Here is a 70,174-nt window from a genome sequence, read left to right as displayed (position 1 = left end):
CGAGACCCCCATTGCTGCTGCTGGGGGGGCGTGGCAGCCCGAGACCCCCACTGCTATTCCTGGGGAGGCGTGGAGCATGGCAACTTGAGACCCCTGCTGCTGCTACTGGAGAGGAGTGTGGGGCATGGCAGCACAAGACCCCCACTGCTGCTGCTGGGTGGGAGCATGGCAGCCCAAGACCCCCGCAGCTGTTGCTGGGTGGGGCTGTGGCAGCCCGAGACCCCAGCTGCTGCTTCTGGAGGGGGGGTGGGGCATGGCAGCCTGAGACCCCTGCTCCCAGTATTACCACCAGTGCCACTCGTTATGGGGACAAATGGTTATGAAAACCAATACCCCAGTAAAAGAAAAAGGTTCTCCTGATCCCAAAGGACCAAGCCCCAGACCCAGGTCAATATACAAATCAGATCTTACCCACAAATCACGCTGTTGCCAATCCTTCAGAATCTAAAATCTAAAGGTTTATTCATAAAAGGAAAAATATAGAGATGAGAGTTAGAATTGGTTAAATGGAATCAATTACATACAGTAATGGCAAAGTTCTTGGTTCAGGCTTGCAGCAGCGATGGAATAAACTGCAGGTTCAAATCAAGTCTCTGGAATACATCCCCAGCTGGGATGGGTCATTCAGTCCTTTGTTCAAAGCTTCAGCTTGTAGCAAAGTCCCTCCAGAGGTAAGAAGCAGGATTGAAGACCAGATGGAGATGAGGCATTAGCCTTATATAGTCTTTTCCAGGTGTAAGAACACCTCTTTGTTCTTACTGTGGAAAATTACAGCAAAATGGAGTCTGGAGTCACATGGGCGAGTTCCTGCATACTTTGCTGAGTCTCAAGGCATATTTGCCTTCTCTCAATGGGTCCATTGTATAGCTGATGGTCCTTAATGGGCCATCAAGCAGGCTAGGCAGAGCTAACACCAGATTGTCTGGGATGTCACCCAGCAGCATAGCATAAGTTTGAAATACAGACAGTATAGAGCTAGGGTTACCATATTTCGAGCCTCCAAAAGGAGGACACTCCACCGGACCCCGACCCCACCCCCAGCCCCGCCCACGCCCCAACTCCGCCCCTTCCTCAAAGTCCCCTCCCCAACTCCGCCCCCTCCCCTGCTTCCCGCGAACATTTGATTCGCGGGAAGCCTGAAGCAGGTAAGGGGGGGTGTGGGGGGAGGAGGAGCGGCCCAGGCTGCCCCCCCCGGTGTTTCCAGCCTGGGCTGGCCCCCGGCCGAGCACCCCCTGGCCCCGCCGGCCCCCGGACCCCCGGCCAAGCATCCCCTGGCCTGCTCAGCACCCCCCAGCCCCGCCGGCCCCCCGGCCCGCTCAGCACCCCCCGGCCCGGCCCCCGATCCCCGGCCGAGCACCCCCTGGCCCCGCCAGCCCCCGGACCCCCGGCCAAGCATCCCCCGGCCTGCTCAGCACCCCCCAGCCCTGCCGGCCCCCCAGCCCGCTCAGCACCCCCCCCGGCCCACTCAGCACCCCCCAGCCCTGCCTCCGGACCCCACTTCTCCTACCTGGGCTCCAGCTGAGCTGCTCCTCCCCTCTCAGAATGTAAGAGCCGAGCTGCTGGCTTCGGGCAGCCCTCCCCTGCCTCAGGACCCAGAGCTGGCTGGGCACGTCCCTTCCCCGGCTCCAGCTGAGCTGCTCGGCTCCTCCCTCTCAGACTTACAGAGCCGAGCTGCCCGAGCCAGTGTTACCGGCTTCGGGCAGCCCCCCCCCTGCCTCCGGACCTTGCACTGTGGGAGCAGCTCAGCTGGAGCCAGGTAGGAGAAGTGCCTGGCTGGGGGCTCGGGGTCCGGAGGCAGGGGGGGGCTGCCCGAAGCCAGTAGTGCTGGCTCGGGCAGCTTGGCTCTGTAAATCTGAGAGAGGAGGAGTGGAGCAGAGCTGCAGCAGGAGAGGAAGTGCCGGCCATTTTCCCGGACATGTGTGGCTTTTCGGCAATTCCCCCCGGACGGGGGTTTGATTGCTGAAAAGGCGGACATGTCCGGGAAAAACCAGACGTATGGTAACCCTAATAGAGCCAATATTTATAACTTCAACTACAAAATTGATACACACATATAGACAGCATAATCATAACCAGTAAACCATAACCTTGTCTTAGACACCCCATTTGACCCCCTTTATACAAGATTTGCATGCCACTACAGGACCTTAGTTGCAACTATGATCTATATGGTCCCAGATTATATCAATAACGTCACAGGCAGGTGTCCAATCAGCCGCACCGCACTCTGCAACAGGGGAAGGGGGAAATCCCGGACATTTCTTCTTGATTAGAAATCTCCCCCCGGACGGCCATTTAATGCTGAAAAAGCTGGACATGTCCAGGGAAACCCGGACGGATGGTAACCCTAGATTAGGCCCAGCAGCCCTAGGTGCTGTATGTAGCCAGTGAGACAGACCCTGCCCCGTGGGCTCAGGATCTACACAGGCAGGAGCATATTATCAACCCATGGTGCAGAGTTACCAACCACATCAGCCAGATGGGGAAGTGAGGCTAAGTGACAACCCAGGGACTCAAGGTCACCCATCCTCTAACTGTCCAGGCCCACACTAGCCCCTGGGAAACTCTCCCACCATCCCCCTATCAAGGAACTCAAGGGAACACCCCCCACAACAGGGTGATGCCCCACCCCCCCAGTGCAGACAGACAGACAGACACAGACCAGACTGTGGGCTGCTCCTAGCCCTGCAGGTCTAAGGAGCATTAGGTGGCTCAGCCTAGTTTGCCAAGAGAACAAAGACCCAGTAGCTGCCCCCTGGCACCAACCCTGGCTTCACTAAGAAGGCAGATAGACAATGGCTCCAGTGAGGCTCTCACTATTTAGAACCCCCAGTGGGCAGCTCCCAGGCAGGCCCAGCTAACTAGCACCCCATTAATTAGCATTATCTTGCAGGATAATCAGTTGGGCCCCATCACTCCACAAGAGGAGAGGAGAGGGTGGCTGTGACTGTAGCAGTAGCCTCCCTGGCAGCAGGGCAGGCTCAGCTGGAGATGACAGACAGACAGCATCATACTCCCCCTCCCCCATCACATCAGCCCCACACAGGGGCTGCCAGTGCTGGCATTTTTATATATGCAGGATTACCCACAACGTCTTTCTTCTACTACAATGTCTGATTGGTGGAGATCTCAACCAATCAGGGTGGGGCATCCTGAGCTCAGGACTGCTCTTTGAATAGCATTTCTCCCCTCCCCCCATCTAAGCCATAACTGTTTGGCTTGGGAGCTGCCCCTCTGGGGCAGCTGAGAGGGCTATCAATCATAGCTGAGAGCCACATGTGCACCTTCTCCCCCTTGTGATACATGTGCAGTTGCTTCTAAGAGGAAGTGCTGAATGGGGGAGTCTTCAGGCAGGGCCGGCTTGTGGGGCGGTCGCTGCTGGGTGCTAACTTCCAGGAGGCATGTGTCACTGCACTGCTTGGCTTTTTTCCCCGCTCTGGTGACTGGCCAGCAGGAGGGTTGAATTTGGTTTGGTTGGGGGCTCTTTGCTCAGAGAAGTGTGGGGGAACTGAAAACATTTTTCCACCTGGGCGTCAAAACAGCTAGGGCCGTTCCTGCCATCAGCTCCTCCATAAGCACCAGGGCTCATGACATTAGCAAGGCTTGTTTCTGCTTCCTGTCCTGAGCGCATTGCATTAGGCCAGGGGATCAGGACCCCACAGAGGGTTGCGAGGTTATTACATGGGGGTCACGAGCTGTCAGCCTCTACCCTAAACCCCACTTTGCATCCAGCATTTATAATGGTGTTAAATATATAAAAAAGGTGTTTTACATTTATAAGGGGAGGTCGCACTCAGAGGTTTGCTATGTGAAAGGGTCACCAGTACAAAAGTTTGAGAACTACTGCATTAGGCCGATGCATTGGCGAAGGGAGCCGGTTACAACCCTGCCCTAGCGGATAGCATGTTTTTTGCGGGGCGTTAAGTGGCTGGAGGGTTTTAGCAGCCCAGAGATCATTAAATCCCAGCAACGTACAGCTGGCTGGTCAGGCCTTCCCACAAGCCATGTGACTGCAGAGCTCGCCCTGCACCCTCCTCCCCTCCCAACCCGCAGGCCCCTGCAGCAATGGCAAACAGGGATGAGAGGTGAAGCAGTCAAGTAGGGGAGTTGGTGTCTTCAGCCGCACCCTGCTGTGACGTTACTGACATAACCTGTGACCGTACAGATCATTGTTGCAACCACTGTTATATATTTGCAGCAAATATTGTACAAAGGATGTAGTGTGAGGTGTCTATGAAGAGGTTATAATTTGCTGGTTATCTGTATATGTGTATCATTTTTGTATTTGAAGTTATGAACATGGGCTATGTAGGTTGTTGTGTGAGGTGTCCATTAAAAGGTTATGATTTGCTGGTTATGATTATGCTATCTGTATGCATGTATCATTTTTGTATTTAAAGTTGTAAGTATTGGCTTTATACTGTCTGTATTTCAAACTTGTGTTATGCTTCTGGGTGACACCCCAGACAATTTGGTGTCAGCTCTGCCTAGCCTGCTTGATGGCCCATTAAAGACCATCAGCTGTACAACTGACCCATTGATAGAAGGCAGATACACCTTGTGACTCAGCAAGGCATGCAGGGACATGCCTATGGACAGAACTCTAAGGTTTTTCCACGCCATGTGCTGGGTGGCTTGTGGTTGGAAGAAAGAAAGCACAAGCCACATGGCAAGAGACTACAAAGGCAGCTGCATCTCCTCCATCTTGTCTTCAATCCTGCTTCTTACTTCTGGAGGAACCTTGCTGCAGACTGAAACTCTAAACAAAGGACTGAATGACCCATCCCAGCTGTGGATGTACACCAGAGGCTTGATATGAACCTGCAGTTTATTCTATCACTGCTACAAACCTGAACCAAGAACTTTACCACTGCTGTATGTAATTGATTCCATTTAACCAATTTTAACTCCCATCTATATTTCTTTCTTTTATGAATAAACCTTTAGATGTTAGATTCTAAAGGATTGGCAACAGTGTGATTTGTGGGTAAGATCTGACTTGTATATTCACCTGGGTCTGGGACTTGGTCCTTTGGGATTGAGAGAAACCTTTCTTTTTACTAGGATATTGGTTTTCATAACCATTCGTCCCCATAATGAGGGGCACTGGTGGTGATACTGGGAAACTAGAGTGTCTAAGGGACTTACTTGTGTGATTTATGGTAGCCAGTGGGGTGAGACTGAAGTCCTCTCTGTTTGGCTGGTTCAGTGTGCCTTAATGTTAAAGAAAATCCAGCCTTGGGCTGTAACCAGTAGCGTAGCTAGGGGGGGGAGCGGGGCAGCGGCCGCTCTCCCACTGAGCACAAGTGGCGCCTTTTCAATTTCTTGGCTCCTTTTTAATTTTTACTCACCCGGTGGCGCTCTGGGTCTTCGGCAGCAGGCCCTTCACTAGTTCCGGGTGTCTTCGGCGGCACTGAAGGACCCGCCGCCGAAATGCTGCAGAAGACCCGCAGAGCAAGTGAAGGTCCCGCTGCCGAGGTGCCGCCGAAGACCCGGAGCGCCGTCCCGTCAGTAAAAGCGCTGCCGGGTGAGTAAAAGCACCGCAGCAGGTGGCGCCTTTTTTTGAGATCATTCCCCCTGTTCCCTCCACCTGGCTACGCCACTGGCTGTAACTGCCCTGCTCTAAGCAATTTGTCCTGAATTGATACTTTCAGTTGTGTCCCGCCAGAGGCAGCATCCTGCGGCAAGGGCAAACAGGGATGAGGGGTGAAGCAGCCAAATAGGGGAGTTGGCGTCTTCAGCCACACCCTGCTCTAACCATGGAGGTGGGCAGGTTCCTAGCGAACCAGCCCTGCAGCCTGAGCTTCCTGCCTGGCTGGCTAGGCAGCTAGCGAGAGTCCTGCCACTCAGCAGCACTGGGAGAGGACCCAGACCTGGATTCCTGAGTCCCAGGAATGGATTCTGGATGCAGGCCCAGGGAGGGGAAGGACTGGCCTGGACTCTCAGGAAGTGGGTGCCAGGCTGCTGCCCATGCCCTGCCCCCAAAGCTCCAAGCCCAGCTGTGTGGTTCCAAGACCTCTCCCCAGGCCAGCAGTGACCTTGGTGCCCCTCACTGGAGTGCGCTCTTGTGTGCAGCCAGCTCCACTGAGCACAGCTCATTTCACAGCCCCCACTTAGCGCTGGCGAGGAGCAGCGCAGCATTGCAGGCCTCCCTTTTCACACCGGGCCCGTTTGACTCCTGCGTATGCTACATTGTTTGTCCTTATTTCCTGTCGCAACACCAGTGCCCAGAACAAAGCCCATTAGCAGGACAAAGCAGGCTCCAGGCCCCTGCATGCTCATGCCTAGTGGTCATCGTCTAAGCAAACCATCAGCGCCTCCCTTTGTTTACAAGATGATTCCAGTAGCCTCAGCTTGCTGGGAGCAACATCCGCAGAGCTCCTGTAGCCATAGGCGTGCGCAGCCCATTTCATTAGGGTGTGCACCCAGGGAGCCCCACCCTGCCCTAGCCCACCCCCATCCTGCCCCCATCCACTCCCTCCTACTTCCCACCCCCTGACTGCCCCCCTCAGAACCCCCAACCCCCCTGCTCCTTCTCCCCTGACTACCACCTCCTAGGACCCCTGCCCTTAACTGCCCCCCAGAACCTCTCCCCCTATCTAAGCCTCCCTGCTCCTTGTCCCCTGACCGCCCCCTAGGACCCTACCCCCTACCTGTCCCCTGACTGCCCCGAACCTTATGCATATCCCTGCCCCTAGACAGACCCCCAGGACTGCCACACCTATCCAACCGCTCCCCACCCTCTGACAGCCCCGAACAGAACTCCTGACCTATACAACCCCCTCTGCTCCCTGCCTCCCCTCTGCTCCCTGCCTCCCCTAACCCCGTTCCAACCCCTGCCTCCTGACAGATCCCCCAGAACTCCTGACTCATCCAACCCCCCAGCTCCTTGTCCCCTGACCATCGCCTCCAAAGACCCCCCCAATTGTCCCCCCAGGACCTTCCTTGCTCCCTGTCCCCTGACTGCCCTGACCCCTATCCACCCCCTGACAGACTGTGGGACTCTCATGCCCCATCCAACCCCCCCTGCTCCCTGACTGCCCCTTCCAGAGACCCCCTGCCCCTAACCACCCCTCCGGGATCCCACCCCCTATCCAACCCACCCTGCTCCCTGTCCCCTGACTGCCCCCACCCCTTATCCAACCCCCCTGGCCCTGGCCCCCTTACCATGAGATGAGGGTCCTAGCCTCCCCGCGGAGCCAAACACTGCCCCACAGAAGCATGCAGCCCCAGCTCCACAGGTGGGATGGGAGACAGAGGGGCTCAGGCCAGCTCCACACAGAGTGGGGTCAGGGCTTCAGCCCTGCAACTTTTGCCACTAGGGTGGCTGGGGCTCCCGAGATGGGGACTTCAACCCCACATCTTCTGCCAGGGTCCAGGGCTTCTCCTCCCTGCCCCAGAGTGGCTCCTCCGCCCCCCCCACTCCAGTGCAGCTTCTGCCAGGGTCCAGGCTTCTCTCCCCTCCCCCCCAGTGTAGCTCCTGCCAGGGTCCAGGCTTCTCCTCTTCTTGCCCACTCCCACCGGGCAGCTCCTGCCGGGGTCCGGGCTTCTCCCCCCGCCAGTGCAGCTCCTGACGGGGTCCGGGCTTCTCCTCCACCCCCACTCTGTCCCCCCATGTGGCTCCAGTCCCATCTGGGGCTTCTCTTCCCTAGGGTTACCATTCATCTGGATTCCCCCGGACATGTCCGGCTTTTTGAGCTAAAAATAGCGTCCGGGGCAAATTTGTAAATGTCTGGACTCTCCCCCCCCCCCCCCCCCCATGCAGAGCGTGCGCGGCTAACAGGGCAGCCGGCCGGATGGTGCCACTTACATGGGGCTCCGACAGCCAGAGAGAGCCCATCCTCCTCTCCCCTGCAGCAGAGATCACTCCCTCCCTCCCTCCCTCCCTGCATTCGCAGATCGCCTCCGGCAGTCTGGAGCTCCTCCCCCGCTCCTCCTCTCCTGCTGCCCAGTGTGCCGGGACGAACGGCGCAGGCCGTTCCTGAGCAAGCTCACAGAGACATTAGGCGAAGGCCAACAACAAGGGGGCCAAGGGGTCGGAGAAGTGGCAGGAGGTTCTAGAGGCGGCAGTCAAGAGACGGGGGGGGGGTTGGGAGTTTGGGGGGGCTTTCTTGGGGGGGGATAAGGTTTTGGGCAGTCAGGGTACAGGTGGGGGTAGGGTCCTGTGGGGCAGTTAGGGTGAGGGGGTCTTAGGAGGGGGCAGTCAGGGGACAAGGAGCGGGGGGGGTTGGGAGTTCTGGGGGGGGCTGTCAGGGGGCAGGAGTGGGGAGAGGGATCGGAGCAGTCAGGGGACAGGAAGCAGAGGGGTTTAAATGGGTCGGGAGTTCTGGGGTGGGCTGTCAGGGGGTGGAAAGTGGTTGGATGGGGCGTGGGAGTCCCAGGGGTCTGTCTGGGGGTGTGGATAAGGGTTGGGGCAGTCAGGGTACAGGTAGGGGGTAGTGTCCTAGGGGGCCAGTTAGGATGGGGGGAGGGTTTCAGGAGGGGGCAGTCAGGGGACAAGAGGCAGGGAGGCTTAGGTAGGGGGTGGAGTCCTGGGGGGCAGTTAGGGGCAGGGGTCCCAGGAAGGGGCAGTAAGGGGACAAGGAGCGGGGGGAGGGTCGGAGGTTCTGAGGGGGGTGGGAAGTGGGAGGGCCAGGGGTGGGGCTAGGGCAGGACGGGGGCGGGGCTAGGGCAGGGCTCCTCCTGTCCTCTTTTTTGCTTGCTGAAATATGGTAACCCTACTCTTCCCCCACCCCCGCATGGCTCCTGCCGGTATCTGGAGCTTCTCCCACTGCACCCAGCCCAAGCCTAGCTGGGCTCCCTTGGGTCACCTGCTGCCTGCTGTGGCCGGAGTGGAGCCTGGCTGGCAGGGAGAAGCCATACACGTTGACGCCATGGCCACCAGCCCAAGAGGTGCAGGGCAGCCCTAGGCAAACAGGGGCTGGCTGTGCTGCTGCTGATAGCCCTGCACTCCCGCCCACACCTAACCCTAAGGCTTTTTTTTTTTTTTTTTTTTGGTGTGAGACTCACTCGGCCCCTGCCGGAGTAGGGAGGCAGGAAGCAGTTGATTTGAGCCTGCCCGGCAAACAGCTGAGCAGGGGAGGGGGGAGGAGCAGCCTTCCCAGCCGGAGCTCAGGGCATTAGGGTGTGCCGGGGCACACACGGCACACCCCGTGTGCACGCCTATGCCGGTAGCATGAACAAGCTTCGCAGCCTTAGCCTAACAGTGCATTCGAAAGCCCACCTATTCCTGCGTCTGGGCACCAGATTCTCACCCTCCAGTTGCGTCTTGCCCTCAGTTTGCTCCCCCCACTTAGCACTTCCCAGCAATATTCAGCACCTCTGCAGGGAGCTGTCCAGTGCGGATGGGCCTAGGTGGCTCAGCGAGCCCTTAGGAAATGGGTGCAGCAGGGAGCAGCCAATGCAGGAGAGACAAGCAGCAGCCCAGGGACCTGAGCTACAGGAGAACTCCTTCAGCTGGTAGCAGTGGAAGGGATCTGAGCATCTGTGTAGGGCTGGCCACTAGGTGGTGCCATCCAATACACAAGGCCCATATGGTAGAGTGCAGCACACAGAGACTCTAGCTCCCAGCGTGCCCTGCCCAGCCAGGCTCTGCAGGGCTGGCTGTGGGCATTGGTTGCCCTGCTGCAATCTGTGCCCTCCTCATACCCAGGCAGCCCGTCTGCTCCCTGCCCAGTCAAGGGCTGCCTTCCCTTGCCCCTGCAGACTCACTCACCTGCCCCTCTTTCAATGGCTCAATCCTGTATTGGGTAGCCCTGCCAGCCGCCACCCCACCACGCTGTCACACGGGGCCCGTCCACCCAGCTCACCCCTGCCCGTGCTGATCATGCCCCAGCCCACATAGTGCTCTGGGCACCTGCTCTGGCCTTCAGCCACACAATGTGCCCCCTTGTAACACCACCCACCTACACATTTTAGAGTTTATGAAGGCCAGGAACCCCAGGCAGACCCATGGCCTCCTCATTTAGGCCCCTGGCCTCCCCACTCCAGCCAAACTCCTCCCCCCGATGGGTCCCTGGCCTCCCCACTCCAGCCAGACCTCCCCACCCCCAGCCAGGCCCCTGGTCTCCCCACTCTAGCCAGGCCCCTCACCCCCCCAACTCTTGCCAGTCCCCTCCAGTTATGCTGGCACTCCTATGCCAGCCAGCTAGCACCCTAGCCAGACCCGTTGGCCCCACACTCTGGACAGGCCCCTCCTCCACCAACCTGAGCCTCCCACGATGGCAATGGATGGCACGGCTCTGACCCCAAGGGGCACCCCCATGCTGCCAGCAGCTGGCACACTGCCTGAGCCAAAAGCCAACAGCACCAACGATTGACAGGGCAGCTGGAGCCTCCCAGGAGAGGGCAGGGGGGCGAGAATGGGCACAAACCTGCCTCCGATTCTCCAGCCTACTCTGCCCTGGGCACAGACCCCTGCAGGTGGGGGCCCTGCTGTCCACTCTTCCCATCTACCCCAACAGCGCCCTCTGTAGACCTGAGCCCTGGCCATGGGGGTGAGAGGGACCACGGGCCAGAGACGGAGCAGCAGGCAGAGGCAGCTCAAGATAAAGCTGCCGCCCTAGACAGCACGGCCACGGGCTGCCCCTGCACCGCTCAGATTTGGCCCAGCTGGGCAGGTCTGCCACCCTAGGTGCTGCCCGGCGTTCCCAGCGCCAGGGGCTTCTAGCTGCAGGGCCCAGTACTGGGGTGTTGGCTGGGGGCAGCCCCATCGTGCCAGCTCCAAGAGTCGCGGCTGCAGAAAAGTCTGAGAAACAATGGACCACGTGGCACATGCCGCTTCGCCGCAGGCTCCGTCCCCCAGCATGGCCTGACTCGGAGGGTGGGGCACCGCCTGTGCTGCAGCGGCTGCAGGTGGACCTGGCACTGAGGGTGGAGGGACAGTGGCACCAGCTGAGGGCTCCAGAACACGGGGAATCTGGTCCCTGGCATAGCGCTGGGTAGGAGCCCAGGGGGGTGACTGGTAGCACCTTTGGGCCATGTCTGGCTGGCCCATCTCCTGCACTGAATCCTTCAGTGCCGCTGCCCTCCAGTGGTGCTTCTGAGTTACTGCAGGACAGTTCTCTCTCCCTTACACCTGTAGCAGGCCAACGGGGGAGGGGGGGCTCTGGGACAGGGCAGGGGGCCCCCCGCACTGTGCTGGGGAGGAGGCTGGGTGCTGAAGAGCAACCCTGCTGGGGCAGGGGCTGCAGGGCACAGCAAGCGGCCTCACTGTCCACCCCCCTGTGCCTGTGGGAATAGAAACACCCCACAACCAGCACGGCCCCACACTTCTGGAGATGGGGCCCCTCCCACCTACCCCACAGGCCAATGCAAACCCAGAGCAGGCCGGGGCTGCCCAGGAGGCTGGGTTCCAGCAGCAGGAGGGCGATGCGACATTGCCATGACATCATGCTGCTGCCAGGTGTGTGGGTAGAGGGGCTGGGCCAGCTGGTTCCCTCGCTAGGGCCTGAGCTCTGCCCTCTGTGAAGCCAGCCCCAACCCAGTGCTGTGGGCAGGTGTGTCCCATGTAGTGGCTGGTGAGGAGCTGAGCAAGGGGTTGTCCCGGGCTGGCACTCCCTAGGGATGTTACCCCTGTCAGCTTGCCCCTGGCTGCAGGGGCAGGTCGGGCAGGAACCTCGAGCTCTGGGACATGGTTTCCCTGCTGCGGCTCCTCCCTGGGCACCATGGGGATACCACTGGCATTTGAGGGACCTGCCCTAGAAAGCAGAGGGTGTGTGTGGTCCAACGGCACCCTGGCACCCAGCTTTGTTCAGCACTGTGTTGCCACAGCCCCTGCCCTCACGCTGCCTCCTCGGTGCCATTGTCATGATCTTAGGGCAAGCCCCGGGGCCAGGCCAGCCTGGAAGAACTGGCCATGGATACTGAATTCCTCTCTGCCCTGGAAGGTACCCCCCCCTGTGACGAAGTGGGGGATTTTCTTGTTTTTTCTTGTTTTCGGTAGGGTTTCAATGGTTTGCATGCGGAGGGGGTGGGACACAATTTCCCTGGGTGTTACTGGTTTAAGGATGTGAGGGGAGAGGGAGTTTGTTGTTACAGAGGACTGGAGAGGGAACGTGGGACCCCAGCCAATGGCCTGGAGGATGGATACCCCAGCGACCGGTGACCTGAGACCCCGACCCGGAGACCCAGCTCAGGAGTTGCAGCCGGTTCTGGCCAGTGGGAGAACAATGGGCTGCAGAGTGAGGACCCAGTGACCTAACCAGCCGGTTCCAGCCAGAGGACAAAAGCGAGGAGAGGAGGCCCCAGTTTACAACCCTATTTACCTGGAGAGAAGACAATGGACAGAGGCGGGGCTTGGGAGCTCAGATGCCCAGCTGGGAAGCAGGGGGGCTCTGGGCTGGAGAGGGGGAGCTGGCAGAGCCCACTTGGATGCAGAGAGACTGGGATGTGCTGGGCTGAAGAAGGCCAGGCCTGAGGCCCTGAGAGTTTCCTTTGCTGTGTTCAACTCTCAATAAATCCTCCTGTTTTATGCTGGCTGAGAGTCACTCCGGTCTAGAGAACAGGGTTGCATCAACCCCTTCGGGGGTAGAGGCCCCGGGGGTCCAGAGCGAGTGGACTCCCTGAGGGGGCCCATGGCAGAGACAGACGTGCTAAGGCTCAGAGAGGTGCGGCTCCAGGAGGTGGAGGGGCCTGACCCCGAGAGAGAGTGGACCCCCGAGAAGGGCTGTCGCACTGAAAGGGGCACCCCCCACGGACCGCACGGGGCCAAGAGTGGGCACGATCTGTGAGTCTGTGACACACACACACACCCCTCCCCCCGAGGCAGAGCTGGGGCAGGGGGTGGGACAGCGGAAGGGACGCCTGGTCCCTGAGCGTGCAGGGCCATGAATCCGGCTGTGCAGGCAGGAAGCTCCTGCCAGGGTTGTGTGTGAGAGGTCATGCCCTGTGCCTCAGGGCCCTACCCCAAACAGCCCTGGCTCCTAGCCCACAGTGTGGGCAGAGAGCTTTCCAGCAGCATGGCGTGCCCCGCTAGTGCCAACCCCTATGGCTGCACCCCTAGCCACTGGGCCCTCCACTCAGCCCAGAGAGCACCAGCAGCTGTGTGGGGCACTGGGCCAAGAACCAAGACAAACAATTCCTATATCCCCAGACTGTCACAGGACGTTCCGAGGCCTTGGCTCCATGCGGCCTCCAGGTGGCACTGGGAAGGAAGGGTTGCCCGCAGTCCTGCGCCCTGCTGAGGACATAGCGTGACAGCCAGGCCCAGCTGTCCCTGCGCCGGGTGGGAGCCAAATTTCCATCCACCACTTTGAACAAGCCCCCATGGAATCAGGACAAAGAGCCCAAATTCCAAAGCTTCCCCCAAACCAAAACATTGTGATTCGAGAACTTGTTGGTTTTGACGTTTCCTTTGTATTAAAATAGTTGCTGTGTCTCTTCGCTACACAATAAATATCAGGTAGAATATCAGGTAGTGGTCAGCATCCCTGTCCAGTGCCAGGCAGTGCCAATGGGAGCCCAGCTGGGCGCTGGCGCCTCCTCACATCATGTCGCCACAGCCCCCTGGTGTACTGCCCAGCCCAGGTCTCCCTGGCCAGCTCTGACTGCGTTCCTGGTGCCACGCGGGTGGAGAGCGCCCCCTAGCACACGGCAGCTGCTTCACCCTCCTCCCCGCTAGAGGCCAGCTCGTCCTCGGAGCCCGGCACTGACGGGCTGGACAGGCCAGGCTCCAGGTTGACATAGGTGACGCTCAGGTTAATGTAGTGCTCGCCCTTCAGGGAGGCCATGATGCACTCCACCTCCCCAATCAGGGCGGAGAAGGTGGGGCGCTCCTCGGGGCTCGGAGCCCAGCAGCTCAGCATCACCGCGTACCTGCCCCGACGAGAGATCCCGTTAGAGTCAGGACAGGCCCAGGAGCAGGGAGCTCAGCCGGACACCAGCACCTCCCTCTCCCACACCTGATCCCCGCATGCCAAACCATCCCAAATTCTCCTGCTGGGCCCCCTGCACTCCACAACCCCATGCACCAGGAAAGGGAAGCCCAAAGGGGGTGTCCTGAGTGAGGGGATGAGGAGGCTCTTGGGGGCGCCGGGCCGGGCACTGCTCACTGGGGAGCTGGCCGGCAGAAGTTTGGGAGCTGGGATATATGGGGTTGATGTGGGGGACACAGGACGGAGCGCGGTTGTGGGGGCAGAAGGTCCCAGGAGCCCTGGGCCACCCCCTGCTCCCCGCGAGGAAGAGTGCACAGTACTCACAGCGAGTCCGGGCAGTACTCAGGCTGCGGCAGACGCCGGCCACTCAGCAGGTAGTGCGTTATGTCGTAGGGATCCACCTCAGGGTACGGTGGGGCCCCACGTGTCAGCAGCTCCCACAGGAGGACTCCGAAGGACCACTGTGCCGGAGAGAACAGGGGTCATTCCAGCGGCACCATGCGTGCGGCCCCCTGGAGTCTCCCACTGCACATGTGGGCACCGCCTGAAGGGACCCTGATCGGGGGCCTGGCCTGGGCAGTGCCCACAGCAGCAGGCATGGGAGAATCTGCCCCATCAGGTCTCTGGTCTTCACCAGCGAGGGGACAGCTACATCCCCACTCCTCCCCCAACTCTTTACCTCTGGCTACCTGACCTGCCCACCCACCAGAGAGCCATATTTTGAGGCTCCACGTAGGCCCAGCATGGGCCAGCAAGGACACGGACCTCCCTGGGTCAGCGTCGTCAGGAGTGGTGTCCGCTGGCACTGAGCTCTGACCCTCGGGCTGCGTTCTGACCCCTGGGCCATGCTCTCCCCACGCTGGTCTCTGACCCCTGGGGACGGGCTCTGCCTGGGCCGCACTCTCCCCTCCCTTGCACAGCGATGGGAATGCCAAGTGGTAGGAGATGCCAAGACCCCCGTTGTGCAGCCAAGGAAGCTCAGCTGGAGGCCAAGTACTCAGCGAGTGCTGCTCTGTGTCAGTCACGCTGGCTGGCAGGGCTCTGCCCACTGCCACCTGACACAGCACAGCCAGCGCAAGTGGCAGGCTGCTGGGAAAGGGCAAGCCACACGTAATGGGTCTAAACTTCCAAAGCCCCATGTGCCATGGGGGGCATGTAACACCGGCCACTAACCCTGGCTCCGTCAGCCATGCGCCCAGGGTGCCCGGTGGGAGGTAGGGTCCAGCTGGGGCGGGAGCTGGCATGAAGAGGAGAGCAGAGCTCTTTCCTGGACTTGGAGCAGCTGGGAGCCACATAGGGCCATTCTGCAGTCACTTGCCATAGCCACCCAGCTCCTGGGCGCCCCCCAGTGGGCGTGGCATGGGCACAGGCAATGCACTAGCCCCACACACAGCCCACTCCACACTCACTACGTCCGACTTGGTGGTGAATTTCTGGATCTGCAGGCTCTCGAGTGCCATCCACTTGACGGGCAGCTTGGCCTGGCGGTGCTGCCGGATACTGTAATACTCCCTATCAAAGACGTCCCGGGCCAGGCCGAAATCCGCCACCTTCACCATGAACGTCTGGTCCAACCTGCAAGGAACAGATGGCGCTGGAGGGAGCGTGGGAGGAGGACCAGCCTGGTCCCCACCGCCCCGGGGAATGCCAGCTGAGCTGGTGGCACTGCTCCGGGAGCCTGGCATTCGGAGCTGCTTATCTCCAGCCCCCAGACATCTGGACCCAAAGCCATGGGCGGGCACTCAGGGGCCACTGGCACACAGGCTGGCAGGTCTCAGTGCAGCTCCCAGGGCCACGCGTCCACCCTCCCAGCTGGCAGAGTAACTGTTCCTGGGCCATGAACCTCATCCTCATAATAGCAGGATTCCTTCTGAGGCGGTTTGACTAACACACGCCCTGCTGCTGCCCAGGCTCAGCCAGCACCGAGCGGGCATGCCAGGTCCAGTACCCACCAGCCCCAGGCTGAGCTGGCACTGAAGGGACATGCCAGGCCCTGGTACCCACCAGCCCCAGGCTCAGCCGGCACTGAGGGGGCAGTGTCAGGCCCTGTTACCCACCAGCCCCAGGCTCCACTGGCACAGACAGGGCTTGCCAGGCCCTGGTACCCACCAGACCCAGGCTCAGCCAGAACAGAGGGGGCACTGCCAGACCCAAGTACCCACCAGAACAAGGCTAAGCGAGCACAGAGGGAGCAGTGCCAGGCCCTCGTACCCTCCAGCCCCAGGCTCAGCTGGCACAGAGGGTGTGTTCCAGGCCCAGTTACCCATCAGCCCTAGGCTCAGTTGGCATAGAGGGGCGTGCCAGGCCCTGGTACCCACCAGCCCTGGTCTGAGCTGACACAGAGGGGACAGTGCCAGGCCCCAGTACCACCAGCCCCAGGCTCAGCCAGCACAGAGGGGACAGTGCCAGGCTCCGGTACCCACCAGCCCCAGGCTCAGCTGGCATAGAGGGGGCAGTGCCAGGCTATTACACCCACCAGCCCCTGGTACCCACCAGCTGTGGTCTGAGCTGGCACAGAGGGGACAGTGCCAGAGTCTTGTATCAATCAGTCCCAGGCTCAGCCAGCACAGAGGGGACATGCCAGGCCCCGGGTACCCACCACCCTGGGCTCAGCCAGCACAGAGGGGGCAGTGCCAGGCCCCAGTACCACCAGCCCCAGGCTCAGCCAGCACAGAAGGGACAATGCCAGGCCCCAGTATACCGCAGCCGGGCACGCAGGCCCCAGAAACCCACCCACCACACTCACATGCAGTTCCTGGCAGCCAGGTCCCTGTGCACAAATTTCATGTGGGCCAGATAGTCCATGCCCTGCGCCACCTGCAGCCCGAAGCCTATCAGGTCCTTCACCGTCGGGTTCTGGGGAGACAGGAGCAGGGAGACATGCAGCCCCATCCCTCGTGCCTGGGCACAGCCCAGCCCCTACCTGGCACTGCAATGGCTGGAGGGCAGCGCAAAGGGGCAGTGGCAGAGCTGGGGGAGGAGAATGCATGGCACCCTCTGCTAGCCAGGTGAGCCCCTCACCTTCCCAGCACAAAGCAGCCCTGCTGGCCAGCGAGCCTGGAGAGAACAGCATCAGGACAGGGGCGGGGCTCCTGGGAGCCAGGGGGACTTGGTGGCTGGCGGGTGGGAGGAGCAGATGGGCTCTGCTGGGTGTCCATCAGCCCCCATCTCACTCTCCTGCCCATTTGGCAGGCAGCACAACCCCCCGCCCCAGACCCAGGCACCCCCTGCCCCACTGGGACCCTGTGATCCAGAACGTCCCCTGTCCCCTGCAGCAGCTTCAGCCTAGCTGACAGGTCTGGCAGCTCCTGGAAACCCAATGGCCGTGGTGCTGCCTGGCCGCATCTGCTGGCCCCCGCGCCCAGGGCAGGGCCAGGCCGGAGAGCACAGGCTGGCTAGGCAGGTAGCTGCATGGGGCCTGGCTCTGCGGGCAGGGGTGTGATGTTATTAATATGAACTGAGACCGTATAGATCGTTGTTGCCACCACTGTTATATATTTGCAGCAAATATTGTACAAAGGATGTAGTGTGAGGTGTCTATGAAGAGGTTATAATTTGCTGGTTATCTGTATATGTGTATCATTTTTGTATTTGAAGTTATGAACATGGGCTATGTACTTGTATCTCAAATGTATTTGATTCCAAGTAGACTCAGTGAAGCATTTGGTCAGCTTCTCGAGAAGGGACTATTCCCAGTAAGTGCCCAATCAAGAAACACTTAACTGACAATGGACTTTGAGAGATGCCAATTTCAAACTAACACGTAAACAATGGCGTCGGTCTGCAAACTGAATCACGCATGGACATGTGACTTGCCCATGTAACTCCAGATTCCCTCTTGCTGCTGTGATTTTCCACAGTAAAAACCAAGGAGTGTCCTTCCACGGGCAGAGAATATAAAAGGCCCTGAAAACTCCTCCATCTGGTCTTCAATCCTGCTTCTTGCCTATGGAGGAACCTTGCTGCAAACTGAAGCTCTGAACAAAGGACTGAATGACCCATCCCAGCTGTGGATGTACGTCAGAGACTTGATTTGAACCTGCAGTTTATTCCATCACTGCTACAAACCTGAACCAAGAACTTTGCCATTAGTGTATGTAATTAATTCCATTTAACCAATTTTAGCTCTCATCTATATCTTTTTCCTTTTATGAATAAACCTTTAGATTTTAGATTCTAAAGGATTGGCAACAGCATGATTTGTAGGTAAGATCCGATTTGTATATTCACCTGGGTCTGGGGCTTGGTCCTTTGGGATCAGGAGAACCTTTTTTCTTTTACTGGGGTATTGATTGTCATAACCATTCGTCCCCTTAACAAGTGGCACTGGTGGTGATACAGGGAAACTGGAGTGTCTAGGGATATTGCTTGTATGACTTATGGTTAGCCAGTGGGGTAAAACCAAAGTCCTCTCTGTCTGTCTGGTTTGGTGTGTCTTAAAGGTGGAAAAACCCAGAGGTGAAAGTAACTTAAAGGACTTACCGGTACAACAGAGTCCTGGTGGCCTCAATGGGAAGAGGTGGGGCCTTTCAAGATTTAAAGGCCCTGGGGCTCTGGCTGTGGCTGGGAGCCCCAGGGCCTTTAAATCACCCCGGAGCTACCAGCTGCAAAGGCGGCTAGGAGCCCTGGGGCTCAGGGGCAAATTAAAGGGCCCGGGGCTCCAGCTACCGCAGAGCTCCGGGACCTTTAAATCACCGTGGGAGCCCTGCCACTGCTACCCTGGGCGACAGGGCTCGGGCTAGGGCTAGGGTAGCGGCAGCAGGGTTCCGGTGGTGATTTAAAGGGCCTGGGGCTCCGGCCGCTGTGGCGAGCCCCAGGCCCTTTAAATCTCAGCCGAAGCCCAGTTCCCGGAGGCCCAGGGCTCCGGCAGCCGGGCTCGGGCAGGGATTTAAAGGGCCCAGTGCTCCTGCCACCCAAGCCCAGCAGTGATTTTAAAAAGCCCGGGACTCTCCGCAGTGGCTGGAGCCCTGGGCCCTTTAAATCACCCATGGGGAAAATGGTCCAGTCTGGACTGTACCGGCTTACTTTCACCTCTGGAAAAACCCCAGCCTTGGGCTGTAACTGCCCTGCTCTAAGCAATTTGTCCTGAATTGGTACTCTCAGAAGTGTCTCACCAAGGGCAGCATTGTTACAGGAGGTTACCCGTTCTCCTCTGCCCCCAGCCAGGGTGACCCTGCCTTTGCCTGGCCCATGCTTACCCGTTCCTTGGAGCGGATGAAGTGCCGGAGGTCTCCGTGCTTCATGTAGGGCAGCACAACCAGGGGCAATCCCTGGCGTGGCAGGCAGACACCCACCAGCGACAGGACGTGGGGGTGATGGAAGCTCTTCATGAGAATCCCCTCCTTCAGGAACTCCTCCACCTCCTCCACGTCAGTGATCCCTGGGACCAAGCACAGCCATGAGGCTGGGGCACCAACCAACCAGGAAGCTGCATCGCAGGGACAGGCCCCAGGGGATGGGGTGACTTGGGCTGTCCGGAGCACAGCAAGGAGCAGCAGAGGGCACGGGAGAGTGGTGGCTACATCACAGAGGGGTTACGCCCACGCCATGGGACACCACACCCAGCCACCAGCCAGGCACAGCAGGGGCCAGGCACACACACGCTTCCTGGCCCCCGGCATTGGCAGCTGCACAGGGGGAAGGCCTGAAAATGCCCAGAAGTCAGGCATTGCCCAGATAGGTGGGGTTCCTGCTCTATTCACTTCCTGCTCCTTGGCCCACAGCCTGGCACGAGTGAAGGGCCAGCACAGGAAGAAGGCGGGGCTCGGAGGGACCCCAGGGGGGATAGGGATTTGGGACCCCCTAGAGCACGGCAGAGCCAGAGGGAGGGGCACTCACGGTTCAGGGATTTGACGGCGCAGTGGATCTCCCTCTCTGACAGATCTCTGTACGTGCCGTGGTACACGCTCCCGAAATGCCCTGGCCGGGAAAACACAGGCACCCTGGACAAAGCCGCCATGCAGCAAGGAATGCCCCGAGCTGCCCTTTGCTCCAGCCCCCAGCCAGCATGCCACAGGCAGGGCAAACACCTAGAGTCCAAGGGGATGGGCTGGAAGATGGCAGGGGGGCTGGGAGGGTGTCAATGCTGCAGGGCCCAGATGGGCACCAGACACAGCAGGGGGGCTGGGGCTGCATTACTGCGGAGAGACACCCCCACATACTGGATACGGCCAAGGGGACGTGGCCCTGTTGGCGCCACAGGGCCCAGACCGGCACCAGATACGGCTAAGGAGCCGGGGCCATGTCGGCACCACTGGGCCTGGACGGGAACCGGATATGGCTGAGGGGATGGGGCCATGTTGGCATTGCAGGGCCCAGACAGGCACCAGATATGCCTTGCCCTGCTGTGGGGCCTCCAGGCCAACCTGACAGGCTCCCCCACAGGACTGTTCTGCGCTGGGCCGGGTACTGCCCCTCATCAGGTTCAGAGAGGTGACCTAGCTGGGCAACAGCCACCAGCCGCAGGCATGCACCTGGCACTCCGGGAAACGGGCTGATCTTGGCGCAGCCAAACTATGCCATGCTGCTCAGCCCGAGCCCTCAAGCCGTGGGCAGGGACCGGTCCCTCCGACCAGGGGAGCAGCCAGGGCCAGGCAGCAAGGCTATGGCGGGTGTGAACTCTCCCCTGCCCCGTGCCCAACCCCGCAAGCGATGCCACAGATGAACACCATCCGTGCTGGATCAGCACCACATGGGAGCTCTTGTTAGTACTGAGCTTCTCTGGGGTGGGACCTTGACACAGAGGGAATGCCAGCGCTCACTGTGCAAGGCTGCATGTGCCACACGGGCCCAGCCCAACCCAGCTATGGCTCAGTGCTCCTTGTGCCAGTCGGTATGTGCCACACAGGTCCAGCTTAACCCAACTACAGCTCGGCACTCACAGTGCCAGGCTGCGGGTGCCACACAGGCCCAGCCCAACCCAACTACGGCTCAGCGCTCCTGTGCCAGGCTGCGGATGCCATGAGGGCTCGACCCAGCCGCAGTTCAGCGCTCACTGTGCCACGCTGCCATGCCAGGCGGGCCCTAACGCTAACCTTTGCCGATGACCCGGTCCCAGTGTGTTAGCAGCCGCTCCTCTGGGATCAGGATGTCCTTTACCTCCTCCAGCAGCTCGGGACGGAGGTTTTCGATGCAACAGGACGGCATCCTCACAAGTGGCATGGCAGAGCTGTTGCTACTGCCCACGTAGGAGGCATCTCGGAAGCGCCTGCTGGCAAAGCCACCGCTGGGAGTGGCTGCTGGGGGCAGCACCGCCAGGAACCGGGCAGAGAGGGGAAAGTCACAGCGAGACCCTGGCAAAACCCTTCCCCTCCACTGGATCAGCCTGTGTGCCCTGCTGCCTGCCCCCCACTGGGGCAGAGAGAGGAACTGCCCCTCAGAACATCCCCAGAATCTCCCGATCAATGCACACCAGCCCCGCGAGGGCCCCCAGGCATTGCAGTGCTGGGAGCTTGTGGGCGGGGGTCCCACGGCCGGCGAGCACCAGTCGACAGGAGCTGCACACAGCCATGGCCGAGACCCGTCCACTGGGGCAGAATAGAAGGGAGCCGACTGACATGCTGGTGCGGCTCTAACACGGGCAGGGCTACCCCAAGCTGGGCAGGCCTTTCCCAGCTGGTGCTGGGGGGGAGGGAGGGGAGGGGTGTCTGCTGCAAGGATGGTGACTTGGCCCTGCCCCCACAGGCTGCAGGCACAGTGAGCAGTGCCCCCTGGCATGACAGTTCCTTACCCTGCACATCCCGGTAGTCCATGAAGGAGGGGAGCAGGGCAAAGCTGGGGGCATTCCCATTGGGATTCACCAGCATCTCCAAATTCTCGGTCCCTGAGGACATGAAACAAAAAGCCGTTCAGAGTCTCAAGAGCCAACGCTGGCCTAGTGGCCTGGCCCACTTCTGCCAGGTACCAGATATCCCATTGGCCACAGGCATCGCTCAGCCCCCCTGCCACACTGAGAGGACGGGAGGCCCAGCCCCACTCAGAGCCGGCACCCTAAGGACTGGTGCAGCATCAGTAACGATGTGTGTGGGGGGAGGGCAATTTCTTGGTGCCTAGATAGCAGGATGATGTGCACGTTGCCTGTAATGCCAGAAGACACTCCCCCATGGTCATGGGGCACAGTCCAATTCACCCAGGTAAGGCATATGACACCCAGCTGGGGGCCCAGAACAGGAATGGACGCTGCCAGTGCAGAAAGCGTGTGACACAACATTCAGGGCCTGTGGGAATGGGGCCATAGCAGGTTCAGGGGTGCGACACCCCGTGTGTGGGAAGGGAATTACCCATCTCCTTCCTGCGTCTGCATTTCACCACCAGGAACGCCAGGAGGCAGCCGAACACGAAGATGGTGATAATGCCCAAGAGGATGCCAGTCAGGGGGTCTGGGGAGACAGTGGCCACCACCAAGCCCAGGTGCTGGCACGCGCCATTCACACAGATCTGGGGAAGGACAGGGCAGGCAGTCAGTGCCTGGGCAGCCAGCAGGCAGAGAATGGGTCCCTAAGCATCTGCAGGATTAGGGGGACTTGCCCACCCCCAGCACTGATCACCACCCCAGCTCTTATCTAGCACTTTCACCCAGCAATCTCAGTGTGCTGTCAAGGTCAGTGGAAACCGAGGCACGGGGCACGGCCACGACTTGCCCAGGTCTCCTGAGTCCCAGCCCAGTGCTCTATGCGCCGTGCCACTCTGCCTCTCTGAAGCATTAACACACTGTACTCCTGCAGCTGGCGCTCCTGCCCAGGTTCTCCAGAGGGGGTGGGGCTGGCCTGAAGGGAGCTCCACTCCACACAGGTCTCCTGGGTACTGAGGGATTCAGCGCCCATGGCTGGTGGGACGACAGAGGGCCCAGAAGCAGGCAGCACATGTGGCACATGGCCAGCCCCAACCCACACTCCCCTGGCAGGATGGGCATCGTTGCCTAATGGACCAGAGGACATTTCCCATCATTGGGCCCATGGGGCTACACCCTTCTGTTACTGGGCTGCTCTGAGCATGCATCCCAGGTACCCCAGCCCCCGCGCTCTGCCCCGTCCCAGCCCTGCCTGGCAGCACTCCTGCAAAGCCTGGCACCTACTCGTCTCAGCAGTGAGCACTGGGTGAGGCAGTTGGGCAAGACATGGGCATCAAAGATGCCACCCCAGCACGTGCCATGTTGTAGAGACACCAGAGGAAGGAGACTGACAGGGTCACCATGTGGCCTCAGCCGGCGGGGACCCCCCAGCCACCCCTTTGCACCCAGTACAGACAACAAGCAGCTGGCACAGCCTGTGGCTGCATGCTGGGCTGAATACTGCTTCCCCTGCCCTCCTCACTGTGTGCCAGGCAGCAGAACCAGGAGCAAAGCCCAGCAGCTGGCTAGCAGTGGGGAAGCTGTTCCCCACAGGCCTGGTGCCCTCCAGAGGTTGGGAAAGCCTTCCCCAGGCAGCTGCACTCAGGACATGTTCAGTCCCGAGCGCTGTCCAAAGAGGAAGGGCAGGGAGAGGGGATGGAAAGCTGCAGGCCAGACCCTCCAGGGCATAGGGCCAGTCTAGGCAGTGCTGCCACAGCCCTGAGCCAGCCTGGTTCTCCCTGGGCTCCGTGCCAGCCAGGGGAAAGGGGGGCGAAGCCCTGGGAGCCCAGCTCAGGGCGAGCACTGTCCTCCCTCCAGCTCGGCTCTACCTGCACAGGGACTCCATCCAGGGGGAGGCTAAGGTTCCTGGGGATCCGGCAGGTCACCTCATTCTTCAGCACGCTGGGGTGGCAGTCCTGGCCCGCCACAGTCACAGTGATGCTCATGCAGCCCACCAGCGCATCCAACCCGATTTGCTGCACACATAGCCACCGTCACGGGGATCCCCCGACCCTAGCTAGAGAACACCCCCGCCTGAGCCGCCCCACCTCCCCCCCTCCCCCAGGATCTCCCTGACCTGAGCTGCCCCACCTCCCCCAGGAACAAGCAGCTGGCACAGCCTGGCCTCTCCCTGGAACCGCGCCCCCACCTGAGCCACCTCTCCAAGGTTGCCCGCCCCCCGGCCTGAGCTGCCCCCCTTATCCCAGGAACTGCCCCACCTCCCTGGGGAACCCCCCAGCCTCTCTCAGGAACCATCCTGCCTGAGCCCTCCGGGAATCCCCAGGCCCACCCCTCCCCAGGGGACCGCACCACCCCAGCCTCAGCTCAGCTGCCAAGCCTCTCGCCTGGGCTCCCATCCCTTTGCCCTAACCAGTGCACCGTCCTTCAGGGCCAGACATTCATTCCCCTGCAGGCCCCCAGCCCGCTGGCCATGGCCCCAGGCCCTCCCCCGCCAGCCATCAGCCCGGCCCCGGATCCTCCCCCTCCCTCCCACTGGCTATCCCTCCATGCCCTGGGCCCTCCCCTATCCCATCCCCAACAGCCATCATCCCATGGCACTCTTCTGGCCCCCAGCCCACCAGTGCAGGCCTGGCCTAGCCCCCTCAGTCCCACTCCTGCCCGAGCCCCCTGCCTCCCCCAGCCCCCTCCGTACGTGGATCTCGATCTCGTCGTCACCAGACTTGAGGTGGTACGTGTTGTCGCGCTCAAAGGGCAGGATCTGAGGCGTGGGGTAGTAGCGCAGGTGGAAAGCCCTGTGCCTAGGGGAGCCGTCCAGCAGCACGGTCAGATTGCCATGGGCGCTCTCCACCCTGTTAGCGAAGGGGTAGGCTGGGCTCTGGCACACCAGCTGCTCGGGAGAGCGCGGCCCCGCACACACCTGAGGGGACAGGATGCGTTGGTAGGAGTGTACCCGGGAGCAGAGCTCACAGTGGGGAAGGGACCCGGTGCTCCCTGGACATGGCCTGGAACCAGTTCCCAGGCACCCCATCAGGCCCAGACCCGCACCGTCCTTCGCTCTGCTGGCTGCACGCTACAGACCCGGCCCAGGCCTCTCGCCCAGGGCTGGCTCCAGGCACCAGCCTGGCAAGCAGGTGCTTGGGGCGGCCGCTCTGGAGAGGGGCGGCACATCCAGGTATTTGGCGGCAATTCGGCGGACGGTCCCTCACTCCCGCTGGGAGCAAAGGACCTCCCGCCAAATTGCCGCCGCAGATCGCGATTGCGATCGCGGCTTTTTTTTTTTTTTTTTTGGCTGGTGCGGGGGCCCAAAACCCTGGAGCCGGCCCTGCTCTCGCCACCCCCAATACCTTGCCACAGGCACACTACGTCTGCAGGGAGCCCGAGGCTGCAGCACCAACTTAATGCGCCCGCCTTGGATAACTGGAGACCAGAGCCACCAGTGACACGAGTGTGTGAGCTCTCAGTTGCCTCCTGGCAAACGCACAACCTCCTATTACTGGCACGGCCTGGGCTCAAGACCTCAGACTGGGACAGCAGGTCCTGTGGGCTGGCACTGCAGAGAGCCCAGGGCTGGGCTAGCATGGCTTGCATGTTGGGATTGGGGGGCACTGGCAGAGCTGGGCGGACACAGGGCAGGACTAGCAGGGGCTGCGCGGCAGGATTGAGGGGAACTGGCAGAGCTGGGGAGGAGCCCAGGGCTGGGCTAGCAGGGCTTGTGGGGGAAATGGCAGAGCTCAGGGTGGCCCAGGGCTGGGCTAGCAGGGGCTGAGGGGCAGGATTGGGGGGCACTGGCAGACCGGGTGGAATCTCCTACAGCGCCTGCCTGCACCAGGCCCGACCAGCGTTTCAAGCCTGTTTTTCTCTCCCCCTTCAGCACATCATGCCCAGCTCCCTGACTGTGATCCTCTTGCCTCAGCCGGCCCTGGCCCATGATGCCGGCTCTGCCCCGCCCCTCACACTCACCTTGGCCTCCGTCGCCATGCTGGCGTCCACAAATTGGATTCTGGGGTAATATACGGAGTCCAGGCTGGTGCCACGGATGGTGAGGGCCGAACCCCTGCAGAAGGTCACAGATCACTGCCATATGGAACGTGAAGCACAGCCCTGAGCCTGGGACCTCAGGGCCAGGGAGACCTGGCCAGGGCACCCTGGGGGCCTACAAGCTGGGGGAGCCCCTCGCCAGAACATCCTGGGGACCCCGGGGCCGGCAGAACCCTGGACGGATGCACGAGGGACCTACGGGCCGGACCAGCTTCCAGTGTTGGGCATGCTGGGGACCATGGGGCTGGGGGAACCCCGTACGGGATGCCCTGGGGACCCAGGAGAACCCCATCTGGGGTATGCTGGCTAGATACGCTGCCTGGGCCTCTGGTGCCCACAAGGGGAGCTGTGCCCCCTGTTCCTAACCCCCCATGCTGTGAACTCCCACCTGTCATGGCTTGCAGGAGGAGGCAGGGGCTGCCCATGGAATCAGGCTCTTCACCGTCCCTTGCAGGGAGGAGGCCATGCAAGCTGGGGGTGGGGGAGGGAGACTGTGATCTGGGGGGGTTGGAGAGTAGGGTTGGAGTGTGTGGGGGGGTGACATTATTGACATGAACTGTGACTGTATAGATCATTGTTGCAATCACAGTTACATATTTGCAGTAAATATTGTACAAAGGTTGGCAAGTGAGGTGTCTATGAAAAGGTTATGATTTGCTGGTTATGATTATGCTATCTGTATGCATATATCATTTTTGTATTTAAAGTTATAAGTAGTGGCTCTATACTGTCTGTATTTCAAACTTGTGCTATGCTTCTAGGTGACACCCCACACAATTTGGCGTCAGCACTGCCTAGCCTGCTTGATGGCCATTAAGGACCATCAGCTATACAAATGACCCATTGAGAGAAGGCAGATACACCTTGTGACTCAGCAAGGCATGCAGGAACATGCCTATGAACAGAACTCTCAGATTTTTCCATGCCATGTGCTGGGTAGCTCGTTTTTGGAACAAAGGAGATGGAGGTGGAGATCACATGGCAAGAGACTATAAAAGGCAGCTGCATCTCCTCCATCTTGTCTTCAATCCTGCTTCTTACCTCTGGAGGAACTTTGCTACAAACTGAAACTCTGAATGACCCACCCAAGCTGTGGATTTACTCCAGAGACTTAATTTAAACCTGCAGTTTATTCCATCACTGCTACAAGCCTGAACCAAGAACTTTGCCATTACTGTATGTAATTGATTCCATTTAACCAATTTTTGCTTTCATCTATATTTCTTTCTTTTTATGAATAAACCTTTAGATTCTAAAGGACTGGCAACAGTGTGATTTGTGGGTAAGATCTGACTTGTAGATTGACCTGGGTCTGGGGCTTGGTCCTTTGGGATCGGGAGAACTTTTTTTGTTTTAGTGGGGTATTGGTTTTCATAACCATTCATCCCGATAAGGAGCAATGCTGGTGGTGATACAAGGGAACTGGAGTATCTGAGGGAATTACTTGTATGACTTTTGGTTAGCCAGTGAGGTAAAACTGAAGTCCTCTCTGTTTGGCCGGTTTGGCATGCCTTAATAGTAAAGGAACTCCATCTTTGGGCTGTAACTGCCCTGCTCTAAGAGCATGGCTACACTTGCAGATGTAGAGCAATTTGAGTTAAACTAGCCTTCGTAAAGCAGGGCCGGCTCCAGGCACCAGCCTGGCAAGCAGGTGCTTGGGGCAGCCACTCCGGAGAGGGGCAGCATGTCCAGTTATTCGGCGGCAATTCGGCGGACAGTCCCTCACTCCCGCTGGGAGTGAAGGACCTCCCGCCGAATTGCCGCCACAGATCGCGATCGGGGCTTTTTTTTTTTTTTGGCTGCTTGGGGCGGCCAAAACCCTGGAGCCAGCCCTGTCGTAGAGTGCAGTAGGGAAAGCGCTGTAGTCTGTCCACACTGACAGCTGCAAGCACACTGGCGTGGCCACATTAGCAGCTCTTGCAACGGCCACAGAGAGCAGTGCATTGTGGTAGCTATCCCAGCATGCAAGTGGCTGCAATGTGCTTTTCAAATGAGGGGGGTGGGGCGGGGTGTGACAGGGAGTGTGTTGTGTGTATGTAGGGGGAGAGAGAGTGGGTTTTGGGGGGGGGCTGAGAGCATGTCAGTATGCTGTCTTGTAAGTTCAGACAGCAACAGACCTTTCCCCCCCTCCACCTCTCTCTCTCTCACACAGCATTCTACAGTAATGGTTGCTTTGTCTCCGGCTGTCAAACGGAGCTTTCAAAGGGCATATTGGTGTGCCTGCAGTGATTCCAAAACAATGACAAGAGTGTCCACTTGACTTAAGGGGATTATGGAACGTTTCCGGAGGTTGATCAGAGCGCAGTAATACAACACCTCGTTCACACTGATGCCTGGGCGATTCAGCCAATGCACACCAAGTGTTAATCTTCTCGCTGAGGTGGAGTACCAGGAGTACTCTAGCCCTGGAGTCAGAGCGCTCTACGCGCCTTGCCAGTGTGGACGGGTAGTGAGCTAGGGTGCCTGGGGCTGCTTTAATGCGCTCTAAATCACAAGCGTCGCCAAGCTCTAAGCAATTTGTCCTGAATTGATACTCAGTTGTGTCCCGCCAGAGGCCACATCGTTACAGGGGGACTGTGATCTGCGCGGTTGGAGTGGGAGGGCTGTGACCAGAGGGACTGTGATCCGGAGGGGGTGGAGTGGGGGTGATGTGACCGGAGGGGTTGCAGTGGCTGTGACCGGGGGGATGGAGTGGGGGGCTGGGACCGGGGGAGCTCCAGGGGCCAGGGGACCCCCCTCTGGGCACTCACTCGTAGGTGCAGTTGGGGGAGATGTCGTGGAGGACGGGGTCTGGGCGGTACTGGAATGGCTCCGGGGCAGGGAACTGCTCCCCATCTATCCACAGGGCCACGGGAACAGCATGCAGGTTGCTGGCTGCAGGGCTGGTGCAGCGAATCTCGGTGGGGCTGGGAACAGAGGATAGCACAACATGGAGACAAACAGACACCCGGCTGGGCTGCAAACTGCCCCTCAACCTGCTCTGGCCCACATGCCCCCCAGTGACCTGCCCGGACCAGCATAGCCGACACCCCCACGCTGGCCATCCCATAGCTGGGAGCGCGCCTGGCCCCATCTGTGCCCCAACAGGCCCTGGCAGTCCTGGGGCAGGAGCTCCCCCGAGGGCTCTGCTCCCCAGATGGGCACTGCAGACAGACGTGGGCTCTAACACACTGCAGAGCATCTGTGGCACCAGACACCATCCAAAGGACCCAACATGGGTGTTTATGTATAAACATGACCTCAGTGGAGCACATACAGAGCTGGCTGCACCCAGCCACGCCCATCCAGCCGCTCAGCTACACCGACCCAGACGCACCGACCCAGCCATGCTGACTCGGCCACACCACACCACACCCAGCCACGCCAACCCAGCCATGCTGACCCAGCTGTTCGTCTGTGAATGAAATTTCTGAATGTCTGTCTAATGGCTCAGAAGTGAATCTGTAATTAGATCAAGCACAGAAAGAACTCATTGGTCAGGAAAATGTTTCTCAGGAGCAAATTAAAGTGGATGGTCAGGTTAAAGTCCTAACTGAGGAAGGCAAGGAAAGTTTGAATGAGCCTAGGCAGCCTTGTGAGCTAATGGCTTTGTCTAATCAGCAGTTTGGGAAGGTGAGGATAGTGGAAAATGAGTGTCCCTATACCTTACCTGTTACTTGTGTGGAGAATTGTAACAGTAAAGGGAATGTACCTGTATAGAGGGAGCTACCCCGGTCTCCAAGCAGTTATCTGTGAACAGCCCTGTGTGCTGGAACAAGGGAAATGAGATCCCAAGCTGTGTGTCTGTTAAAGGAAAATTTCAGCCTGTAATGGTTGAGTGTAGTGCAGTTGTCTCAGAGTTGGTTCTGGATTCAACTAGAGCCCAGGAAGAAAATGGTCCTAAGTTTGTGTCTGCTAGGGAGAATGGCACTGTAACTAGGTTGCATCCAGTTAGTGTCATGGCAAAATCCCCAGAGACCAGACAATTCTGGTGCTTGTATTTTGCCTGTTGCTAATGTGTGGCTGGAAAAGGGTGTAGCAACTTTGCCTGATCAGCGTAATATCCAAGCCAGGGCACGAGGAGAGCATAAAGGTGATTCAATTGTGTTGCCCACTGACAGTTTGGAAACTTGCAACAAGGAGGAAATAATTCCTAAGTTTGTGTGTGCAGAGCCTGGTAACCTGCATGTTGCCAGTGACTGTGACAAAAGTTGCAGAGGGAAAGAGAGTACCTCTAACCTTTTATCTAGTAAGTCTACGAGTTTGCCTGAAAGGGGATTGTGTAGAAATCCGCCTGATGAGCCAAAGGTGATCCTGGATGTAAGTGAAACTCAGGCCTTGGCTACACTCGCGGATTCACAGCGCTGCCGAGTGTAGTCGCGCCGCCAGTGCTGCGAGAGCTCTCGTGGTTGCAAGTACTCCATCCTCTCCGAGGGGAGTAGCTTGCAGCACTGTGAGCGAGCATGCAGCGCTACAGGCGCTGATTACACTGGCGCTTTACAGCGCTGCACTCGCTGCGCTCAGGGGGGTGTTTTTTCACACCCCTGAGTGCAGCAAGTGCAGCACTGTGAATTGCCAGTGTAGCCAAAGAGTCTGTTGTTGCTCAGGAAAGTGTTCCTTTAGAGCAAGCCCTAGGTGAAGAGGGTAAGGGCAGAATTTCTGCGAGGGGTGAATTGTTGCTTAGAGAACCTCCTAGGGAAAGGAATCCTCATGGTAATCTGTGCAAGCAGTTTGCCACAACTGAAGAGTGTGGATGCAATTTAATCAAAAAGGTTTCAGTTCCTAGCAGCCAGAAATTTTCTGCTGTGAATGGATCCATTGACTTTCCTTTTGAAAGATCCAGTGTGGATCGCTTAGAAAAGGTCTCAGATGAAATGAAAATTGTCAGGGAATTTAAACAACCCTATGACCAAGTGGCTGTGTTTGGCCAGCTTGTTGGGAAGACGATGGTGTTGGAACAAGAATGTCTCCACGCTAATTCTTTAGGTGAGCAGTCTGTGCTTCAGGGTCTAAGGACAGATTTAGTTACTGGTATTTCAAGGCAGAAAAGCTTTATGGCTGAATGTTTAAGGATGCAGGGAAGAGCAAGCAAATTCTCTCCCTCAGGCCTTGGCTACACTTGCAGATGTACAGCACTGTGAGTTAAACCTGACTTCGTGCAGCTGAGTAGGGAAAGCACTGCAGTCTGTCCACACTGACAGCTGCCCAGCGCACTGTCGTGGCCACATTTGCGGCAATTGCAGCGTTATTGGGAGTGGTGCATTATGGGCAGCTATCCCACAGAGCACCTCTTCCCATTCTGGCGCCGTGGGTTGTGAGAAGGGGGCGTGGGTGCGGGGGATTCTGGGTCCTGTCCCAATGCCCCGTGATGCATCGCTTCACATCCCAGAAATCCCTTTGTTTCCATCCACCTTTGGTGCCATCTTTCAATGGTTTCTGTGCAGCGCGATCTGTCTGCGGGAAATGGAGTCCGAACTCTGAGGCGGATGCTGACGAGTCTCGCCAGCACATCACGTTTGGCTGTCGAACTATTCCTTAAGATCCAAAGTGACAGTGAGAGTGAGGGTGACGAGTCCGACGATGCTATCGAGCCGCGTAACGCGTACGACACGAAATTGCTTCTGGCATTCATGGACATGCTCAGCACCATGGAACGCCGCTTTTCGGCTCAGGAAACAAGCACCGAGTGGTGGGATCACATCGTCATGGAAGTCTGGGATGACGAGCAGTGGCTGCAGAACTTTCGGATGAGAAAAGCCACTTTCAAGGGTCTGCGTGAGCAGCTCGCCCCAACCCTGCGGCGCAAGGACACGAGATTGCAAGCTGCCCTGCCAGTGGAGAAGCGAGTGGCTATTGCAATCTGGAAGCTGGCAACTCCAGACAGCTACCGGTCAGTCGCAAACCTGTTTGGAGTGGGAAAGTCGACCGTTGGAATCGTGTTGATGCAAGTTTGCAAGGCCATTAATTGCATCCTACTCAGAAGAACCATGACTCTGGGTAACGTGCAGGAAATAGTGGATGGCTTTGCACAAATGGGGTTCCCTAATTGTGAAGGGACGATAGATGGGACGCACATTCCTATTCTGGCACCACCCCACCTAGGATCCGAGTACGTTAATAGGAAGGGGTATTTCTCTATGGTTCTCCAGGTGCTTGTGGATCACCGTGGGCATTTCATTGACATTAACACAGGCTGGCCCGGAAAGGTGCATGACGCACGTATCTTTCGGAACACCTGGCTGTTCAGGAAGATGCAGGCCGAGACTTTTTTCCCAGAGCGGAAGATCAGGGTAGGGGAAGTTGAAATGCCCATTGTGATCCTTGGAGATCCCACTTACCCATTAATGTTGTGGCTCATGAAACCCTACACAGGGAGCCTTGACAGCAGCAAGGAATGGTTCAACTACAGGCTGAGTAGGTGCCAAATGACTGTGGAGTGTGCCTTTAGCCGTTTAAAGGGCCGCTGGCGATCTCTGTATGGGAAGCTGGACTTGGCCGAAAACAGCATCCCCCTGGTTATATCCGCGTGCTGTGCCCTCCATAATATTTGTGAAGGGAAGGGTGAAAGCTTCACTCAGGCATGAACCTCTGAGGTTGAACACCTGGAGGCTGAATTTGCACAGCCAGAGAGCAGGGCTATTACAGGGGCCCAGCGCAGGGCTGCAAGGATTAGGGATGCCTTGAGGGAGCAATTTGAGGCTGAAAAGCAGCAGTGATATCTGGTGCCCTGCACGGGAGTGAAGTGCAGTAGTTTCTGCTCCCCCCGCGACCTGCCGATTCTACAAAGTGCTGGATGCGATACTTGGGGTTAACCCCATCTCCACTCCGAGCACCACCATGGACACTTCAGAGCCGGTGGGGGGGGAGGGGAGAGGAGGAAGAGGAGAAGGAGGAGGAGGAAAACGGGAGTGATGGTGGTGGGCCGGATGGAGACACCCTGGAATCCCTGGAGCCATGCAGCCAGGAGCTCTTCTCGAGCCAGGAGGAAGGTAGCCAGTCACAGTGGCTGGTTCTTGGTGGAGGACAAACAGAAGAGCAGATTCCTGGTAAGCGTTTTTTTTTTTCGGGAAGGAATTTTTTTGGTGCGGGCTCTTTGGGAGAGGAGGGTTAGGCATGCATGCCTAGATGCGGAATAGCGCATTGATGTGGTTTATCACATTGCAGTAATCAGCCTCGGTAATCTCCTCGAATGTCTCATCCAGAACGTGTGCAATGCCGCTTGCGCAGGTTTATCGGGAGAGCCACCGTGGTCCTTGTCCCAGCCAGGCTAACATGTCTGCGCCACTGTGCCACAAGGGGTGGGGGGACCATTGCTGCACACAGGCAAGCTGCATATGGGTCAGGGCGGAAGCCGCATTGCAGTAGAAGACCCTCCCTTGCTTCCCAGGTCACCCTCAGCAGCGAGATATCGTCCAGGACGAACTCCTGTGGAAAATGTTGGGACAGTGTTCAGTGTAGGTGCCCCCTGAAGCTGTTGGCTGTCCCCAAGGCAGAGAAACCCAGAGGACAGTGCAGCCCTGAAACAATCAGTCCCCCTTACTCACCATTTTGAGGCTCCCGTGGGATATGTTTGCTCTGTTTCAGACGGGAAAATTATGCTATTGTGTAGACCCTGTGTGTTTTCTACTCCTTAAGTGCGGGGGGAATCATTACTCTGTCTGGTATAAACAATACTGCCTCTGTTAAATGTTGCATTTTGCCTATACAGCTGCACCAACCTTGAGACCTCAGCCATTCCTCTTATCGCCTGCTCAGAGACTGCAAAGACTCAGGAAGAGACCGCGAAAAAGCAAAGAAGACATGCTGCAAGAAGTGATGCGGCAATCTATTAAAGAGAATGAGAAAGCACAGAACTGGAGGGAGAGAGAAAGCAGGATCCGCCAGGAAAACGCAGCGCACCGGCGGCAATGCACCGCACACCGGCGGCAAAGCACTGATGGGCTCATAAGCAACCTGGAGCACCAAGCAGACGCTATCCAGGAGCTGGTAGCCATGCAGAAAGAGGAGCAGTACTGCAAACGCAAACGCCACCCCCCCTACAGCCCTTTTCCCAAAACTCTTTCCGTTGTATCCCACTGTCACTTCCAACCCACTTTCCCCACTTCCATGTTCTTCACGCCACCCGCTGCCTCCAACACCAATATCTTCACCACCCAGCCCTGAAAAACATGACCCTTACCCTCTGCACTCAACCCCCACCACCATGCAGTATAGCTGTCATGAAGTGCAGCACTCACTGCACAGCACACCAGACAGGACATACACGAATCTGTGATTGTACTGTTCCCCACTCCACCCCCTTGTTGCTTTTCAATAAATAATTTTTTTTTCTTTTCAATAAATGGATTCTTTGGCTTTGAAAACATTCTTTATTATTGCAAAATGTAAAAGACTCCTTAGCCCAGAAAATAAACAGGCACCTCAAGTCTGCTTGTCTGCTTAGCAAACACTGATTCCTAAAGATTGGAACTACTGCACTTCATTCCCGTACAGGGCACCAGATATCACTGCAATTTCAGCCTCAAATTGCTCCCTCAAGGCATCCCTAATCCTTGCAGCCCTGCGCTGGGCCCCTGTAATAGCCCTGCTCTCTGGCTGTGCAAATTCAGCCTCCAGGTGTTCAACCTCGGAGGTCCATGCCTGAGTGAAGCTTTCACCCTTCCCTTCACAAATTATGGAGGGCACAGCACGTGGATATAACCGGGGGGATGCTGTTTTTGGCCAAGTCCAGCTTCCCATACAGAGATCGCCAGCGGCCCTTTAAACGGCCAAAGGCACACTCCACAGTCATTCGGCACCGGCTCAGCCTGTAGTTGAACCAGTCCTTGCTGCTGTCAAGGCTCCCTGTGTAGGGTTTCATGAGCCACAGCATTAACGGGTAAGCGGGATCTCCAAGGATCACAATGGGCATTTCAACTTCCCCTACCGTGATCTTCCGCTCTGGGAAAAAAGTCTCGGCCTGCATCTTCCTGAACAGCCAAGTGTTCTGAAAGATGCGTGTGTCATGCACCTTTCCGGGCCAGCCTGTGTTAATGTCAATGAAATGCCCACGGTGATCCACAAGCGCCTAGAGAACCATAGAGAAATACCCCTTCCTATTAACGTACTCGGATCCTAGGTGGGGTGGTGCCAGAATAAGAATGTGCGTCCCATCTATCGCCCCTCCACAGTTAGGGAACCCCATTTGTGCAAAGCCATCCACTATTTCCTGCACGTTACCCAGAGTCACGGTTCTTCTGAGTAGGATGCGATTAATGGCCTTGCAAACTTGCATCAACACGATTCCAACGGTCGACTTTCCCACTCCAAACAGGTTTGCGACTGACCGGTAGCTGTCTGGAGTTGCCAGCTTCCAGATTGCAATAGCCACCCGCTTCTCCACTGGCAGGGCAGCTTGCAATCTCGTGTCCTTGCGCCGCAGGGTGGGGACGAGCTCCTCACACAGTCCCATGAAAGTGGCTTTTCTCATCCGAAAGTTCTGCAGCCACTGCTCGTCATCCCAGACTTCCATGACGATGTGATCCCACCACTCAGTGCTTGTTTCCCGAGCCGAAAAGTGGCGTTCCACGGTGCTGAGCATGTCCATGAATGCCACAAGCAATTTCGTGTCGTACGCGTTACGCGGCTCGATAGCATCGTCGGACTCCTCACCCTCACTCTCACTGTCACTTTGGATCTTAAGGAATTGTTCGACAGCCAAACGTGACGTGCTGGCGAGACTCGTCAGCATATGCCTCAGCAGTTCAGACTCCATTTCCCGCAGACAGATCGCGCTGCACAGAAACCGTTGAAAGATGGCGCCAAAGGTGGACGGAAACAAAGGGATTTCTGGGATGCGAAGCGATGCATCACGGGGCATTGGGACAGGACCCAGAATCCCCCGCACCCACGCCCCCTTCCCACAACCCACGGCGCCAGAATGGGAAAAGGTGCTCTGTGGGATAGCTGCCCATAATGCACCGCTCTCAGTAGTGCTGCAATTGCCGTAAATGTGGCCACGACAGTATGCTGGGCAGCTGTCAGTGTGGACAGACTGCAGCGCTTTCCCTACTCAGCTGCACGAAGTCAGGTTTAACTCACAGCGCTGTTCATCTGCAAATGTAGCCAAGGCCTATGTTCTTTAGCTCTTGGCAAGATCACATGAGACATACAGGAAAAGCAAGGATCCACAAGACCAGATCCAATCCACTATTGTTCTAGCCACGTTTTACCTTAAGTTTGTAAAGAGATTCAATCATGTTATTGAACATGACTTTGAGAAACCATTTCTGTTATACACTGATACAGCTAATAATTAGCTGTAGTAAGACAGAACCAAGGATGGGGAGCTCTTGGGATGCAGTCAGTGATGTTTGTGTCATCCCTTCCTGCATCAATTTTGCGTTGGGGGTGTGACGTTATTGACATAAACTGTGACCATATAGATCATTATTGCAACCACTATTATATATTTGCAGTAAATATTGTACAAATATTGTCGAGTGTGGTGTCTATGACAAGGTTATGATTTGCTGGTTATGATTATGCTGTCTGTATGTAGAAGCTTTTCTGGGAATGTTCAAACTAACATGTAAACAATGGCGTCCGCTTGCAAACTCAGTCATGCATGGACATGTGACTTGCCCATGTGACTCCAAGCCCCATCTTGCTGCTGTGATTTTCCACAGTAAGAACAAAGGGGTGTCCTTCCACGGGGAAGAGAATATAAAAGGCCTTGAAAACCCCTCCATTTTGTCTTCAATCCTGCTTCTGACCTCTGGAGGAACTTTGCTACAAACTGAAACTCTGAACAACGGACTAAAGGACCCATCCCAGCTGTGGATGTACTCCAGAGACTTGATTTGAACCAGAGGGGTAGCCGTGTTAGTCTGGATCTGTAAAAAGCAACAGAGAGTCCTGTGGCACCTTTAAGACTAACAGATGTATTGGAGCATAAGCTTTTGTGGGTGAATACCCACTTTGTCAGACGTCATGCGTCAGATGTGGGTATTCACCCACAAAAGCTTATGCTCCAATACATCTGTTAGACTTAAAGGTGCCACAGGACTCTCTGTTGCTTTTTATTGATTTGAACCTGCAGTTTATTCCATCACTGCTACAAGCCTGAACCAAGAACTTTGCCACTGCTGTATGTAATTGATTCCATTTAACCAATTTTAGCTCTCATCTATAATTTCTTTCTTTTTCTAAATAAACCTTTATATTTTGGATTCTAAAGGATTGGCAACAGCGTGATTTGTGAGTAAGATCTGACTTGTATATTGACCTGGGCCTGGGGCTTAGTCCTTTCAGATAAGGAGAACCTTTTTTCTTTTACTGGGATATTGGTTTTCATAACCATTCATCACCATAAGGAGCAGTGCTGGTGGTGATACAAGGGAACTGGAATATCTAAGGGAATTGCTTGTATGACTTCTGGTTAGCCAGTAGGGTAAAACCGAAGTCCTCTCTGAATGACCCATCCCAGCTGTGGATGTACTCCAGATACTTGATTTGAACCTGCAGTTTATTCCATCACTGCTACAAACCTGAACCAAGAACTTTACCATTGCTGTATGTAATTGATTCCATTTAACCAATTTTAACTCTCATCTATATTTTTTTCTTTTATGAATAAACCTTTATATCTTAGATTCTAAAGGATTGGCAACAGCGTGATTTGTAAGTAAGATCTGACTTGTATATTGACCTGGGCCCGAGGCTTGGTCCTTTGGGATTGGGAGAACCTTTTTTTCTTTTACTGGGATATTGGTTTTCATAACCATTTGTCCCCATAACGAGTGGCACTGGTGGTGTTACTGGAAACTGGAGTGTCTAAGGGAATTGCTTCTTTGACTTATGGTTAGCCAGTGTGGTAAAACCAAAGTCCTCTCTGTTTGGCTGGTTTGCTGTGCCTTAGAGGTGGAGAACCACCAGCCTTGGGCCATAACTGCCCTGCTCTAAGCAATTTGTCCTGAATTGATGCTCTCAGTGGTGTCCCACCAGAGGGAGCATCGTTACAGCCACCCCAGCCAGGCTGACCCGTGATGACCAGAGAAACTCCAGCTGAGAGGCCAATTCAGGCAAGGTAGCCCCCAGGCTGCTCTGACCTATCTTTTCTCAGCTGGGCCGCTCACCGAATATGAAGTTTTTAGCTACACTGACCTAGAGCCGATGGCCCAAGCCCAGCCCCCCAAGCCAACGCAGCAATGAGAGCTCCATGCTTTCTGTACCTCTGCTGCCCCGCCACGGGGCACTCTGCCCCTCCGAGCATCACCCTCCAGCTGCTGCCCACGGTCAGGTTTCGGCCCCAGATGGAGAGCTGGGTCCCGCCAGCCAGCGGGCCGTACACAGGGCGGATGGCAGTGACGTTCGGCACCTGCGGAGCCACAGAGGGCACGGGGCCTTTACCAAGGGAAGTGGGGGGCAGGTCATCCCCAGAGGGGAACCTCTCCAGCATGCTGCCCGCTAGCCGCCTCCCTGCCAGACACAAAGCACGGCCCAGGGAGAGGGTGAGCCCCTGGGGAGGGCCCTACTCCTCTGGCACAAGACGGGGGACCAGGCCAGGGCTGCTGCAGTGGAGCTGTCTCCATTGCACATGCTAGGGCTGCCCAGTGGCTGCCATAGGAACACCATCAGGGTGGGAGCTAGCCACAGGCTCAGCCCAATGAGGGAGGGGTGGTGATGGGACGGTGTGGGGCGAGGGGGGGGTGTGCTGGATGCGCCGGGGTGTGTGTGTGTGTCCCAACTGGGCACCAGGCCCTGCTTACAGAGGGGCTGGGCCTGACACATGATAGGGACAAGCCGCTGGCTGGAGAGCAGGCGGGGCACTCTCCCAACCCTGCTCCGGGGGCTGCCATCCCCGGGATCTCAGCTGGCACTGGGGGGTGGCACTCCCAGACAAGCCTCATTGCCGACCCCTGGCTCCGGCCAGGGCGGCGACTCTCCTGGGGGGCTGTCCCTGCAGCTGGGAGGCGGGCAGGGGAAAGGACGTACCACAAAGATGAAGCCACCGAGGGATGAGGAGCCACTGACGTGGAAGGGCGGGTCCCTCGTCTGCTCCTCGATGGTGAGCTGAACTGTGACAGGCCCCGCCACCACCTGGTCGCTGCTCAGCTCCAGCTTGCACACCAGCACGTCTACAGCGGCCTTGGTGGGGGGCAGCACGGGGGGCCTGCGGGACACAGCAGGAAGCACTGAGACGGGGGGCAGGCCCAACCCCCCACCCCAGCCAGAGAGGACAACAGTGGGGCCCATATCCCTGCTGTCACCATCCGCAGAGCAGGGGCACCAGCCAGGAAGTGGCTCTCAGAGGGAAAGTCACTGGACTCTATCACCAAAACCACCCTGGCAATCGCTGAACGCCCCTGGTACAAACCCCAGTGGGTGCCACCAGCTGCCCATGCTCCGGGTCTGACAACAAACCTGCTGGTGCCCCTCAGTCCTGACCCACAGCCCCTCTTGCCCATACTACTCCAGCCCCTTCCTAAAAGGCCTGGTTGCTTGGGGCAGTGGCTGCATGACATGGGGCAGAACTCACTGGGGTGCCAACACTGGTGACTCGGGCCGTTTCCACTCGAGAAAGCTGCCAGCTCCTGGCACCGGGATGTGGAGGGGCCCAACCTGGGGAGATGCTGCAGCTCAAATGCAGACAGAGCAGGGGCCAGGGTCATACTGCAGAGAGAGAGGCCCACCGGTGTGGGGGGAGGGATGAGAGAGGGCGCTGACTCAAGAACCACCCCATTCTGCCTTCTCTCTGCTTAGGGTTACCATTCGTCCGGATTTACCCAGACATGTCCTCCTTTTTGTGCTAAAAATAGCGTCTGGGGGGAATTTGAATTTGAATCTGCCCTCCCCCGGCAGAGCAGAGCGAGCGGCTGGGAGGGCTGCAGGAAAGTCACGGGCTGGACTCCGGAGCAGCTGTAGAGGAGCTCCTCCCCCCCGCTCCCTCCCTGCATTCTGAGCCGGCAGCTCCTCCTCCCCTGCAGCCCAGCCCCCGCTCCCGCAGCACTGTGCAGGGCCAGGGACCGGGTTGTGTGTTGTGCTGGGGAGCGCAGCCACGTGTCTGGCTCGCACAGAGCCCAACACCCTGTTCTGAGCAGCAGGGTAAGGGGGCCAGGGGGCAGGAGAAGGGGCAGGGAGGTTCTGGAGGGGGCAGTCAAGAAATGGGGGGGGTCGGGAGTTCGGGGGGGGCTTTTTGGGGGGAGTGGAGAAAGTTTTGGGCAGTCAGGGTACAGGTAGGGGGTAGGGTCCTGGGGGGCAGTTGGGGGGTGTCTTAGGAGGGGGCAGTTGGGGGACAAGGAACAGGGAGTCTTAGGTAGGGGGTGGGGTTCTGGAGGGCAGTTAGGAGCAGGGGTCCCAGGAGGGGGCAGTCAGGGGACAAGGAGCGGGGGTGTGGGGGGCTGGGAGTTCTGGGGGGGAGCTGTCAGGGGGCAGGAGTGGGGAGAGGGATCGGAGCAGTCAGGGGACAGGGAGCAGAGGGGTTTAGATGGGTTGGGAGTTCTGGGGGGGGCTGTCAGGGGGTGGGGAGTGGTTGGATGGGGCGTGGGAGTCCCAGGGGTCTGTCTGGGGGTGGGGGTGTGGATAAGGGTTGGGGCAGTCAGGGGACAAGAGGCAGGGAGGCTTAGATAGGGGGTGGAGTCCTGGGGGGCAGTTAGGGGCAGGGGTTCCAGGAGGGGGCAGTCAGGGGACAAGGAACGGGGGGAGGGTTGGGGGTTCTGGGGGGGCGGGAAGTGGGAGGGGCAGGGGCGGGGCTAGGGCGGGGCTCCTCCCGTCCTCTTTTTTGCTTGCTGAAATATGGTAACCCTATCTCTGCCACCTAAACTGGGGGAGGGGTGCTCCAAGCACCCCGCAAGCTGAATAGGGAAGGTGCCTCTTCCCCCTCCCAACCCATGTTCTGAGCTGCCGCTGGCCAGGAAGGAAGGCCCCACCCCCAGGTGAGTCAGCCAGAGAAACCTCTATCCCCAGGTCAGTGGCAGCCCCGACAGCAGCCCCGGAGCCCCACCACCACCCCCTACCTCCTGTCCAGGCTCTCCTCAGGCAGCACGGTGCAGTCCCTCTGCCCCACCTTCACCTGGTAGGTGCTACCAGCCACGGGGGACCCAACGGCGGCAGTGAAGTGCCGGCGTGACTGGAAGCCCATCCCACAGAGCGTCACCCGGGTGCGGCCATGCAAGGGGGCGCTTCGGGGGTGGAACTGAGGGGAAACAAGGCAGAGTCACATCCCCGGCCCACCCCAGCATCCCGGCTCTCCACTCTCAGACCCCCAACAGCAGCACAGGGCTCACCCACCCAGCTCACGGGCAGCAGGTGGGCAGCCCTGGTGGGGAAGGGAGGGTGCAGGCCAGAGGCTGGCCCTTTGGCAAAACCACTTGGTGAGCCCTGGGCCATGGCGGGAGGCTGAGGGGGCCCCCCCAGCACACTGACAGGGCACGACTCCCTTGCGGGGGGGGGTTGGGCAAGCAGCAGTTGGCGTTGGGAGCCGTGCCCACCCTCCCCTTGTCCAAACCCACCTGTTGTCCCTGCGGCCACCACAGCCTGCGCTGATGTGATGGACCCAGCGTGGCTCACACTCCGGGGACCGAACCAGTAGCCTCCAGAGTCCAGGGCAGGAGCTATGACAGTGCAACCTGAAGAGCTCCCCAGCGCCGAGGGGGCTTGTGATGGCCCCCAAGCAGCAGGCTGTCCCTAGGGGGCCTCTAACAGCTCCCCGCCCGGAAGGCTGCCCTGAATGGGCTGTGACAGCTCCCCGCCCAGCAGGCCGCCCCAAGGGGGCCCGTGACAGCTCCCTGCCTGGCAGGACCCCCCGAGGGGGCCCATGACAGACAGCTCCCCACCTGGCAGGACACCCGAGGGAGCCCATGACAGCTCCTCACCCCACAGGACACCAAGGGGGCCCGTGTCAGCACCCCGCCTGGCAGCACACCCCAAGGGGCCTGGGAAAGCTCCCCGCCTAGCAGGACGCCCGAGGGGGCCTGTGACAACTCTAGAGTTACCATTCGTCCGGATTTACCCGGACATGTCCTCCTTTTTGTGCTAAAAATAGCATCCGGGGGGAATTTGTAAATCACTCAAAATGTCCGGGATTTCCCCCCTCCCCCAGCAGAGCAGAGCGAGCGGCTGGGAGGGCTTCAGGAAAGTCACGGGCTGGACTCCGGAGCAGCTGTAGAGGAGCTCCTCCCCCTCCTCCCTCCCTCCCTCCCTGCATTCTGAGCCGGCAGCTCCTCCTCCCCGGCAGCCCCGTGCCCCGCTCCAGCAGCACTGTGCAGGGCCAGGGACCGGGTTGTGTGTTTTGCTGGGGAGCGCAGCCACGTGTCCGGCTCGCACAGAGCCCAACACCATGTTCTGAGCAGCAGGGTAAGGGGGGCAGGAGAAGGGGCAGGGAGGTTCTGGAGGGGGCAGTCAAGAAACGGGGGGGGGTCGGGAGTTCGGGGGGGGCTTTTTGGAGGGAGTGGAGAAAGTTTTGGGCAGTCAGGGTACAGGTAGGGGGTAGGGTCATGGGGGGCAGTTGGGGGGGGTCTTAGGAAGGGGCAGTTAGGGGATAAGGAACAGGGAGGCTTAGGGAGGGGGTGGGGTTCTGGAGGGCAGTTAGGAGCAGGGGTCCCAGGAGGGGGCAGTCAGGGGACAAGGAGCAGAGGGGTTTAGATGGGTTGGGAGTTCTGGGTGGGGGGCTGTCAGGGGGTGGGGAGTGGTTGGATGGGGTTGTGGGAGTCCCAGGGGTCTGTCTGGGGGTGGGGGTGTGGATAAGGGTTGGGGCAGTCAGGGGACAAGAGGCAGGGAGGCTTAGATAGGGGGTGGAGTCCTGGGGGGCAGTTAGGGGCAGGGGTCCCAGGAGGGGGCAGTCAGGGGACAAGGAACGGGGTGAGGGTTGGGGGTTCTGGGGGGGCGGGAAGTGGGAGGGGGCGGGGCTCCTCCCGTCCTCTTTTTTGCTTGCTGAAATATGGTAACCCTAGACAACTCCCTGACCGGCAGGACACCCTGAGCGGGCCCATGGCAGCTCCCCGCCTTGCAGGACCCCCTGAGAGGAACCGTGACAGCTCCCTGGCAGGCAGCAGTCCTGTGGAAGTAACCTCTTCCAGTACTGGAGTTTATAACTTCTTCTAATGCAACTTAGTAGCTGGGCATGAGAAGGAGATGCCCGCAAGTGCTGCATGGATGCCGGCCAAGGTGCCCTCGGGGAAGCGTCTGACCAGCCATCCAGGGACTCAGATGAGGGGGAAAGGAGGCATTTCCCCATTGTGACGCTCTGTACCTTAGGGGAACACCCTACACCCCCATGTTCATCTCTATAAAATGATTGTGTGGCATCCAATGCAAAATTTGTCATGTTGGGTGGCTTCGGAAGGCTCATGATGCACTGAGCATGGTTGTTATAGTGATGTTATACAATTGTTACAGTAATGTTATAGTAAGGTTATAACTTCATGTATATAGTTATGAGGCTGAAAATGTATCCTCATGGCTTAGAAAAAGCCCATGCAAAAACTCTCCAAGAGCAGAGAGGCAGTTCACACCTCGTCAGGGCATGGATGGGACAAACCCAGCCCAGCCTCACAGGAACAATGGACACTGGCTTAGGCAGGAACAAAAGAATCTGTTGGACCCTTGAAGGAGTCACCCCCTTCCTTTGGGCAGTTTGGGACTGCGATGAGGTAAAGCTCACCTGACTGAAGGGGGAGGGGGGAGCCAAGAGGAAAGAAAGGACATGATAAAAGGGAGAGACATTTTGCCATGCTTCCTCTCTCTCACACCTACATCTACAGACACCACCACCACCACGCGACTGAAACGCTGATCAAAGGGGAGAGCCTGACAGAAAAGTAACCAGCCAGCCTCTGGTGAGAAGCATCTATGTTTTTAAGGACATTGAAAGTGTTAGGATCAGCTTAGAATGCATTTTGCTTTTATTTCATTTGACCAAATCTGACTTGTTATGCTTTGATTTATAATCACTTAATCTACCTTTATAGTGAATAAATCTGTTTGTTTATTCTACCTGAAGCAGTGCATTTGGTTTGCAGCTTGTCAGAGGCTCCCCTTGGGATAACAAGCCTGGTACATATCAATTTCTTTGTTAAATTGATGAACTTATATAAGTTTGCAGTGTCCAGCAGGCATAACTGGACACTGCAAGATGGAGGTTCCTAGGGTTGTTTCTGGGACCAGAGATATTGGCTCGTGTCATTCGTTTGCAAGTAGCTGGGAGCAGCTTACATGCCAGAGGCTGTGCGTGAATAGCCCAGGAGTGGGGGTTCTCACAGCAGAGCAGGGTAAGGATGGCTGCCAAAGTCAAGGATTGGAGTGACCTAGGAGATCACCGGTGCAGATAACACCAGAGGAGAACGTCACACCCATGTTAACAGAGATGTTTTTAAACCACTTGCTTCCATCCCATGGGTCACTCTGTTGGTGAGTTCAAGGCCTTCCCCTGCCCTCTCTGTCTGATCAGGACAGCTATCTGTTACCCTGGGTGTGTACAGCGCCCAGCACAGCAGAGCCCTTATCCTCACATACTGCAGCAATATGGAGCCCTTGGTGTAACCAGTCCTTGCCGGGGAGCTGGCCTTTGGCAAGGTTGGGGGGGAAGCTCAACTAACAAGCACGCTCAGGAGCAGCTGCTAACCAGCCCCTCTGCCCTGTTTGAGTCTCTGCAGGAGGGAGGTGGTGGGAGAAGGAGTTAGTCCTCTGCAAAAACAAAGTGTAACCTCGCCTAGCAGAAAACTGCCTGAAGATGACCCTAGCAACTGGTGACCCTGGCCAGTGAGAGGACAAAGGGCTGAGGAGAAAGGACCCCGCTGACCTGACCAGCCAGTTCCAACCAGTGGGGAACAAAGGATGGAAGAGAGGAGCCCCAGGCAACCTGTTTAGCTGGGACCAAAGACAAAGGACAGGGGAGGAGCTGTTGCGGGAGATGATATAGGATGATCGGCTGGAAGGAGGGGGCTTCTGGACTAGGGAGAGAGAGCAGCCAGAGCCCACCTGGATGCAGGAGAGACCTAGATGTACGGTACTGAGAGCTGCTAGGCCTGAGGGCCTGGAGAGTTTCCTGTGCTGGGTTCAGATGCTCAATAAACCCTCATGTTTTATGCTGGCTGAGAGTCACTCCAGTCTAGAGATCAGGGCTGCATCATTCCCTCTGGGGGTGGAGGCCCTGGGGGTCCAGAGTGAGTGGACTCCCTGAGGGGACCCACGACAAGAGACAGGCATGCTGAAGGCTCAGAGAGGTGCGGTTCCAGGGGCCTACGGCTTAACCCCAGAGACAGAGCAGACTCCAGAGAAGGGTTGTCGCACTGAAGGCAGTTCCTCCCAGGGACTGTACGGAGCCAAGAAAGAGCACGAGTCCTGGGGGTCTGTGATATAGGGCAGTTACCTTAGACCCAAATGAGAGGGCACATGAGAAACGGCAATAAAATATTGCCTGATCTAGGGAAGGGAGGATGGAGCAGAGGACAAACAATGACATTAAAAGATGGGACATTCAAGCCAATAAAAGGCAATACTTCTGCACACAACATGTGAGCAGACTGTGGAACTCACTGCCACCAGAAGCTACAGAGGCCAGGAACTTGACAGAATGCAAAAAGGGATTGGACGTGGGCACAGACAATGAGAATAGCCAGAGCTGTCATAATTAATAACAAATCTGGCAGGGATATTGAACCTCCTGCCTCAGGGCTTAAGCCAACCTATTAGAGACCAGGAGGGGACCTGTGTGCGGAGGGCTGACACCTCTGAAACCTCAGCGCTGGTCCCTGGGCGGCTGGGCCGGACGGATCTCTGCTCTGACCCAGTCTGGCAATGCCCATGCTCCTCTGATAGGCGACAAACCCCACCCTCTCCCCCCAGCCTGGCACAAAGCAAGTCCCAGCCAAGAGCAGCATGTCCCCTGCCAGCCACCCTTGGGGGAGGGAAATGCCCAGGTTACTGCAGAGCTAGGAAAGGGGATCGGGGATGAGCATGAAAGAAAGGCTGGGTCCGTGCAGCAGCCAGCACCACTCCCGCCAGGGCAGGATCGGCAGCGGGTGTGTTTTGGGTCCAGGCCCTAGGGGCTGCATGTATCAAGGTGGAGAAGAGTGGAGTGCAAAGCGTGGGCCCGTGGCAAGGCAAGAGCCAGTGCAGCGTATGAGGAGGAACAGGAGGGACAGCGCGGGGGACGGTGCAGGGGCCTACGTCAGTGAGAATGGGAGGGCAGCTCTTCTCAGTCCATAGTGCCGCACAGTCCTCCTGCCGAGTGCACACGCCCCCACACCAGCCGCACCGCATGAAGCGCTCTGCCCGCAGGCAGCGCTGGCATGTCAGGAAGTGGCGGCAGCCTGGGCCGGTGATGGCGACTTGAGACACCTTCAGGGGAAAGGGAGAATGTCAGCATGGAGGGCCAAGGCTCACAGAGATCTCGGGGCAACCGCAAAGCACTCACTGAACGGGGACCTCCACACACCGCTCAGCACCAGGAGGGAAGGAAACGGCCTTCCTGCAGCTGGCATGCCCCTGGGCACAGCCACTGCTGTCTCCCAGCCACGAGTGAGGAGCTGCGATGAACCCCGCAGCCCAGCCAGCACATCTCCCCAGGACTGACCAGTTGGCGGGATGGCCGGGTCAGCAGCCCAACATGCAGACCACCTGCCTACACCCCACAGCACTCGGAGGTGGTCCAGGGTTCCAATCCCATTTGGGGCGAGGGCACAGAGTTGGTTCCCGACCCGGGCGAAGTGGGAGCCCCCAGTCCAGCAAGGTTGGGGGCGAACGCTTGCCTGTCTCACCTTGTTTCCGGTGGCAAAGAGCAGAGAGTCCTGCAGCAGGCCAACCTCCCGCAGCACCGGCAGCTCCTTGCCCAGGGAGAAATTGGCCAAGGTGACGGTGTAGGAACTGGATCGCTGAAGCACCACCTGAGGGGGGCCAGTTGGCCGTGTTCAGAGAGCAAGCAACCCCAAGAAAAGCCGGGGGACACGGCCCAGCTGACCCCCACAGGAGGAGAGCAGCACTGCCCTGGGCGGGGCACCGTGCCCCGGCTCACTGCAATCCCAGGGAAGGGGCGGTCTACAGTGTCCGCATGGCCCCCCAGTGCTGCTCAGGCCCAGCCAGTGGCCTGCCCACATGGCTGGATGGAGGCAGCTGACTCCTCCAGGCCCAGCCAGCGGCACGGAGGGGGGAGAGCCTACGGTAGTGGCAGCACAGCAACAGCGCCAGGGAAAGGGATGGAAGTACTTTGGATTGGGCACAGTCCAGTCAGCCTCACAAGTCATTGTGACTGGCAGCCAGCCACAGAGCTCCAAGTCCAGGCACGATTTGCCCCATTTCATCCGGCCCATGCCAGTTCCACGGGACGGACACCCCACGTGAGCTTTGGAAACCGTTGGAGCATCCCAGGGCGTGTCACCCCCTGCTGGAGGGACTGGCATTGCAGCCCCCCCTGGAGTGGATACGGGGCACAGCCATGAAGCCTGGCACCGCAGAGCCTACCTGCATGATGCGCCCCTCCGCCGTGCCCAGGTGGGCGACCGTCACATTGCCCTGGGCCATCACAAAGATGGAGGTGAGCAGGACTCCGGCCATGTGCCCATTGAACAGATCCACCTTGTAGGGGGCCGTGGTGACCAGGGTGGGCTTGTTCCAGCAGCTGGTATCCACCACCGGAGATGAGAGGTTCACCTGGGACATCGCACAGCGTTAGCTCCCTGTGGTACCTCCACCGCCCCCTTGTCTTCCTCCTCCTCCCCACCCCCCCGGCTGCCCGGTGTCACACATGGACCTGCCTGTGCTCCTGCTGCATCTGTGGCCGCTGCCCCCGCCCTGCCACTCACTGCTCCCTCTGCCGGCCACCCGTGGGGAGGGAGCAGCTGGGGGGAAAGGGGACAGGGAATCCACTGCTGGCCCCAGCCACTTCCAGCTACCCCCTGCCCGGCTTCCTCCCACCACCACCACCAGTTAGCTCCACATTTCCACCTATACACCCCAACCTCCCAGTACCACCCAGCCCCCCAGCACCCACCCATATATCCCAACCCCCCAGCATCCCAGTATCGCCCATATACTGCAAACTCCCCAATACAACCCAATCTCCCAACCCTCCATACACTCCAACCCCCCAGCATCCCAGTACCACCCATACACCCCCAACTCCCCAGTGTCACCCAACCCCCATACACCCCAACCCCCCAGCGTCCACCCATACGCCCCCAACTCCCCAGTACCATCCAGCCCCCCAGCACCCACCCATATACCCCCAACTCCCCAGTACCATCCAGCCCCCCAGCACCCACCCATACACCCACAACCCTCCAGCATCCCAGTATCACCCATATACCAGCTCCCCAGTACCCCCCAACCCCAAGTACCACCCAGCATCCCAGCCCCCACCCATACACCCCCCCAACCCCAAGTACCACCCAGCATCCCAGCACCCACCCATACACCCCAACCCCCCAGCACCACCCATATACCAACTCCCCAGTACCACCTGCACCCCCATTCACCTGCTGCACCCCAGTACCACCCAGCCTTCCAGCACCCATCTATACATCCCCCAACTCCATAGCACCCACCCATACACCCCCTAACCTCCCTCCCCACCCCTATACATCCCACCTTCCACTACTGGGTGCATTGCCCAGAAGCTGAAGTTGATGCAATCGACAAATATGAAATGAACTCAGTAACTGATTGGCCCAGAACATCCCCCATGGTGCTATACAGAACTTGGCACCTGCGGGTGTGGGTAGCCTTTGGGCTTGACGCTGGCTGGGCGAGGAGAAGGGGACTCCCCTGATCTCCAGCTCCCCTTTCTGCAGAAACCCGGGCCAGCTGGGAATCACCAGCAGCGAGGGAGGACTGGCCATTAAGCTGCAGAAAAGAGATGCTGCAAGGGAACAGATACTGCTGGCGGCTGCCAGGAAATTTTAGAGCTGTTTCCCTCGCAGGGAAGTCTCTCTTGGGATAATGGGCAAACTCCCTGCCTTGATCCCAGAGTTTCCCAGCCCCGGGGCGGGGGAGGAGGTTGGACTGCCCGGGGAGGGGCAGGCAGGACAGATGGAAGAGGGGCAGAGGAGTGGAGGTGGCACAGCCACAGGGCAGCTTCTTGAAAACAGCTTCCCCTGCCCCTGCGGCACATGGCCCTGATCCAGCTGGCCAGAGACACAGCTCAGCCGCCCATGCTCCGTATGGCTGCTCAGAGAGATAATGCCTGGGCTGACCACCCAAGTCCATCCACAAAGCAGGTGACTTCCCAGCCAAGGCAGGACAGGCAAGGACGGAAGCTGGAACAGTGCCAGAAGTGGGTGGGGAAAATGATAGAGAGGGGGTGATGCCTGTGCCAAGGCATGGAAGGAGAGGCCAGCCACCCACCCGGTGCAGGGGGTGGCACAGAGGTGAGTCACTGTCCAGCCACGTGCTCTGCACTGTACAGGATCCAGCCCCTGCCCTGGAGGAGCTGAGCGCTGTACAGGGGCGGCACTAAGGTGCAACTCTCCCCCAACTCCTCCAGCAGAGAGCCAGAAGACCAAAGCCATGCACCACTCTGGAGGCGTGATGTGCAAGCCGCTCTTGTGACACACACACTGCCGGATGGAGACCTCCTGCCCTGGGATCAGCAGCCAGTGAACCGAACCTGAGCTGCCAGAGCCAGGGACTCCCAAAGGAAGCTGATGATCAGGGCGTAGGATGGACAGGGAGAAGGACAAATGTCCTCAGTGTTCCGGGCCACACAGCAGCACCCTTGGAAACCCTTCTCCATCGCCTGGCCCAGAGCCACATCCGTGGGCCTGGCATGGACAGCCCCACAGGGAGGCTCCATGGGATCTGATGCAGACCATCCCTGGGAGTGAGGCCGCTACCGCTAGGGCCCTGCTAGCTAGTCACCTGAGGGGCAGGAGGGACCGCTGGCACCAGCACTACCTCAGCAGGTGGGTCAGAACACACTGGTGCAGATTACAACTAGAGCAGGGTGGCACATTAAGCCTGTGATGGGACTTTCAGGACAGGGGTCATCCCGGAGATGAAGACACAGGGCTTCTGTCCTGCCTCGCGTTGGCTGCGTATCATTTGCTATCCCGCTGTTGAATCCACAGGCAGCTCCTAACTTAAGGCCTGTTTGCCTCTTGCTTGCGCGGCTTAGCTGTCTCGCCTGGAGTCATAACACCAAACCCTTCCTCCACGCGCACCAGCACCCGACCCAGGTGGAGCAGGCAGCCCAATTTCCCTGCCTTTAGGACTTGCACAGCTCCAGGCAGCTGCTGCAGAAGAGGAGGGCAGCCAACTGTAAACAGCATGAGTTCATGCCAGGCACTCTTGGGAAACGGACAAGACATCTGGCAAGAGTTCAGACTCAGGGCCCTCCCACTCCCGAAGCAAGGGCTTGAGGCAAAGGGCTTGGCCTGACCCCATGACACACAATAGTGGAAGGAAGGAGACGAAGCTGGACCAAAAGGCCACAGCAGCCTCCATGGAGGGAGGATTTTCCATCACACTCCCAGGAAACATGGTGGGTTCCCATCACTCCAGGGCAGAACTCCCAGGAGATGAAACCGGGGAGGGGCGAGGGATCCAGCTGAGATCAGGGCTCGGTACACAGCCTCAGGCTGGGCTACACTTAAAATTCCAATTGTCCCAGCAACGTCACTCGGCTGGGAAAATGTCACCCCAAGCACCGTAGTTATGCTGGCCTAACCCCTAATGCAGGCACAGCTAGGCTGACAGAATTCTCCCTTTACCTAGCTACAACCTCTCAGAGAGCTGGATTCACTCTAGCCATGGGAAAACCCCTTAGCTGGCACAGGAAGTGTCTAGGCTGCAGCTCTACCGGGACACAGCTGCAGCGCTGTAGCTGTGCGGCCACAGACACCCTCTGGCCCACCCCTCTCCTCTACCCAGAATGGAGCTACAGGCTAGGCACAAGCATAGCCAGTCATGGGGCAAAGGGCTGCCCTGCTGCGCCCTATCCCAGACAGCCTCCGCCTCGCCTCACCGCCCCCGCTCCACGCCCCTGCCACCCACAGCATTTCACAGCCTCCAGGGGCTGAAGTTCACAGCCTCTGGTTCTTCCCGCACAGGGATCAGGTGACAGGGCGCTTCCCCCTGCACATCTGCATCTGCTTAGACAAAATCCAGTTGTGCTCTGCTACTGGCAGACAGAGTCTCACTGGGGAGGAGCACTAAGAGCAAGGCTTGCAGGAGGGGCTCCCAACGGGGCTCCAGTCGCCAGCACTTCCCATCTTCACAGTGCGGCACACGACAAACCATGGCACAGGAACACCAGGGAGGTTACACAGCCCGGCCCTCAGACATTAGGAAACAGGAGATCAAAGGGCGCCCGTGCTGTTTGAATTCAGCCCCTGGGGTGACTGCATTACGGTGCAGCCTTTAATTACAGGATCACCATCCGACTTCCCCACAGGCTAGTGTGTCATGGCTGTGCCCTAACACAGACACACAAGGGGCCAAAGGCTTTCAAAAAGCAAACTGCAAATCCAGAAATGCCATCTTGGGGCATCATACTGAGCCCCAGTCGGGTCACCAGCAGGGTTGGGACTGTTAGATGCACTGCACAGACCTCTGCCCCTGGAGCAATCCACATCAGTAGTAGGTTGTCATCCTCTCATGGGCCAAGGGGATGAGACGCACGCTTTGCTGGGGGCTCCCAGTTAGCTGCTGGTGGTAGAGGAACAGTGAGATGCAGGGATCTCTGCTTCTATTCCCGCACCTGGAGGGGAGCCCAGACTCTTCTGCAATTTGTCCCAAGCTGTCCCATCCCCTCCAACCTGTCCCAGTCCTGTCTCTTCCCCACCCAGGCTCCTTGCCTACCCAGGCTGTCTCCAGTCCTCAGGCTTCTCATACCAGTCCCTGTCTCCTTGCCCAGCCTGTCCCTCCTCCAGCTAATTGTCCAATCTGTCTCTCTCCCTAGACCAGTGGTCCCCAACATTTTGCATCTGGCGGATGCCAGATGATGAGCCACAGAGGACCGTGGCAGTGGACGAGCATCCGCCAAAATGCCGCCGACAAGCAGCAATGTCAATTGGCGTTGCCGCCGAAATGCCGCCGACAAGCAGCAGCATCCAGAGGTGGTGCCGCCGAAATGCCGCCGAAAATTGGCGGCATTTTAGCGGCGACACCTCTGGATGACGCTGCTTGTCGGCGGCATTTCAGCAGATGCTCGTCCGCCAGCCAGTACGCGGGTGCACCTAGATGCCCTGCGTTGGGGACCCCTGCCCTAGACTCCCTTTCCACGCTCCTCAGCTAGCCTGTCTCTACTGAATCCCCCTGCCAGCCCTATGGCCCAGTCTCTTGGCCTACCCAGTCGCAATTCTCCCCCTGTACCTAGCTCCTCGTCAGATCTGTCTCTATCCCCCCGCATTCTCCTTGTCCAACCAGCCCCAATCCGCAGCCCCTTGTCCGACCTGAATGCCTCCCTCAGTGGCTCTCAGTCCTCATTTCCTTGCCCAAGCAGTCTCAGCCTCCCCCCCACACACATTCCAGGCCCAGTCACCCCACCCCACCCCAGTCTCAGACTCCTGGTCCCAGGTTACTCCTTCCCCTGCCTCCCAGGACTGGCTCTTGCCCCTCTGCATTCAACTCAGCTTCCTGCTCCCCAAGGCCTGGCTGCCAGCAGGGGAGCTCTGAGAGCGCACAAGAGCCCGGCTCCTGCCCTCAGTCCCCGTGCCCAGCTGGGGCCAGGAACAGCTCTGCTCTGCCCACCCCCTCTAGCCTGGGCTGGAGCATCAGATGCTCAGTAGGAAGGTGGCTGCGCAGACTGGTCAGCACTGGGAGCTCTGGGGCAATGGAGCATGCTCAGTGAGGGAAAATCTCCAGAGTCTTCACTGAGCATGTGTGAACTGTAACGTTAAAATTCTTTGAACTTAGCTAAGTATGGAAGGATTTTTCTGGGGACAACAAAAGGTACCTTTCTGACACTGGGGTGACCCCGTGTCACATCCCTGCTCCAAAGTATGGGGCCACTAGAGCTGGCCATGCAAAAGGTCACATGCAAAACCTCGATCCGACCACAGGGAAACAGGGGCTGCTGCACCTACAGGCAAACAAGCTAGCTGCATAGGGTGGCGGATTTCTGGGAGACACACCACAGACCCATCTACCGGGGGAGGGAGAGGGGGAGGTGAGCTGCAGAGCACTAACTGCCCCATGGAGACCCTGATGTGTTAATACACAATTCACAACCCCTACAAACTGCTCCATGGCGGAGTGCAGACAAGCCCTATGGGGAGAAGGCCGAGGGGAGAGGCCTGGTCCCTCCAGTGGGAGGGGAGGCCCTGGATAATCCAAATTCTCCCATGGGGGAAGGGAGTCCTGACCCTCTTTAAATGCCACTCCACTGCCACTGGGCAACACAGCATATATTTCCCCAGCCTCATTCTTGGAAACAGCTTGACCATTTTGGCTAGAAATTCCCAACAAAATTCAGGCTGCGGAAGACACGGGGCATGGAAAATTTAAGCCCAAATGGTTAGAATTTGGCAAAGTTATAAGTAACTGACAATGGAGTCTTATAACAGGAAATGCTGAGCAGCCTTCCCAATAGGTCAGATTGCCAGCCCCGGCTCTGAGCACTGGGATCACAGAGCCATATCCCTCCCCTGCTGCCAGCCCCGGCTCTGAGCACTGGGGTCGCAGAACCATGTCCCTCCCCTGCTGCCAGCCCTGGCTCTGAGCACTGGGGTCGCAGAACCATGTCCGTCCTGTGCTGCATGCCCCCAGACAAGCTCCCAAGAGTGACAAGGATCAGTCCCAGGAACGTGCATGGAAACCACAGCAACCCCTCAGATCAGCCATGCCACACAACCCCTGCGGCTGGCACCATACCAGCTTCCACGGAGACACCGCCCAGCCCTGAGCTAAAGACCAACTAAGGCGACCCGTCTCGGGCTGCTCGGAGCGTGGGACCGAAAATACCGCACAGCTGAGAACAGGACCCTGTGCCTTTAAATCTGGTGCAGTCAGCTGTGGGGTGACTCAGGCCTCACCTTTATTCTCTGACAGGCCTGGGGAATGTGCACAAACCCCCTGGCAGCGTCCCACACCCACATGGAAGCCTCTCCACTGCCTCAGGCCCTGGAAGCAAATCGGTGATGAGGCTTGGCCTAGAATCCAGCAGACTAGCTCGCACACACCCCTCCCTGCCTTCCCAAGCCCGGACACCACTGAACATTTCCTCCTGGGGCTCCAAGGAGGAAATGCATCCGAAGAAGTGGGCTGTAGTCCACGAAAGCTTATGCTCTAATAAATTTGTTAGTCTCTAAGGTGCCACAAGTACTCCTGTTCTTTTTAAGGAGAATAAAGTCATTCACACTGCCATAGCCCCGTGGCTCCAAAAGGGCCTCCTGTCACTTAGCCCCTGTGCAAGCCGGAGCATTACTGGATAGACTGATCTCCCCGAGCCGCCCTGGCACCATGCCAGACATGGGTATCAGCTCCAGGTGGGGGAGCAGAGCAGCATTGTGCCTAGGGAGGAACCTGGAGAGGGTTAGGAAGTCTGCAGAGGAGAGAAAGGGTGCCAAGAAGCGCCTAGCACCAGGGAACAGGAAAGGGGGAGCTGGCCTGGATCCTGCCAGAGCAGAGTGCCCGCTGTGTGTGCACACGTGAGATCAGAACTGGCCTACATTGTCTCTCTATCAGCAAGCAGGTGTCACCCCAGGAGAACCATCATACTGGACATGGTCAGAGGCAATGCTGGAGCAGCCTCCTCTGGGGGGCACTCGCTCCCCGGAATCTGACTCCTTGCTTTCCCCTCCTGGTGGGTCAGAAACAAGCTATGCACCGGCTCTGCAATCGGGAAGCATAGTGCCAGCTGCTCACCACCAGCCCTGGCGTCTGGTCGAGCAAAGCATGCTAAAAACAGCAGCATTGTCACAGCAGTGTGAGCATTGGGCCAGGCACCCCGGTACGATCTCATCTGAGACCCTAGGTACACACTCGAGAGGGTGGCCTGTCCCACTGCCCATGCTGCAGCAACTACACGGCTGTTTTTAGCCCGCCAGCTCAGAGCCAGCATGGGTCTGTCTCCTGGGGCTGGAAATCCCACCTCCAGCACCAGCGTAGAGACACCCTCAGTGTGAGAGTTAATCAGGTTTCAGTGGATGGCACACTTTGTTTCTGTCAGACTGCTAAGAAAGTCAGATGGGCTGAAAGCCCATTGAATTGGGCCCTGGACTTGTGCAAGGCACTTGCTGCCTGGTGTGCTCAGCAGACAACATGCTGCCCTCTGGAGAAGATCCCAGGGTTTCAGAGGGTTGCAGCTCAGCTGCATTTGTGCCACACAAGTTCCGCTATCATAGCTCAATCACAGCAGTCCTCAGGAGGTCTCCCCATACAGCAGTGCCACAGGATAGCCACAGAATGCTGAATGCACATGGCATGGTCCCAGGACAAGCTCCAAGTCAAGACCCCTGCATGGCACCATCACTGGAGTCAGGGGATGTGTTCCCATGCTCTCGGCCCTTCCCCGTCAGCAGCCCCGGGCTTCCCAGATTTGCAGCACAGACATGGGATTGCTGCAACATGCTACTCAGAGAGGGTAGCAGCTACTGAGGGAGAAGAACACAGCCACGAGGCGCCTTTGCCCTGGGGTCCTGCACTCAGCCACTCTCACAAGGAGGGGCCTGTAGGTTCCACTCCACACACTACTCCCAGTTCCAAAGCCAGGGTCACTCAGTACCCGGGCAAGGAGGCAGCAGGACACCACTGTATCATTCCTGAGACAGAGCTGGGAAGGGCCAGAGGCAACAGGGGTAAAGAGGTTGTGACACTGGCAAATCACAGGGTGGAGCATCCCGGATCCAACACAAAATCCATACCTGCCAACGCAACCCAAAACATGGAAGCTTTTTACTGCCAATGAAAAGGACTGAAAATAGCTTCCCAGACCACCAAGGCGAGCCCAGAGACTTCCCATCCCCAGGCCTCACCCCAATCAGGCTCTGGGGTTGCATCCACAGGAGACCAGCACTGGGCAGGTCTCTCAGCTCTCCTATTAAATATTAACATTAACCAGCCCGTGGGGAGTTGTTCCTTCCATTGCTTAGGAGCAGCTGGGCAGGGAATGGAGCATGGGACACACCCACCCAACTGGAGCTGCAGCCGGTTAGCTGAATGCTAGCACAGGTCAGATACTTAAGCATAGCTCCAGGAGAGCACAGGTGGAGACTAGCTGAGACACGCTCACAGGGCTGAGGCACAGCAGGGTGAAACTCAGGGCTCACCCTCCCTGGCTGTATCTCCCTAGAAAAGCTGGCACTAATTCCCCTCGTATTTCTGTACCAACAAACACAGTCTCCAGGGCCACCTGTGGCTGCTCCCCTCCCCAGACCTCTTTGCAGCCCCAATTCCCCTGCTGCCCGAGACCCCAGGCACAGACAAAAGGTCTCTGATTGCAGAATGTGGTTATGCCGCACCCAGCAGAGGTTTGGCCTTGCGGTGGGCAGGACACCAGGGTATTTGAACCCCATCTCCAGGAGACCGAGTTCTATTGAAAACAAGCTCTCTGAGGATCCAGAGGAGTGGGTCAGATTACACGGCAATTAGCAGCCACGAGCGGAACCCTAAATCAGAAGCACCTCTCACATCTGTGTGCACTCAGCTTACAGCTAGGAGAGCCCCAGACCTGGCACTGTTACCCCTGACTTAACAAGGCCAACACACCAAACACGAGGTTACAAATCTCCCATGATTAACTGTGCCAAATGTGCCCAGTGCACCTGCTGAGAGGCCTGCAATAGGAACATCCAGATTAGGCAGTTCCCAGGTGCAGAGGTGAGAGCTAATTAGAGACAGCAAACATGCAGCAGGCTACACACCCTGTCTGTGTCTGCACTGGGTGAGTCACAGGCACCCGGCCTCCCCCCATGCCTACTCTGTCCCTGCTTTCTGGAGCTCAGTACTGGCTTGATTCTGGGTTTTCGTACCCCCCAACTCGCTGTCCAAGCAGCTTAGGACACTGCCACCAGTCTGCAAGGACGGTGCCGATGCCCCCAGTTCTGCAGCAACAGAGCATGGCAATGCCAGGCGGTACCACCAGGAAGTGCAAGTGCAGCCAGGCCAGAGAGGGATTGCATGAGTAGGGAGCCGCCACAGCTGGATGACTTGCTGCCTCTCTTCAGTCATCTGTTTGTTTCCAAACAGGGAGAGGGAGGAGATTTAGGGATCAGGATGATGAGGAGCTGATGATGTGAGCTACCTGCCTCCTGCACTCGGTGCTACTCAGTCCTGACCTGCAACCCCCTTGCTACTCCAACCAAGGTCAGATCAGAGACACGGTGATGCTGATGGTGCCCTGCCCACTCTTTGACCTGGGACAGGACTTGGGTTGGGTTTGAGACCCAGGCAGCCCACTGAAGCATGGCTGGATCTGAGAGAGTGCTGGGGCTCCAAAGATCAGCCCAAGGGCTGGAGTCACTATTCCATCTGGGATGGCACTCCCAGGAGAGAAGGGGTAGGAAAGCTGGGTGTAGGCCTGAGATTTAACTCACCCCATACTAAACCAGCCTTGGGTGAAACTCAGGGATGTCACCACTAAAATTAAGGGGAAAAAGTGCTCCACTGCTGCTAAGGTGCCCCCACCTCAGGAATGCCCCTAACAAGAGTTATAACACCAAGGTTTGTAAGGTAGAGACACCCAGGCACTGGGAAGTTTAGGGAGGAAACAGAAAGACCCCAAGACTTGGTAAAATAGATACGATAAGCTCTGACCAGTGAATTTATGCTGACCATCTGCACAAACACAAAAGATCATAAGTTACAATTTGGGTATGAGAGATAAAATATTGAACAGGGAGGAAAAAACAGAGGTGCCAGTGCATGATTGGTTAAATTTTGTTACCTAGTGGTACTGAGTTAAAGGAGGTAGCTTGTTTTACTTAAACAATATAACAAAAAACAATGCTCTTTGGACAGGAATTTAATATCAAGCTGCTGGAACTCTGACCCCTCTGCACCACTGTGACGTGCAGACGCATCACCAGAACCCCCAGATGAGAGGATCCTGACTGGCCATCGGGTGAATTTTGTCTGTATATTGGGAGTGTTGAGCATAAGAGATTTGCTTGGTATATGTATTCTGTGTGTGTTGTTAATAAATAGATGTTTAGAGCACAGCTGTGTAAGGCTCTCTCACCGGGAAAAAGTCCCGCAGACCTATAAGGCCCTGAGCCCCAAGGGAAAGGGCAGGTACTTAAATTGACCAGGTTTCTTCCTGAGCCCCATGGGTAAGGATAGGTGCCTTACACCCTGAGCCCTTGGAAGGAAAAGGGTGGGGATGCCTAAATTGATTGGGTCACCCCTTGAACCCTTGGTAGGATATAAGCGAGGTGCCCTAGATTTTTGGTGGGTAACATGGGGAACAGTGCCATAGGCACCCCCCTACAGCACTGTGCTAGGAACAAGCCCTTACCTTGAGCCCCAGGGAATATAGGGTTACCATGCGTCCGGATTTTCCCGGACATGTCCGGCTTTTGGGGGTTCAAATCCCCGTCCGGGGGGAAATCCCCAAAAGCCGGGCATGTCCGGGAAAATCAGGAGGGAGGGAGGGCTCGGCGGGGCCTCTTTGGCCGGGGCCGGTGCGGGGCCGGGCCGGGGTCGCGGGGCCGGGGGCATGGTGCCGTGCGGGGAGCCGGGGGCGCGGGGCCGGGCCGGGAGCCGGTCCGGGGTAGCGGGGGGGTGCGCCGGGCCGCGGGGCCGCGGGCCGGTCCGGGGTAGCGGGGGGGTGCGCCGGGCCGCGGGGCCGCGGGTCGGTCCGGGGTAGCGGGGGGGTGTGCCGGGCCGCGGGGCCGCGGGCCGGTCCGGGGTAGCGGGGGGGTGCGCCGGGCCGCGGGGCCGCGGGCCGGTCCGGGGTAGCGGGGGAGGTGCGCCGGGCCGCGGGGCCGCGGGCCGGTCCGGGGTAGCGGGGGAGGTGCGCCGGGCCGCGGGGCCGCGGGCCGGTCCGGGGTAGCGGGGGGGGTGCGCCGGGCCGCGGGGCCGCGGGCCGGTCCGGGGTAGCGGGGGGGTGCGCCGGGCCGCGGGCCGGTCCGGGGTAGTGGGGGGGGGGGGGTGCGCCGGGCCGCGGGCCGGGGTAGCGGGGGGGTGCGCCGGGCCGCGGGGTCGCGCTGGGCCGCGGGGTCGCGGAGCTGGGAGCCGGTCCGGGATAGCTGGGGGGTGCGCTGGGCCGCCGGGGGCCGGCAGTGCTGGGCGGGCCGGGGCCGGCACCCCAGGGCCCGAGCCGACCCAGGCTGGAGCCGCCGGGGGCCAGCCTGGGCCGCGCCTCCTCCCCCCCACATCCCCGTTACCTGCTTCAGGCTTCCCGCGAATCAAATGTTCGCGGGAAGCAGGGGAGGGGGCGGAGACTTTGGGGAGGGGGCGGAGTTGGGGCGGGGGCATGGGCGGGGCTGGGGGCGGGGCCGGGGGCCCGTGGAGTGTCCTCCATTTGGAGGCACAAAATATGGTAACCCTAAGGGAATAGCACCCACACCAGGGCTCTGCTGGGTTTGAGCAGGGATGCAGACATAGAGGAGGAGAGATAACACGGCCACCCCAGTCCTCCATAGCCACAGGATGGGGCTGTTCCCCCAGACCCCTGGACATACAGCTCTCTGGCCTGACTGCCAGTGCACAGGACATGCAGGTGAGCCCATCTGGCCAGAGCCCAGGTGCCCAGGCTGACTCCTCATTCGAATAACACAGTGCAGACGAGCACCAGCCTCCTCTTTACAGCAGGTGATGTCCACTGAGGCAGCGCCATCTAGATCCAAGGGCGGGTGGGGGGGAGGGGGGCAGGCAAAGCTGCTGGATCTGGAAGGAGGGTCCCATCACAGGTCAAGGACAGAACTGGTCACCTGCATGCCCTGGGGCGGCATGTTCCCAAGGAACGCCTGTAACACCCTTTAGCTGGCTCCCCACTGCAGATGGAGAACTCACCCCGCCCAGCCTGACAGAGCAAGCCTAGAGCCAGTCCATACTGTGCCTGCTCCCCAGGCCTGAGTCTCTCCCAGCATGTCTCATCCCATTATTTAAAAGTGGATCGGGCTGGGCTTGAATGAGAGAGATAAACCTAGCCTCTGCGTTCCCCCCCACCCCCACCCCCAGCCACTGCTCCTCAGCACAGCGCCTGGCTTCAAATGGTAGCTAAGTCCACGTTCAGAAGTGACATACACTACTTCCCTAGAGCTGCCTCAAGGGCTTAACACATGCTCAGGACACAACCAAGCTCCCACTGGATGGAAGGACAAGACAGAAACAGAGCTGCTACCGAGGCCTCGCCCTTTACTCTTCCTAACAGCCAGGCATGCATGGGTTTCCTGTGTGCTGGAGTGAGGGGCTTTCCTGGGTGGATCGCTCAGCCAGAAGCCGTTCCAGCCACTGTAGAAATCCACCCGCAGCCAGAAATCATGTAGCGACAGAGAGGGGAAATGAGTCAGGATTATTGCACAATCCGGCGGAGCAGGCAGCCTTCGGATTCCAGAGGCAGCAACACCCCTTCAGCTGCCAACGCACTGTTTGTTTTGCTTGTGCAAACTAAGTCGGCCAGCCTGCACAGCCCGCGCTATCAGTTCCCAACTGGCCTATGGGCCCATTTCACACCAGAACCTCCCACGCTTCCAAACCCCCTCGCTGCAAGGTGCCAGGCTCTCCTGCCGTTTACCAGCATGACACAGCCCAGTGTTAAACTGCAAGTCACCCCAGAACTGGGACCCTGGCCCCCCATCTCCCCAAAGTGAGCCTGCTCCTCATCTCACACAACGCTGCCCAGAAACGTATCCACACGGAGGGGTTGGCCACCTTGGGTGAGCGCTGCCCAGGATCTGAGCCGTGGGACACCACAGTAGTCAGGTTGTAAACACCTCCCTGCAGCACTCTGCAAACAAAACAGGCAGCATGTTCCCAATTCCTGGAGCTGGAAGCCCCAGGGAAGGGGGCACCAACTTGTTCTGCTCCAGGAAGAACACAAAGCTGAGAGAAAAGAGGAAAAGCAAACAGCCACACAATGCCAGGAGCGGGCAGGACGGCAAACAGCAGCCAATTAGTAAGAATAGGAAAAGGCCAAATCAGACCAGATTTTCACTTTATGCAGAGATTGCTAGCCACATGTTATCACTGTTATTACTCATGCCTACTGTGGCACGGCCTAAGGGCAACCCCACAGTGCCAGGCACTGTAAGATACCCCGTAGCTATGGCAGTGTGAGGCCAGGAGCACGGTAACACCCACTAACACAGCTGGGTGGCACAGGATTAGCTTTGCCCACAGCAGTGCTTGCTGCCCAGGGGAATTTTTGTGGGAGGTCATTTTCTACAATCCTGAGATCACAGGTTTGGAGTCTACTGGAAGCCCAAAATGCCAGTGAGTAGCAAAAAGTCGGCATAGCCCTTTTTTCCTCTCTCTCCCTCTCTTGCTGCCAATAGCCATGTCTGTCTGTATCCCATCACTCAGAAAACATAGGCTCAAGTGCAGATCACGGGGGTGGGAGTCAGGAAAGCCCAAGTTTTCATGTTGGGTCTGACATGGTTTTCTGCAGGACTCTGGACCAGCTCCGTCCCCTCCCTCTGCCTCACTTTCCCCATCTGGCAAACGCAGGGGAAGCAAATGTTTCCTCAGGACTTTGTGAGGCTCCTTTCATATTTGCACAGCACTTTGAGCAGGGGAAGTGCTATTTGCTAACCCCCTGGGCCACACCCTCTTGAAGGAACGGAAACAGAAGACAGAGCAGGGTACTTGGATCAACTCAGTGCTGCCAAGCAGTAATGAGGCTGCTATTAAATGTGTGTCATCGGGGCTTATATATAATTCATGGGGTAGAAAAGCAATTAAACCAAACCTCACTGGCTGAGGGAAGAGGCAGCGGCAAGAGAAGCTTTTAGGGTTTGGGGGACAGAAAACAAGGCCGCTATAACTGATCGTGAACTAGCCCTGCTAGTCCCACCTTCAAGGTGACATGAGACACAACCGTCTCTGCTCGGAGCAAGGTCAGCAATACGTGATCTGCAAAGAGCCTGGAGCCGCAGCTGGGGCAGCGACCCCCTGGCCCTAACCACGCTGACAAGTGCGACTCCTCACCCGGCAGGGCACTCCACAAGGACAGGGCTCCCCTCGGACAGATCTCAGTTACCCTAGCTGCTAAAGGTCATCTCAACACCCCCTGAACCAGGAAGCACAAAGGCCCGGCTAGCATAGGTAAGCGTGAGGAACAGGAAGACACTAACCAAACTTTGAGCCTTAATAGTTGAGATTCAATGTGGAATGAGAGGACTGGGGGCAACTGGGCCGCCTTTCCTTTTATCCCAACCAACTGGCCCACCCCAGAGAAACCGCTCTGGGCAGAAAGCGCTGCATGCCCCCCGCTCCTCTGGCAAGGGGGAAGGTAGCGTTCGCAGGGGACTCACGTTGTGGGGGCAGTACTCAACGGCCTGGAAGAAGCTGAGCCCTCGCAGCAGCTCACGCTGGGCAACGCCACAGCACTTGGACATCCCATCCTCGATGGCCTGGTTGATCTGGTGCACGGGGAAGGCGCACACAGCCGAGTACCAGCGAGGCATGGAGCTCTCTGCCTCACTCTCAGCGAACGCACCGAACAGGACCAGGTCGGTTTCGTTGACGCTGATTTCCTGGGCCAGCTTTGGGCCTGGCCGGGCCACATGGGCTGCCTGCAGCACGTTGAAAGCCACATCGTGCTTGTGCTCCCTGTCCGAGCTCCGCCTCCGTCTGCGCTTGGACTCGAAGCGGCAATCCAGGACCAGTTCGCGGTACCGATTCATGTTGTGCTCCTTGGCTGTCAGCCGCACCAGCCGCGTGTGGTATGATCTGGATGTGGGGCTCTCCTTTTGGACAGTCAGGAAGTACACAAAGTCCTGGGCACTAAAGGAATACACGTAATCAATGGGGTAGGAGTCCTGGAACTCTGGAAGCACGTTGAGGGAATCGGAAACACAGGAGAACCCATCCAAAGTGGCCTTCGGTCTCCGGATAGACACAGATTTCGGGCTGTACCTTGCAGCTATGCTACTATTGATGGTAGAGACAATGTAGAAGTAAGAAACACGGCTGGTTTCAGTCACCAGGACCCTCGTCCCCAGGGGGCTGGCCACGCAGTCTGGGCACTCATCAGGACTGTTCTGAGCTGCATACAAACAGTAGGTGGCACTAACCACCACCAGGCTATCTTGGATTTCCAATTCGTGCTGGAAGCACCGGCCATGCTGGGAAGTGCCACAGCTGTATAACCATGGCTCAGATGGGTCCATCACCAGAACCACATTATCTGTGTCTTCAAGCTTCCGGCCATCTCCCGGCTCCTGGCACTGGGCACAGATCTCGCACTGGGCACTGCCCACGGGGCCAGTCACGATGATTGATGAGTTTGCCAGTGCCGGGTTCACCACGTAGATCTTGTTCCGCACCGCCACAAAGAGGGCGGCTGCTCCGCTCGGATCCTTGTAGGTGACAATGTTCTGGATGGGGCCATCCGCGGTGAAGCTAGGCAGCTCATACTTGACAGTGAAGTCCCTGGTAGTGCTATAGGGAATCCGCGGGCACTGCCAAGTGCTGAAAGAAACTCCGGTGAGCATGAACCCCAGAGAGAGGCAAACCAGGAATGAAAGCCCCATGCTATGGGAGGAAACGCCACTCCAAGATCCTTGACTTCAAAAGTCACCTAAGCGCCTCAGTTCTGAGCGGGTCTGGGATCCATCGAGTGTGAGCTACCATTCCACTTCAGCTGAAATACCAGCAGGAGAGAGCATGTTAGTCGCAACATTGAAGAGGTGTCATGCCGCACTTGAGTACCAACTGGGAGCACACCGCCTCCCCATCCCCCAGAGCAGGCACCGGGTCTCCCCCCAGAGTGCAGAGGGGATCAGGCCCCCCATGCTGGCTGGATCTCTCCAGCATGTCCACAGCACCTACCAGCAGGACAGACCCAGAAAAGCGCTGGTCCATCTCATTCACTGGAGGAAAGAAGTGGATTTGTATTGATGGGTAATGAAGCATGCTGCCCTGACGCTGCACTGCCGTGTCAGCCAGCCACTTGCACAGTCAAGCATCTGATAACCTCAGTAAGGGTTCACCCAAACGAGGCAAGCCAATACACCCTGTGTGCACTGCCCTGGATACACACTGGGGCTGAGGCACATCGAATTTTGAACAGAACAAAGAAGCCTGGCTAGGTTTTATAACCAGCTACGACATTTGGATCTCTAAAGACTGATGGCTGTATAGCTCTGGGGCCCACTCCAGTTGGAATCTGCAAGTAGACGACACTTCTTTCCCCCAGAATCCCCTCATCTCTCACGGGTAGCCCAAGCTGTTTGGAAGAGGTAGCACCGGGCAGCCCCTCCTCCATCTGGCCTCCACATTGCCATGAGATGGAGACAGTAAGGGCTGGGGAGGGGAGAGGGCGAAGATTCCTCTCCCTCACTCAGGCACCTGCTGCAGATCCAGGGACTGAGCATCAAAGGTCAGCCTGCATCTAGCTAAAATGGGAATGAGGTACCTTATTGACGGCCCGCCTCCCTCTATTCCCAAAACCATCTGGGCAGGAGCCTTTGTCAGGAAGGTTGAAAGGAGCACTGAAGTGCAGAATAGGGCCCCAGTCAGGTTGTCTGATAACAAGGGAGGCCTCAGGACTGCGCTCACTTCCCTCAAGAGCAAAAACTGCAACCGATCAAGAGGTAAAACTCCCGGCCCCAAATCATCTCCATACATAGCGAGCCCAAGTCTGTTCCAGCTTTATAGAACACCTGCCTCGATGGATCCGCCCGACTCTGGAGACGAGTTCCACTGGATTTCAGACTCCGGGTCCCTGGAGTAAGGGAAGTTGACAGGATTTGGCTTCTGTTTGGTTTATTATTATACACGGCTATAGCCTCAGGGGCACATTTTCCTAACCTTCATAAGCGCACATGAAGGTGCCCTCAAGTGCAGGATGTGCATCCGCAACTGGCTGGTTATGTAGCTAAACTGCCATTGTTGCATGGGCACTTACTTAGGCCTTGTCTACATGGGAAAGTTTTATCAATTATACCACTATAGTTACACCAGTATAACCCCACCACCACTACCCATCCATCCTCCGCCATGGACAAGCCTTATTCCACTATAAGAGACCATTTTTCTGGGTTAGTTTAAACCTTTTCCCAAGCAACATATGGTAAGCCAAACAAGCCACCCTTCTGCTGGTGAGTATCCCCAAGGGGCATGGCAGCACCTCTAGATTAGTTTAATTACACACTCCAGCTTACAGATAAGGAAAATTTGCTTTTTAAACAAGGCGGCTTTGGAGTGGGGAACTTCCTCCTCTCATTCCATCTAGGGCTGGGCTGCTAGCAGCATCCACACACCTAGAACACTGCAGTGATTCCGGAAACTCGCCTGCACTGTCTCACACCTCCTCTGCTCTGTCACCACATGCCAGAGGAAGGCAGAGACAGGGGGAAATGGATAAGGAGAGCCAGCTGCTCCCTCTACCCCACACCCACCCACCTGCTGGGCATGCTCACCGGGGGTGGGGGGGGTATGAAAGTGGGGAAAGACACCGAGAAGCCAGGAGAATAGTAGGGTTTCTACAGAGGCAGAAAGCATGGTAGGTGGAGATGCCCTCCCCATGCCACAAAAACCACGGGACAGGAATGGTTATGACTGACCAGGGCAGATTTGAAGCAGTGACCTGGTAGTGGCAGGTCCTGTGCCCCATGCCTCATCCTGGAGGCGATGGACCCTGTACCCCACTCCCCATCAGATCAGATGCCCGGTTTCCCCATGCCAGGTGGCACTCTGTCCTGAGCACCCCCGTTGAGTCTCATTAACACGCTCCCAACGGTTAGAAACTGACCTTAGAAAACCGTGCCAGGCACAGGCAGAGATCTGTCCCTGGGATCGGCATACAGGCACCCGCTGAGAGGCAATCCTATGGCCTCAGAGCGTCTGCCTGCCCCTGCTCTTCCCCCGTGGGCAGGGATCCCAACACCAGCCTGGGCCCCTCTCCACACCACCCCCCGGGGAATCTGCCCTGGGAACACGGAAACCTGGCACCAGTGGGTATAAAATGGGCATTCACCCCCCACGACCCCCCATCCCAGAGTCACCCTCTGCCCGGCCCTGCTGCCCCAGACACACCACACACCCTGCCCACCCCAGAGACACCTCCTGCCCGGCTCCTGCTGGCTCAGACACCTCCTGCCCAGCCCTGCTGCCCCAGACACCCCCACCGCCCAGCCCAGAGACACCACCTCCCTGGCCCCCGCCGCCCCCTCTCCCGCCACCCTCACCCTTTTCCCTCTCCCCCGCCGGAACCCACCGCAGACGCCGGCCGCTCCCCGCTGCGCCGGGCCGGGCCAGCCCGTGGGTGCTTGGCGGGGCGCTCCGCTCACCTGGTCGGGTAGCTCCTGGGCGGGGAGAGTTGAGCTGGAGGAGGGACCCGCCAGCTCCCGCCCAGGGGCCGGCACGACGGGCGGGCTCCTGGCAGCGGCTCCGCCCGCAGTCTGACCGGAGCCCCGCGGCAGCGCGGGGTGTGATTGAGAGCCTGGAAGCTGCAAGTGCCCAACGAGCCGGGTTGTCATCCCCGGCCCGGACAGACACACACCCTGGACACACACACACCGGACACAGACACACATTCACACACATACCCCCGACTGACGCACAAGCGCACCCTGGACCCATACACACACCAGACAGACACACACACATACATTCATGCACACCCTGGACAGACACATACACTCATACACACCCTGGACAGTCACACACCCCGGACACACACACACCGGACACACACACCCCAGATAGCCAAACACACACACACACCGGACTGACACACACACCAGACACACACACTCCAGACACCCACACACATACCCTGAACAGACACACACACACATTGGACAGACAGACAGACATCCCAAACACACACATCAGACAGACAGACATACACCCCAGACAGACACACACACATACCTGAAAAGAAGAACAGGAGTACTTGTGGCACCTTAGAGACTAACAAATTTATTAGAGCATAAGCTTTCGTGGACTACAGCCCACTTCTTCGGATGCATATAGAATGGAACATATAATGAGGAGATATATATACACACATACAGAGAGCATAAACAGGTGGGAGTTGTCTTACCAACTCTGAGAGGCCAATTAATTAAGAGAAAAAAAAAAAAAACTTTTGAAGTGATAATCAAGCTAGCCGAGTACAGACAGTGTGATAAGAAGTGTGAGAGTACTTACAAGGGGAGATAGTCAACGTTTGTAATGGCTCAGCCATTCCCAGTCCTTATTCAAACCGGAGTTGATTGTGTCTAGTTTGCATATCAATTCTAGCTCTGCAGTCTCTCTTTGGAGTCTGTTTTTGAAGTTTTTCTGTTGTAATATAGCCACCCGCAGGTCTGTCACTGAATGACCAGACAGGTTAAAGTGTTCTCCCACTGGTTTTTGAGTATTTTGATTCCTGATGTCAGATTTGTGTCCATTAATTCTTTTGCGTAGAGACTGTCCGGTTTGGCCAATGTACATGGCAGAGGGGCATTGCTGGCACATGATGGCATATATCACATTGGTAGATGTGCAGGTGAACGAGCCCCTGATGGTATGGCTGATGTGATTAGGTCCTATGATGATGTCACTTGAATAGATATGTGGACAGAGTTGGCATCGGGGTTTGTTACAAGGATAGGTTCCTGGGTTAGTGGTTTTGTTCAGTGATGTGTGGTTGCTGGTGAGTATTTGCTTTAGGTTGGGGGGTTGTCTGTAAGCGAGGACAGGTCTGTCTCCCAAGATCACAGATCCATGGGGAGGATGCATGTGGGATTGGGTAATTCACCGAGACATCTGGGAAATTAGACCTCCTGGTATGCCCAATTGATTTTTAGTCAGTGCTCCTGGGATTACATCTGACATTTGGATGGGGTTAGGGAGTCAATGGACATTTTGGCCGTTACAACCCCCACAGCTTCAGTGTATCCGTAAACTGAAGCCAGGAGAAGTTGTTACTCTTCATGACTACGTTTGCTGGGAGGGTAGGGGACAAGGAACTACCCTGACAGGACACTTATTTTTTAAGCTAATGATAGCTGTGTGTATGTTAAAGCCACCACATTGCAAGACATACATTTTAATCTCATTACCACTGCAGGCAATCATATTATTTACTGGCCTGCAGATATAATTTTGCAAGTAGTCCTTAGGTTCCAGATACCCTTTAACTGGACTAGTTTAGTACCTGATCGATTTCAAAATTTGCTTTCACTGTTACCAGAGGTTCAGAAAATCTCTGAAGTACAAAAGGGCAAATTCACATGCTTCAAAATATGTATCAAGTTAAAAAGTATGCCTTTCAGACAGCTTATAGAGTATCCACCTTATGTACTAAGTATGATGTATTGTGTTATATGACTAAGATTGTACAACAACCCCATCATATTATCACTATGGGAATGTTATTGCTTGTGTTGTGCAGGAGTATGTTATTGTTGTTGTAAAGGACGTAATAATAGTAATACCTTTCTCGTCCATGCTCATCATGCATTGTCATTACATCCAATCAAAACCCCTAAGGTTGAAGCATCTGATGTAGAATCTGAATTCCGAGATTTAATGCAAATAGAGATTTGAAAATGTTTGTTGTACTAGTAGTACAAAAGGGGGGGTTGTGGAAGCAGAGAAAGAACTGACAGGAAGGGGATTGCAATACATGACAGTTCGTTAGCAAGAGTCAGGCTAACTGTAACCCTGATAACGCGAGATTTGTAGAAGCGAGGATTGTGTGAGGCGGGTGAGAAAGAACTGTGTAAGAAGTCATTATGACCTGGTATAGATAAGGTGTAGAAGACCTTGTGTAGATAAGGTATAGAAAATATTGTATGTTGGCAAGAGTCAAAACAAGTGAGGAAATGAGATATCAAGATGGCCTATGTATAAACAAAATGCAACTGTTGCTCATTATTGTCTGTAACAAAAGGTATAAATGCTTGCTGTAATTGTTTACCTGTTGAGAGACCTGCTTAGCTCTCTCCCTCTGCGCAATTGTGAGAGTTAATAAAGCATCTGACTTGCTATACCTAAACAAATAGTGAGAACTCTGTTTTTCTCCGACAATTTGGGATCACAGATCTTGGGAGACAGACCTGTCCTCGCTTACAGACAACCCCCCAACCTAAAGCAAATACTCACCAGCAACCACACATCACTGAACAAAACCACTAACCCAGGAACCTATCCTTGTAACAAACCCCGATGCCAACTCTGTCCACATATCTATTCAAGTGACATCATCATAGGACCTAATCACATCAGCCATACCATCAGGGGCTCGTTCACCTGCACATCTACCAATGTGATATATGCCATCATGTGCCAGCAATGCCCCTCTGCCATGTACATTGGCCAAACCGGACAGTCTCTACGCAAAAGAATTAATGGACACAAATCTGACATCAGGAATCAAAATACTCAAAAACCAGTGGGAGAACACTTTAACCTGTCTGGTCATTCAGTGACAGACCTGCGGGTGGCTATATTACAACAGAAAAACTTCAAAAACAGACTCCAAAGAGAGACTGCAGAGCTAGAATTGATATGCAAACTAGACACAATCAACTCCGGTTTGAATAAGGACTGGGAATGGCTGAGCCATTACAAACGTTGACTATCTCCCCTTGTAAGTACTCTCACACTTCTTATCACACTGTCTGTACTCGGCTAGCTTGATTATCACTTCAAAAGTTTTTTTTTTCTTTTCTCTTAATTAATTGGCCTCTCAGAGTTGGTAAGACAACTCCCACCTGTTTATGCTCTCTGTATGTGTGTATATATATCTCCTCATTATATGTTCCATTCTATATGCATCCGAAGAAGTGGGCTGTAGTCCACGAAAGCTTATGCTCTAATAAATTTGTTAGTCTCTAAGGTGCCACAAGTACTCCTGTTCTTCTTTTTGCGGATACAGACTAACACGGCTGTTACTCTGAAACACATACCTGACAGACACACACATACACCCCTACACACACACCGGACTAACAGACATACACCCCTACACACACACCGGACTGACAGACATACACCCCAGACACACACACTGGACAGACAGGCATACACCCTGGACACAAAAACACATTGTACACACACCCACACCTTGTACAAACACACACACCCTGTACAAGTACACACACTCCCGTACATACACCCTGTATAAACACACAAACATACTTTGCAGACACACACATCCTGTACTGACACACACATACACATTGCTAACATAGTTCCTATCTTTAAGAAAGGGGGAAAAAAGTGATCTGGGCAACTACAGGCCTGTCAGTTTGACATCTGTAGTATGCAAGGTCTTGGAAAAAAATTTGAAAGAAAAAGTAGTCAAGGACATTGAGGTCAATGGTAATTGGGACAAAATTCAACATGGTTTTACAAAAGGTAGATCGTGCCAAACCAACCTGATCTCCTTCTTTGAGAAGGTAACAGATTTTTTTAGACAAAGGAAATGCAGTGGATCAAATTTACCTCGATTTCAGTAAGGCGTTTGATATGGTTCCAC

General features: G+C 57.2%; 1 protein-coding gene across 3 annotated transcripts; it reads right to left on the bottom strand.

The window, feature by feature from the left end:
* Positions 1 to 13,339: 13,339 nt before the first annotated feature.
* Positions 13,340 to 65,986, bottom strand: MST1R (macrophage stimulating 1 receptor). Of its 3 annotated transcripts, XM_054034617.1 has the most exons (22): positions 65,918 to 65,986; positions 64,362 to 64,423; positions 62,010 to 63,340; positions 47,119 to 47,307; positions 46,419 to 46,544; positions 45,829 to 45,999; positions 40,677 to 40,855; positions 38,656 to 38,833; positions 37,893 to 38,038; positions 28,452 to 28,607; positions 25,624 to 25,717; positions 24,356 to 24,580; positions 23,532 to 23,678; positions 22,154 to 22,310; positions 21,604 to 21,696; positions 20,909 to 21,112; positions 19,713 to 19,793; positions 19,073 to 19,254; positions 16,621 to 16,730; positions 15,284 to 15,449; positions 14,199 to 14,335; positions 13,340 to 13,815 (listed from the first exon to the last, which is right to left on the bottom strand). In XM_054034617.1, the coding sequence occupies exons 3-22, from the start codon at positions 63,228 to 63,230 to the stop codon at positions 13,584 to 13,586; spliced, it is 4,194 nt and encodes a 1,397-aa protein (XP_053890592.1). In that variant the 5' UTR covers positions 63,231 to 63,340; positions 64,362 to 64,423; positions 65,918 to 65,986; the 3' UTR covers positions 13,340 to 13,583. The 3 variants fall into 3 exon arrangements, with proteins under 3 accessions (XP_053890592.1, XP_053890593.1, XP_053890594.1); XM_054034618.1 differs by lacking the exon at positions 64,362 to 64,423; XM_054034619.1 differs by lacking the exon at positions 65,918 to 65,986 and having other exon boundaries at positions 20,909 to 21,109; positions 64,362 to 65,671.
* Positions 65,987 to 70,174: the final 4,188 nt, after the last annotated feature.

Source organism: Malaclemys terrapin, chromosome 7 (genome assembly GCF_027887155.1).
Source record: "Malaclemys terrapin pileata isolate rMalTer1 chromosome 7, rMalTer1.hap1, whole genome shotgun sequence".
Taxonomy (NCBI): domain Eukaryota; kingdom Metazoa; phylum Chordata; order Testudines; family Emydidae; genus Malaclemys; species Malaclemys terrapin.
The sequence above is the reverse complement of the archived record's forward strand: the minus strand, read 5'-3'. Positions and strand labels throughout refer to the sequence as shown.

Coding starts and splice junctions, on each gene's coding strand:
- MST1R (XM_054034617.1), bottom strand. CDS start 63,230: ATGGGGCTTTCATTCCTGGTTTGCCTCTCTCTGGGGTTCATGCTCACC. Junction 25,718..28,451: donor TCCCCCAACTGCACCTACGA/GTGAGTGCCCAG, acceptor GACCTTCTGCAG/GGGTTCGGCCCTCACCATCC. Junction 14,336..15,283: donor TCACCACCAAGTCGGACGTA/GTGAGTGTGGAG, acceptor TCTCCGGCACAG/TGGTCCTTCGGAGTCCTCCT.